At 40.7% G+C, this 72,089-nt stretch overlaps 1 protein-coding gene across 2 annotated transcripts; it reads right to left on the bottom strand.

The window, feature by feature from the left end:
* Window positions 1-37,547: 37,547 nt before the first annotated feature.
* Window positions 37,548-62,131, bottom strand: LOC126262693 (thioredoxin reductase-like selenoprotein T homolog CG3887). 2 transcript variants are annotated; one of them, XM_049959470.1, is made up of 4 exons: window positions 61,915-62,131; window positions 39,194-39,323; window positions 38,134-38,329; window positions 37,548-38,055 (listed from the first exon to the last, which is right to left on the bottom strand). In XM_049959470.1, exons 1-4 carry the CDS (start codon window positions 62,073-62,075, stop codon window positions 37,931-37,933), a joined length of 612 nt encoding a protein of 203 aa, XP_049815427.1. In that variant the 5' UTR covers window positions 62,076-62,131; the 3' UTR covers window positions 37,548-37,930. The 2 variants fall into 2 exon arrangements, with proteins under 2 accessions (XP_049815427.1, XP_049815428.1); XM_049959471.1 differs by lacking the exon at window positions 61,915-62,131 and adding an exon at window positions 59,169-59,319.
* Window positions 62,132-72,089: the final 9,958 nt, after the last annotated feature.

Below are 72,089 nucleotides of genomic sequence, written 5' to 3'. Positions count from 1 at the left end.
GGATGGGGATATACAAACTACAGATAGGTGATCCACTTCTTGTCTGATTCGAACAGCCTGATCACTTCTAAGGAGTGAGCAATCAGTTACTCAGAAACAACTAACATTAGTTCCTCTAATCCAAAATGTCTTTTTGGTGGCATTAGTGAGTGAAATGAAGATTCTAAGACAGGATGCTGCAACAAACCCCATGTCACATGCTGAAGTAAACATTTCCCAAGCCATAAAAAAAAATGCGCTATAGACCAGGTGCACATACGGATTTGCATATCTTACTAATGTATCTTTAATCAGCCATGAAAAGTACAGAAACCAAAGATAAGTTTTTTAGAACACTGCATTAACACAGAAAACACTGCTGCCTTCTATGGGATGTAAATGATGGCTATTTACAACATACCACAGTGGTGTACAGTAAATTGAGAGGAAACAATTTGATATAGGACACTTGTCATCTATGAAATTGGGGAAACCGCCTCAAATTGTCCTACAAAAGCTGCCTAAGCTATAGTGCACATGGGTTGTGCGAGATTTTCTTATTCTCTCACATTGTTCGCAGAAAGTGTTAATTGTAGGTAAAAAATGGAGAGGACCTTTCTTCTTGTAAATTTAATGCAGTTTAATTTTGCAATGGGATACATTTTTATTAGAGGCTACATTTTTCGAGTTATTCAAGAAAAACTTTCAAAAGTGACCTTCAAATACGCCTCACCCACATTCATCTCTTGCCAGTCAGGATTTCCAGTATGTTTTTCATGGCACTCTTACCACTGTACAAAAATGTGTGGCTACATGAATTATTTCCCATATTCGACCTCTTTCAGTCTTTATTGACTGCGCTATTACACATTGGCTTAGTCATGCACTGTCAAATTGTAAAGTGTTGTTTGTGCTAATTTTACATGAGTTTCATGCATCTGAGCAGCATAAAATTAACAATTAAGTTGTTTTGTTTGTCTGGACTGTTTACTACAAAACTGCTGTGCTTGTAAGGATTAAGTTTACTTTGAACTGCACATGCAATTAGTTTCTGAATCAAGACACAAAGCCATTGATGACATTAGCTGCCAGTGGACATTGATTTAAATCTATGGGGAAGGTTGAAAAATGTGTGCTGGACTGGGACTTGAACCCAGGTCTCCTACTTCCGAGGCAGATGCACTGACCAATGTGCCATCCAGATGTAGTGATCACCGCAACTGCACAGACTACCTTATCACGCCACCATCAGACCGAAGTTCTACATACGCTACTAATGTAGTGCCCCATGCCCATTATCCTCGGTACTCACATGACATTTCACCGATTCCTGTAAGAGTTCGAGCATGGTGTCTGAAAGAACAGACACCAATTACATAATTAAGGTGAGGATAGCTAGTGATCACTTCTGTGCAGATGTATGCCACGCTCAAACTCTTATAGGGATCAGTAAAATGCCTCAAATAATGAGGATAATGGGTAAGGGGCACTACATTAGAAGTTGAGAATTTGGGACTGACAAGAGGCATGCTAAGGTAGTCTGTGCAGTTGCGATGACCACTGTGTCCAGATGGCACAACGGTCAGCGCATCAGCCTAGCAAGCAGAAAGACCCAGTCCAGCACAAATTTTCAACTTCCCCCTTGATTTAAATCAGTGCCCTCTGTTAGCTAATGTCATTAATTCCTTCATGTCTTGATCCATCGTGGTTGCAAGACGGAAATGGCGTCCATTCTTTTGGACATGTTTAAATTAATGTTAAAAAAACAGCCTAGTCAGTGAAGATAATAAAGGATCAAATATGTGAATTAATTATTGCACTCCCACATTTTTGTATAGTGGTAGCACAAGACGCCACCGAAGTAAGCCTGTACTCAGTCTAATTTGCCATTGTCATTCACTGAGTATCCCACCTCAAGTGGCAGGTCCCCCACTACGATCCACATGTATGTAAATGAATCATGCGCAAGCAAAGGGAAGAAACGGTTGGACTGTAGCTGTGTGCCCTTGATAAACATTAAGAATCACTAAGTCATGATGGGGACTATCAGCTATGTAACAAACAAGGATTACAAATCATCTGCATTTGTTGTTGTGGTCTTCTGTCCGAAGACTGGTTTTATAAAGTTCTCCATGATACTCTATCCTGTGAAAGCTGCTTCATTCCAAGTAACTACTGCAACCTACATCCTTCTGAATCTGCTTACTGTATTCATCTCTTGGTCTTCCTGTATGATTTTTACCCTCCACGCTTCCCTCCAGTACTAAATTGGTGATCCCTTGATGCCTCAGCATGTGTCCTACCAACAGATCCCTTCTTCTAGACAGGTTGTGCCACAAATTTCTTTTCTCCCCAGTTCCGTTTAATATCTCCTCATTAGTTACATGATCTACCCATCTAATCTTCAGCATTCTTCTGTAACACCACATTTCAAAAGCTTCATTTCTCTTCTTGTCTAAACAAGAAGATGGCATCATGTGAAGTTGTATGTGTTGATAAAGTGAACAAAAGTTACAGTGAAGTGGTGAAAAAGCAATTTTGTAGTGATTGTAATGGAAAATTAGGAAGCTAAATGAGCACTTAATACGTCTGCAGTTCATAATGGATGATGCATTAAGATGTGAAAACCCTCACTCACCCAATAAATGAAAATTAGGTGCTGCAAAAGCTACAGACACTATGGGTTCCTCACCTTCAAACAAGTAGGCCTAAACTACGAGACTGGAAAGAAGTGCTGAAAAAGCGAAACAGGTATCAATCACAACAAATGAACAAAAGTTTGTTGATGAAAACAGGTATTGTGTTCTCTCAATAAGTGGTTGCTGTGATGACAGTAAAAAATAAAAAAAATTACGCTTGATAATGAACATAATAAATGTAATTTTGAAAGAAACACAGTGAAAAATACGAAAATAAGATACATCATCAGAACCTTAGTAAAAAGTGTAATGAACCTCTGAAAATTACTGTAATGAGCCCCAAAAAACTTATGAAAAAAAGACAGTTAATATGGAGAACGGGAAAAGTTCACAGTGCGAACATAGTCAAGGCAATGCAGTCAGGGACTCCTTCAACGAACACCATAATTCGGGTACTCCGAAGCACACTCAAAAGCGCAATGTGATTTTACTCTTAGATGGCCTTGGAAGAAATCTAGCTGAAATCCTAAATAACTCAAACAAACATCTTCAAGTGACCAGTGTCGTGAAACCTGGCGCGCAAACAAAAAATGTCGTACAAGATGCTGACTTGAAAGGTAAAATGCTGAATAGCAGTGATTTTGTAGTTTGTGTAAGTGGTGCAAATTATGTGGGAAGCAATGAAGCTGATGTCTGCATTGAAGCTATGAAGTATGTCCTTGAAGAAAATAAGCAGAAGTACGATCTGACCTATAACTTTTTAAGAATAAAAACAACAGCCTTCTCTAAGCATATGTGAAGGCAAAGTACTTGACAAAAAATCATAAATGACAGTAAACTCAAAATAATATCATAATGTTCAAATTATCAATGAAATTGAACAAATTGATGAATTTGTAAGTGGTAGTAGACCTCATATTTATCTTCTGAATGAACTACTGTGCAAAACTGAAGAAATGTATAGCATTAATTGAGTAATTATAAAACTGTTAATTTGTATTGTAGGAAGCAACATGAAGGTGAGGTGGTGGTGTTGGTATTTGTGGTAAAAATAATGTCCAGTGCGAAAACATTGATTGGGTAGATAAATTTACACGTGAGATGGTTTTTGAAATAGCTGCAATAACAATAAAGCTCGGAAATAGCAGTATAATAATAGCTAGCCTGTACATATCCACAACTGATGACCTCAGAAGTTAAGTCGCATAGTGCTCAGAGCCTTACAGATCCCCAAACAGTAATGGAAGAAGAATTCTTTTGTCATTTAGAGGAATTTGTTGATAAACTCTTATCTCATAAAAAAACAGACTATAATAGTTGGCGATGTGAACATTGACTCCTTAACTTATAGTATAAATCATATTATATTGATATATTACAGTCCTGTAATTAGCCCCATATGAATTCAACACCAACAAGAATAACATGTGACTCTCAGACATGTATTGACCACATTATTACAAACTTAAGTAAGAAAGACCTTGTAGTTAAAACTGCTGAGAAACACATTTCAGATCATATTACATTAGTACTAGAGCTTCATACAGACAAAGAAATAGTATCTCATGGGGACCTATTTACCTATAAAAGAAAGCTAGACTCTCGTATATTAAATGAAACCCTGGCACACAAACTGGAATCAGATAGGCCTATATAAAACAGAAGATTCTGGCTATAGTGACCACCTTTTGCAATTACTAACCATACCTGTAAATCACATTTCGACCAGTCTACAAAATATTATCCATAAAAGGAGTTATAGTCAGAAAAATATCGAACACTTCCAGTATCTAATAAGCCAACAATCTTGGAGAGAAGTATATGATACCTCTTTTACCAATGAAAAAATGGAAATTTTTTTGAATATTTTCAATTGTAACTTTGCCATAGCTTTTCCACAAAGGAAAGTGATTTCCAGAAGCACAGACAGATTCAAAAACTGGATTATATCAGGCATTAGAGTATCTTGTAAAAGGAAGTGGGAACTTTTTCTGCACTCAAAGTGACAGCAGTCCAGAATTTCTGACTTATTTCAAAAATTACGAGTTAGTTTTGCAACCTGTCATAAAAGAGGCAAAAGTTAAGGAAAATGACAAATATATTATGAAGTCATCCAATAAAACAAAGTCAATGTGGAAAGCTGTGTAGGGGAAGAAGAATGTCACTGACACTAGGGCAGTTGCAAACAACTTCAATTCTTATTATTGAACTGTTGCTTGGAAATTAATGATGGAAAAATTTGGTAGTCCACCTAGTACAACATTGAAAGAACTTTAATCTATTGAAATAAATAATATATCCATGTTCCTCAGTCCAATAGGTCGAACAGAAGTCCTAAATACTGTTAATTCACTGAAGAGTAATTATTTAGCTGGTATTGATGATATTACAAATTATAATATAAAAATAATGGCAAGACTCATACGTTCTCCTGTATTAGATACATACCACTCATCCTCATCATATGGTGACTTCCCATAGCAACTGAAAATGGCAAACATAGTATATAAGAAAAGTTGATTAGCAATGTATGAGTAACATAGGCCTGTGTCACTACTGCCAGGGTTTTTGAAAATTATTGAAAAAGTGTTCCTTTCACAACTAACTACATTCATTAATAAGAATAATATTGTTGGTTGTGAGGTCCACTAGAAAGTGTCCACTAGAGAGCATCCAGTTTATCAGTATGCAAAGAGGATATGATATGAGATCTACAATTTTTTTAATTACTAAGTTTGACAGGCCATAAACATCTTCAGATATCCTAATTTGGAGGTTGCTTTAATTATATCAATTACGTGTACTTCTCTCCATTTACAAGCTGACACTATGTTTGTAATGTTTTGTTGAAAATTTCTTCCAGGTGTGTGGTGAGAAATAGTTGTATGTGTAGAATTGGAATTCTGGTTGCCCTGAGTTGAGAGGCTAAGTTTGGCCGAGTTGACAAAAAAGTGATTGAAATCATCAGCAGTGATGTTAGCAGCATTTGTGTTGTCTTTACAGTTTATATCCAAACATAGCTCTGCTTCTATTACTTTCCATGCAGCCTTAAATTTATTGTGCGATTTTTTAATGAAATCACCATTTGCCTTACGCTTGGCTATTTTAATTTCAGATCTGTATTTTCTTTTCAGCTTTTTGTAAGTTTCTTTTCTACTGCTCTGTTTTTGACCTTATTGTGATTGTGACAAGTAATTACCAACAGTCTCTGTTTTTGTAATTGAGTTGAAAACCACTTATACTGTTTTGCCCAAGAGCATCAATTTAACCACACCTACATCATACCTCCACTCTGGGACTCAGAACACACCCCAAGCTGCCACTGTTCGGCACGGAAGGGTCAGTACTTTGATGTGTGATCTGAGGTTTTCTCAGCGTTTAGAAATCTTGAAAATTCCTCGGGTATTCAGCCAGGTAGCGTCGTCCAAAAGGCGCGATATTTCGGTAAGCCGACTTCTTCCCATCTTCAGGTGTTCTTGGAGTCTGATTGATCTCTGATGGATGCTGACTTTATATAATCTCCACCCGTCACTCACAGCCTCTGTCTGGATGCTTCTGAGTGGTCTGCAGCTGGTGGAGGGGAGGGGTGGCACTGGGTGGTGGGGGGAGCAGGCGCCCCGACAGATCATGGGTCGCAGTCCTTCTACAGCCACAGCCGCTTGCGGAACTCTGCCATCTTGGTGGCAATGCTTCTTATTCTTCAGGTGTACTGACAGGAGTGGATTTCCATATAGACTGTCGTGCTGGATCCCGTGCCTTGCTTAACTGGAAACTGCTGTCTTTATTTATTAGTTTGTCATGCAGCTAGATCTCCACTGCCTCTTTGAGGATACAATCCCAGAAGGTGTTCGATTGCTGTAACGCCTTTGTGCCATTGTAGTTCATATCGTCCATGTGAGATGCAGTGCTCTGCCATGGCAGACTTGGTCGGCTGTGTGTTGTCTGCATGGCGTTTATGTTCACTGCATCTCTCCTGTACCGTCCAAATGGTCTGGCCTGCATATATTTTCTCACACTGGCAAGGGATGCTGTAAACTACCTTTTTCCAGAGTCCTAAGTCATCATTGACTGATCCTAAAAATGTTTACATTTTGGATGGAGGGCGAAACACGCACTTGACATTGTATTTTCTGAGTATTCTGCCGATCTTTGCCGATGTGTTCCCGACCTAGTAATCGCCATCGCAACCAGTTTGTCTTCATCGTCAGAAGGCTGCAGTCTCGGCTTCTTCAGTCTTAAAGGAGCATTTTATCTGCTGGTTGTTGTAGCCATTCATGTGGAACACAGCCTGAAAGTGCTGCAATTCAACTGCTAGGCTGTCACAGTCAGATTTTGTGTGCTCCGTGCACCGGTGTGCTCAGAACACCCTTTCGCTGTGAAGGAGCATGACAGATGGAGGCATGCTGGTACAAATCTGCCCTCAACACACACACAACCACTCTGGACCCCGAGGAAGCAGTTGTCATTATACTTAAAATGCGGAGCTTTCAGCCTGAGAATATCAGTGTGAAACTTGTAGACAGTGATCTGATAGTGGATGCCTACAGTGACGATTGGGTGATGGCTAGTGGACCATTTCCTCTCCTATCTAGATACACTTATCAGACACCAACGAATATCAACTAAATGGCTATATCTTCACATTTGTCAGCAGATGGCATACCCACTACCACAGCCCTAAGAGAATTGTAATGTTGGCCACCACACGACATGTCATAGACAGCTGCCTATCTGTGCACTGGTGCACCATCCCAGGTGCCCCCACTGCTGTCTCTGCCGGAGCCAAGTGTATCCCAATATGGACACTCATGCTGACCACCTCATCATTAGGCACCGTGTCATCTGATACTGGGCCACCTATGAAAGCAGTCATGTCATATACCAACACTGCAGCAAACACTACACACCCTTTATGTTGGTATGACTATCCACCAACTGTCTGCCAGGATGAATGGCCACTGCCAAACTGTTATCAAGAACAAAGTTGACCACCTGGTGGCACAATATGGAGCTTAGAACAACATGCTCAATTTCAATGGCTGCTTCACAATCTGAACCATCTGGCTCCTACTCTCAACACTAACTTCTCTGAACTATGCAAATAGGAAACTTCCTGGCAGATTAAAACTGTGTGCCCGACCGAGACTCGAACTCGGGACCCTTTGCCTTTCGCGGGCAAGTGCTCTACCATCTGAGCTACCGAAGCACGACTCACGCCTGGTCCTCACAGCTTTACTTCTGCCAGTATCTCGTCTCCTACCTTCCAAACTTTACAGAAGCTCTCCTGCGAACCATGCAGAACTAGCACTCCTGAAAGAAGAGTCTCGGTCGGGCACACAGTTTTAATCTGCCAGGAAGTTTCATATCAGCGCACACTCCGCTGCAGAGTGAAAATCTCATTATGCAAATAAGAGTTATCCTTACAACATATCCTCTGCTCCTGTAATTGTTCTGGCCTCAATCTCAGGCAAACCGCTGTCTCTGCACCCTCCACCCACCAGTTTCCCCTTCCTCTGTCCTGTCACCCCCTTCCAATTCATGTCCCATGTCATCTTAAGTGTGTGCTGCTTCTCACTGGCCACTACAACTGTACCTGCCACACCTCCCTCCCACATTCCTAGCAGGCAAACTCGCCTCCCTCCGAGCCGCTAGTCACCCATTCTGTCCCACATTCCTAGCTGGCAAGCTGGCCTCCCTCCAAGTCACTAGCCACTCACCTGTAGTCCCTCTCTGTGCCTTCCACCTCTCTATTTACCAACCCCACCTGATGCTACCTGCACCATAGCCAGTCCACCTGCCACAAAATAGCATTGGCACTATCATTCTAGCCGGGACAATGTAGTGACATAGGTGAGTGTGTGCATGTTTGTGTACTCTAGCTTGTCAAAGGATAACTCCAAAAGCTAACAAGTTTTCCTTCTTTTGTGTGTACCTATACTCAACATTTCTGCTTTTTGGTGAGTGGTCTCTTTAATCATAAAGTATTTATGTTCTACGAGCACTTTCCTATAATAAAAATACGGGTATAATGAACTGAATTAAAAAGGCAAGGTGACTTCACTTTATTTAATTTTGTGAGTAGGAGTGGCGAGCCATGAGAAAGATGTAGTTCACTCCAGTTAGTGAACAGTAGCGATGCAATCTCTGAAAAGAACAGTTTTGCTCATCTCTAGTTCAAACACTGCAAGAACATATCATTTATGCCTGCTAGTGCATATGTGATCAATCTGTAGTTTTTCATAGAGTGCATGATCCCCTAAGACATTGGACAGTAACATGCCTTTCTATGTTCAAATGTGTGTGAATTCCTAAGGGACCAAACTGCTGAGGTCATCAGTCCCTAGACTTACACACTACTTAAACTAACTTAGCCTAACTTATGCTAAGAACGACACATACACCCATACCTGAGGGAGAACTCGAACCTCTGGCAGGAGGGGCCACACAGACCGTGACATGGTGCCTCTAACTACACGGCCACTTCGCGCAGCTCCTTTGTATCAGTGGACACCATACTGAGCACCTCTTTTAGCAATGGCTCACTATTGCAGGTTGTATGCAACAGCAAGCAGATTACATTAGAAGCTCTGCTGTTTCACAATAACAGACTAATGAAATGGATGAAAAAGGGGGAAACATTATGAAATCTGGAGACATCAACAATAGCGAAATGCAAAAACTCACTAAAATTGGCGAGAAGTCACAAGGAAAAAAGAAAAGAATAAATAATAAAAAATATATTTATTATTGTGGGTAGCAGGTCTGAGGGTGGATAAGTGTGAAGAAGGGGGACGGCAGATTTGACTGGATGAGGTGGAATTAGAGGATGCAAACCAGTGACAGATACAGAAAAGCTTTGAGGAGGGTGCGGTAAAGGTATCTTGAGCTACCTTTACTTTTACCACAATAAAAAATAATCAAGTCTCTAGCAAAGTTTAAGAAAGTTTTATTTAAACTGATTATTCACATATACAAGACAGTGTCATCTTATGATATAAAAAAAGTTACAATTGTGGTTCTCTTCCTTAAATGATGAATTCTATGTGCCTATTCTTCCTGGAAAATTGGTTAATTATATTGTCAATAGGACAGTCAATGTCAGGATGAGTGTTCAACAGAGCTAAGTCATTAAATCAAGCGTCCTACATTGTTGACCTCAGCCATATTGTTGTATGCCACAATGTTGAAAAACTTCTTTCTACTGTAGCAATAAATGCAAATAGACAAGCAAATATTTTGTAAAGCATGTGCAAAGTAGGATAGTCAGATCTGGGACAAACAGACAACGCTTGCATAACAGAATTACGATCATTAAGGGCATTTATGCTCTTTTGCTTGTATTGATGATTCTCTCCCATTAATCTCTTTTAATCACAAAGAGTGATTCTTCTTCAAAGAATGGTAGTTCAGTTAAGCACTGATTCAATTTATGTGCCAGATCATTACTGTCATGTTTCAGTAATTGTGAGGGCACAAGTACGTTGAATTTTAAATGATAAATATTTCCCAAAATGTTCTCTTGTGTCAGTCATAACATGGTACAATGTTGGAATAAAAACAGTTCTTTTCCAATATGTCATAGCATCATCATTGTGATCATAGTTTTCCCTGTATCTTTGCCTGCTAGTAAGACGAGGAATACTCATCTCAACATCTAACTCTTCCATAACTGCCTTTGCCTCTTCAACAATATGAGAAAAGTGGCTATCAGCATTAGCTCTCACGCTGTCATACACCTTGAGTGTCAAACATAATTTTGCTTTTGCGATCACAATGTCCAAGCTAGGGTCTTGTAAGATTTTGCTGACTGGATATGTTATGCTCATAGTGTCACTCAGTGTAAACAGAGTGATAATAAACTTGCAATTAGAGAGAGCTCGAAGGAGAATATTGGCTTTGGCAGCCGTTGTTCTATCTCTCCAACACTGTATTTCTTTAAGAACTTTGCAAACTGTTCCGAGATCAGCTCAGCTGCGAATTGAATAACATCATCATGTCACTCAACCCATCTCGTTTGACAATGTGACTGAAGCGAGTGCTACATAGGAAAGTACAACTACTCTAGAACTTGATTCAGTTGAGTCGACTGATGGAAGAAACAAACGAATAGTGTGTGGGCTGACTGGCAGGGGCAGTGTGGGGGTAATGCAGGCAGCCCGCAACGGGGTGGGCGGGGGGGGGGGGGGGGACCACACACCCCACATGTATCTGCTACTGGTGCGAAATGGGATGAGCGGAGAAAGTGTGTGTGTGTGGGGGGGGGGGGGGGGGTCATAGGATGAGATTTAAGATCGTGTGGCACCAGAAAGGTGCAGGAAATAACATACAAAAATATGGGAGGTTTATACAGGGAGAGCGATCAATTTGAAAGCATAGGAATAATTATATCAGCGGGAGTAATGTAGTACATAAGATGCTGCACCAACTATGAGCATGGTCTTGCAGCATTCTGTTGTGCGCTGCCAAGACAGTTGATACAGTGTGGCTCATAAGTAGAGCATGCAGTGCAGTTTGTAGGCGAAAAGAGAAACACAGGAAAGAAGAGAAAGTAGGACAGACATTGAGTATAGTGATGCATCAGAATATAGTGGCAAAGGAAAACAGCATTGGGTTAGGATTGAAGAAAAGCTGTCAGGCAAAAATCAAACAGTGGAAAATCCAGAATGGAATGTAACAACATTATGAAAAGGAAAGTTGCTATTCACCAAATAGTGCATATGTTGAGACGCAGATAGGCACAACAAAAAGAGTGCCACAAATAAAGCTTTCAACCATTAAGACTCTCTCTCTCTCTCTCTCTCTCTCTCTCTCTCTCTCTCTCTCTCTCTCTCTCTCCCCCTCTCCCTCTCTCTCTCTCTCTCTCTCTCTCTCTCTCTCTCTCTCTCACACACACACACACACACACACACACGCCTCTCATGCTAATGCAACTCACACACATGACTGCAGTCTCAGGCAGCTGAAGCCACACACTGCAAGCAGCAGCACCAGTGCATGATGAGAGTGGCGACTGCGTGGAGCTAACGAGGAGTCTGGTAGAGGGGCGGGGGATTGTATAGTGGGGGTGGCAGACAGTGAAGTGCTGCAGGTTACACAATGGACGGGGGAGATGTGGGAAGGGGGGGGGGAGGGGAAGTAGTGGAAAAGGAGAGGAGTAAAACGATTGGGTGTGATGGTGGAATGACAATTGTGTAGTGCTGGAATGGGAACAGGGAAGGGGCTAAGGGGCTGGATGGGTGAGGACAGTCACTAACGAAGTTGAGGCTAGGAGAGTTACGGGAACATAGGATGTACTGCAGGGGAAGTTCCCACTTGCGCAATTCAGAAAAGCTGGTGTTGGTGGGAAGGATCCATATGGCATTGTCTGTGAAACACCATTGAAATGAAGGATGTCATGTTTGGCAGCGTGTTCAGCAACAGGGTGGCCCACTTGTTTCTTGGCCACATTTTGCCGGTGGCCATTCATGCGGACAGACAGCTTGTTGGTTGTCATGCCCACATAGAATGCAGCAGAGTGGTTGTTCAACTCGTAGATCACATGATTGATTTCACAGGTAGCGCTGCTTTTGATGGGATATGTGATGTTAGTGACCAGACTGGAGTAGGTAGTGGTGGGAGGATGTATGGGACAGGTCTCGCATCTAGGTCTATTACAGGGGTATGAGCCATGAGGTAAGGGGTTGGGAGCAGGGGTTGTGTAAGGATGGACGAGTATATTGCGTAGGTTTGGTGGACGGCGGAATACCATTGTGGTAGGATAGTGGGCAGGACATTTCTCATTTCAGGGCATGATGAGAGGTAGTCAAAACCCTGGCGGAGAATGCAATTCAGTTGCTCCACTCCTGGGTGGTACTAAGTTACGAGGGGAATGTGCCTCTGTGGCCGGATGGTGGGACTTTGGGGTGTGGTGGGAGAATGGAAAGATATGGCATGGGAGATTTGTTTTTGTACTAGGTTGGGAGGATACTTACGGTCTATGAGGGCTTCAGTGAGACCCTTGGTATATTTTTAGAGGGACCGCTTGTCACTGTAAATGTGATGACCACTGGTGGCTAGGCTGTATGGAAGGGACTTCTTGGTATGGAATGGGTGGTAGCTGTCGAAGTGGAGGTATTGCTGATGGTTAGTAGGTTCAATATGGACAGAGGTACTCATGTAGCCATCTTTGAGGTGGAGGTCAAGATCTAGGAAGGTGGCTTCTTGGGCTGAGTAGGACCAGCTGAAGCAAATGGAGGAGAAGTTGTTGACGTTCTGGAGGAATGTGGATAGGGTGTCCTGACCCTCGATCCAGATCACAAAGATGTCATCAATGAATCTGAACCAGTTGAGGGGTTTAGGATTCTGGGTTTTTTATAGATCGCCCATGAATAGGTTGGCATAAGATGGTACCCTAAATTTGTTTGTAGGTAATGCCTTCAAAGGAGAAGTAATTGTGAATGAGGATATAGTTGTCATGGTGATTAGGAAAGAGGTTGTTGATTTGGAATCCATCAAGCATTGGGAAAGGTAGTGATCAATAGTGGTAAGGCCATGGGCATTAGGAATGTTAGTGTAAGGGGAGGTGGCATCAATAGTGATGAGCAGGGCACCATGTGGTAAAGGGGCAGAAACTGTGGAGAGTTGTTGGAGGAAATGGTTGTTATCTTTTATATAGGAGGATAGGTTCCGGGTAATAGTTGAAGGTGTTGGTCTACAAGAGCAGATATTCTCTCAGTTGGAGTACAGTAACTGGTCTCAATGGGATGACCTGGATGGTTCGGTTTAGTGGTAGAGGTGAGTAGAGAGATGGACTCCTGGGAGAGGTTATGGGATGGGCCTAAGGATCTGAGTAGTGACTGGAGATCCTGCCGGATTTCATCCACAAAAAGAACAGTAGTCTACCATCTAAAACAAACCTTGCCCCAGTGACTCCATTCCACAAATCCAGCAGGATCTCCAGTCACTATTCAAATCCTTAGGCCCATCCCAGAACCTCTCCCTGGAGTCCATTTCTCAACTCACCCCTACCACTCCCTGCACTCATAACTTCTTCATGCTTCCCGAAGTCCATAAACCAAACCACTCAGCTTGCCCCATTGTGGCCAGTTACTGTGCCCCCACTGAGAGAACCTCTGCTCTCATAGACCAACCCCTTCAACCTATTACCCGGAACATACCCTCCTATATAAAAGATACCAATCATTTCCTTCACCAACCCTCCACAGTTCCTGTCCCTTTACCACATGGTGCCCTGCTCGTCACTATTCATGCCACCTCCCTTTACACTAACATTCTTAATGCCCATGGCATTATTTGTGACAGCCTTTTTGTTGTGTCTATCTGTGACTCAGCACCTCAGCTATACGGTGAGTAGCAACATTCCTTTTCATAATATTGTTACATTCCATCCAGGATTTTCCATTGTGGAAGACGTAAAGAATGTGGTTTTGGAAAATCACCAGTTCACCATCAGAAAGGTTGCTAATGATGTTGGCACATCCTTTGGCTCAGGCTAAGCAATATTTTTGAATGTTTTGGGTATGAAACATGTAGCAGCAAAGTTTGTTCAGAAATTGTTGAATTTCAACCAAGAACAATGTTGTGTAGGCATTGCTCATGATCCTGAGCTTCTGAAGGAGTACAGTTTTTATGTTGAAACCATGTCCTAATTGTCCTAATGGGAACTGCCTGAAAAGCCAAGACCGAAAAAAATCAACAAGTTCAATCACTTATGAAGGTTCTTCTCACTGTTTTCTTCACTTACAATGGGATAGTGCTTCATGAGTTACTGCCTTAAGGTCATTTGGTAAATAAGGAATACTACCTGGAAGTTATGCACCATTTTCTTGAAGAAATTTTCTGAAGAAATGACCGAAATCATGGCAAAATCACTCATGGAAATTGCATCATGATAATGCTCCTGTTCACACCTCAATGCTTGTTCATGATTTCTGGGAAAAAAACAAAACCGTTATGTTGCCTCAGCCACCATATTTGCCGTACATGGCCCCCTGCAACTTCTTTTGTTTCCAAGGTTGAAGAGAACCGTAAAAGGATGTCATTTTGCCACCAACGATGAGATAAAAACAGGATCACTGAAGGAGCTCAACACCATAACAAAAAGTGAGTGCCAGAATTGCTTCCATGATTGGAAAGGCACTTGCACAAGTGTATTATACCTGAGGGAGGTTCCTCTGAATGGGAAAAAGTTGATGCTGATGAATAAATAAAGATTCTTTAAGAAAAATAAACATTCCCGTTACTTTTTGATCATACTTTGTATGACTTCATTTTGCTACTATTGCAGTGTCTATCTTTTTGGAAGACATTTCACCCACATTATAGGTGTAAATTGTTTCCAAGGTTTCAGAAGCAAAACAGACTCATACCAGCTCATCATCATAGCCACCATCACCAAATTTCAGTGTAAGCACAATGCTGTATGTCTGTGTCTTGGCACGCCTTAGGTTGTCTCGCATTTATTTAAGTGCCACATCATCTGTGGTTCTTCACTTACCATATATATATATTTTAGATCATTCTGCTGTTGACCTATTTATCTGAACTGCATAAGAATTCCTGTCCTATAACCAACTACAAAAATATATCTAAAAACAAAGATGATGTGACTTACCGAACGAAAGCGCTGGCAGGTCGATAGACACACAAACAAACACAAACACACACACAAAATTCAAGCTTTCGCAACAAACTGTTGCCTCATCAGGAAAGAGGGAAGGAGAGGGAAAGACGAAAGGATGTGGGTTTTAGGGGAGAGGGTAAGGAGTCACTCCAATCCCGGGAGCGGAAAGACTTACCTTAGGGGGAAAAAAGGATGGGTATACACTCGCACACACACACACACACATATCCATCCACACATATACAGATACAAGCAGACATCTCACAAGCAGACATATTTATTTGTCTTTAAATATGTCTGCTTGTGAGATGTCTGCTTGTGTCTGTATATGTGTGGATGGATATGTGTGTGTGTGTGCGAGTGTATACCCGTCCTTTTTTCCCCCTAAGGTAAGTCTTTCCGCTCCCGGGATTGGAGTGACTCCTTACCCTCTCCCCTAAAACCCACATCCTTTCGTCTTTCCCTCTCCTTCCATCTTTCCTGATGGGGCAACAGTTTGTTGCGAAAGCTTGAATTTTGTGTGTGTGTTTGTGTTTGTTTGTGTGTCTATCGACCTGCCAGCGCTTTCGTTCGGTAAGTCACATCATCTTTGTTTTTAGATATATTTTTCCCACGTGGAATGTTTCCCTCTATTATATTGATACAACTATAAAAATATAAACATTTATGTTACTTCTGACAATGATTCTGTGTTTGGAAGACCTACAGAAAGCTTATTTCTAGGTGTTCATGTATGTGTTGACAGGATTTGGAGACAGTATACATTTCTGCTTTTGCATGCTATGTACAGTCAGACCTTGATATATTGAAGACCTAGCTACACCAATTTTTTTCTTCATTCCCTTCTCTTGGAAGCCAAAGACCTTAATATTTTGAAGAAAACCCACCGTTATATCGAAGTTTTTGGTAGGCTTGAGAAGGGCAGATTTTACTTCTATACAGGGTGTACATAAAGTCTGGGAACACTTTCAATTATTTATTATACAGGAACCAAACATTGTACAGATATCATACATATGTCATTTTGAAGAGAAACCCTGAAAGTTTTTTTTTCGTTTATACTACCACAGTGTAGTTTGGTAATTTGCTAATAGTCAGCACTAATTGCAAACCTGCTCCACATTCACTTCACTCACACTGGGATGTCTGCTTCTCATTTGCCGGGCACTAGCGACCTGTCATAATGCATTTGTTGTGCCATTAGTAAATGGCCCTCCTTGTTGTTGGCTTCTTGGTTATAAACATCCACTGGACAGCTGTAGCACACTTGTTTTTGTCGAACTGCAACACACAGAAAGCTCACTCCGTACCTGAACTTGTCATGTTTGTGACTAGCACTGACTATCAGCAAATTACCAAACTAAGCTGTGGCAGTATACATGGAAAAAAAATCAGGGTTTCTCTTCAAAATGACATATGTATGAAATCTGTACAATGTTTGGTTCTTGTGCAATAAATAATTGAAAGTGTTCCTAGACTTTATGTACATCCTGTGCATATCGAAGTTTAGTGGACAAAAAATAAAAAGTCACCTCTATACATCAAAGTCTTTCATATGATACCTCTGTATAGTGAAGTGTGCACTAATACAGAACTCCCAGTCCCTCATCTTCCTGCATCAGTGTGTCAGTGAGATCTGCATTGCATTGCAGTGTGAGGCATAAGTGTCAGCTACGGCCCCTAAGAAAAAGTGCCTGATGAGTGCTGAAAAGCAAAATTTAATTGACAAAGTGAAAGCAGGAATTAAGAAAAAGAAAGACATAGCTGCAGAGCCTGGCAAGCACACTGTTGACAGTAATCAAGAAGGAAGATTGTGTGCTTACCACAGATGAAGGGACAGATTGGAAGTGACAACAAAAAGCTGAGTTTCCAGATTTAGAAGTGTGTTTAGTACAGCAGTTCCGACAACAGAGGAACAACACTGTGAACATTGAGGGACTTATTTTGAAAGATTATTTTGCAGCAGTGTTGGGATAAAATACATTTTGTGCGAGAAATAGGTTGTTAGAAATATTCAGGAAAAGATGCAGTATTGTTTTTTGAAGAGTGAATGGGAAAAATGTCAGTGTGGATAACAAAATTTGTGATGAGTGGAAGTTAGAATTGCAGAGGATCCTTCAAGACTATAAACCAAATGAAGTTTTTAACACAAATGAATTTGGGCTTTTTTACAGATGTCTTGCAGACAAAAATTTTGACTTTCCAAAGAGGGGAAATGTCGTGGGGGCAAGCTAAGCAAAGATTTCGTTACCATCTGTTGGTAGCAAATATGACTGTCACAGAAAAACTAAAGCTGATTATGACTGGAAAACTGAGACACCACAATTTTTTTTGGATTGCAAGTCATTCTCTGTGGAGTACACTGTGAACAAGAAAGATGGATAACTTCAGAAGTGTTTTCCAACTACTTAAAGGATTTTGACAGGAAAATGACTCATGAAATTCATAAAATTTTGTTGTTTATAACAACTGAAGTGCTCACAATGCTATCCCTACATTAAAATACGTAACTGTGCAATTTTTACCACATAACACTATGTCGAAATTGCAGCTGTTAGATCAAGGAATAATCAAGAATGCCAAATAAAACTACAGGCATGAAATGGTCCAAATGATGCTCCATAGTAATGATGACATTTTAGATCAGTGGTTCCCAATCTTTCTGGGATTGTTACCCCTACGTTCAATCAGATGCAAGCTATAAGCTAGTATGCTGCCCCCCCCCCCCCCTCTCCCCCGCCCCGGCGGGAGGGGGGCGGAGACAAGTGGAACTGTTTATTTCTAACAACCCTTGTTTACATGACGATGAAGCAATTCTTGGTGCATCGTGAGTGCTACCGAGAATTCCTTTTTGGAAAAGGAAGCTAACTCTCCACATTGAGGCTCGACGACACTTGTTATAAAACCTGATCCCTTGGCACCACTCCTCTCCTCACTGACACTTGCTTCACCCACACCCTGCATATCCACTTAAAATCCTCCAAATTAAAGTTTATGCTCTACATTCGTTGTTTGTAAATAACTTGATTGCAGGGCTCTTTACTTCTGAACTGGCAGAAATTTGAAGTCTTCAAGCTGTGAATGCTAGGTGTTTCACCGCTGCCACTAATAATAATAATAATAATAATAATAATGTATATGTGATACTGCAGTGTAATAGCTGTTACATACACTGAGGTGCCAAAAGTCGTGGGACAATGCCTAATATGCCTCTTGCCTTAGTGCAGCAACTCAACATGGTATGGACCCAACAAGTCAGAAGTCCCCTGTAGAAATACTGAGCCATATTGCCCCTATGTCCATCTGTAATTGCAAAAGTGTTGCCAGTGCAGAATTTTGTGTATGAGCTGACCTCTCAGTTATGTCCCATAAATGTTCAATGGAATTCATGTTGGCTGATCTGGGTGGCAAATCATTAGCTTGAATTGTCCAGAATGGTTTTCAAACCAGTCGCAAACAACTGTGGCCAGGTGATGTAGTGCATTGTCATGCATAAAAATTCCATCATTTTTTAGACCATGAATGGCTTCAAATGGTCTCCAAGTAGCCGAACACAGCCATTTCCTCAATGGTCGGTTCAGCTGGACCAGAGGATCCACTCCATTTCATGTAAACACAGCCCACACCATTATGGAGTGACTACCAGCTCGCAGAGTGGCTTGTTGACTTGAAACGTACCATTAGCTCTTACCAATTGATATTTAGACTCATCTGACCAAACCATGCTTTTCCAGTCACCTATGGCCCAACTGATATGATCACGATCCCAAGTGAGGTGCTACAGGTGATGATGTGTTGTTAGCGAAGGCATTCGCGTTAGTCATCTGCTGCCACAGCCCATTAATGCCAAATTTCGCTGCACTGTCCTAATGGATACATGTGTCGTACATCCCACATTGATTTCTTTGGTTACTTCATGTACTGTTGCTTGTGTGTTAGCACTGACAACTATACGCAAACACCTCTTACCTTGGTCATCAAGTGAAGGCCGCCAGCCACCGTGTTGTCCATGGCAACAGGTAATGCCTCAGATTTGGTATTCTTGGCACACTTTTGACACTGTGGACCTCAGAATATTGAACTCCCTAATGATTTCCGAAATGGAATAATCCATGCGTCTGTCACTATCATTCCACATTCAAAGGCTGTTAATTCCCATTGTGTGGTCATAATCACAATGGAAACCCTTTCACATGTATCAGCTGAGTACAAATGACAGCTCCACCAATGCACTTCTGTTTTACACCTTGTGTATGTAATACTACTGCCATCTGTTAATATGCATATCAATATCCCTTGACTTTGACACCTCAGTGCAGTTTACTTCGTGCTGCCCTGCCAGTTAGTTCTTTTATTTTCACAAAGTGCATAATGAAGCAATTACTGGTCTATTCCAGGAACTAGCAACAACTCTGAAAACGAATTTTAATAAGATTTTTCTATATATGTGATTTATATTACAAAGAACAAGGTATGTGTTTGGTGGGTTGCCTATGCGAGGAAAATGTTGTTCACAAATTTGTTTGGCAAAGTATAATGTCCAGCACACTGCATCCTTTTGTAAACACTTGTATTTTAAAATAAATTGCAATTATTGGTGACTTATGTAATCAGTTTTACAAAACAGTGATAATAGCAATCATCTTTAAAGATTATTTAGCTCCATGACTGAAACATAATTGCACCGCTATGTTTTTACCCCTCAGAAAATTTCATTTTACGTCTTAGGGGGTAATTACCCCCAGCTCAGGAACCACTGTTTGAGATGCTATGAGAATGCTGGATAAAGCATGGACAAATGTGGGGGAGCAAATGATCACCAATTGTTTTCGAACCTGTGGATTTTCGACGACAAATAAAAATGAATAGGTGGTGAGTTTAATACTTATGTATGTTAAATCTTAGTTTGATTCTGACATTGGGTTTTGGTAATTTTTATTAAATACTCCCAATACTAATGGGAGATATCTTCTGTCAGTATACTGGAGTCCGAATGGACAAAAGTGGTGACTCACTTTAACACCATTCACGTTCATTTTGAAGATTTCATGGATGTGGACAATGATGTCACAGTTGCAGTATCACTAACAGAAGCTGAGATTGTTGACTCTGTGAGGACAGAGAATGAAAAAGAAGGCGGCATTAACACAAAGGGGAAGATATGGAGGGGGGAGGGCAAAGCAGTACCGCCAGTGACAGCCAGGCAGGCCAAAGCAGCTCTCAAGACAATCAGAGCATATGTGGAGAAGTGTGAGGAGGTAGAGGATAATGTGTTCTCAGCCACTGTAATAATAGACAATGAAACTGCCTCACAGGTGATCAAAAATTTAAAGCGAGCCAAAGTTATGGATCACTTTTAAAGCCAATGATTTCTGGAAATTTTTATGTACATACTGTGCATTCTTTTACTGAATTTACTTTTTTTATGATGAAAGTATTTTGTTTTAAACTTATAAATTGTTGTCTATTTCAGAAGAAATAAAGCAGAAAGCACAAAAATCTATTTTTTTCTTTTTATGTTACTGAAACTAAACATAGGCCTATATCACACACAAATGTGAAAAAAATCACAGTACAGGAATAAAAGGTCGTGGGTTGTAAACATTTTTTTCCTCTGTTATATTGAACCCATGATATAACGAATGGCTTTTGCCTTCCCTAGAGATCTGATATATAGAGGTTTGACTGTAATTATGTTACAGTAACACTAGCTTTCAGTAACACTAGCTGCTGAACTGGGCTTGTTGCAAGGGAGTCACTTACTATGAAAGCAGTTTTGATAAGAACTGGAAGGAAAATTATGCCAGCTGTGAATTCATAGCCCTCTTCCGAGTGGAACCATAGAAATTTGTTTTGTACATATTTGGTAATATGCTTGATTAATGCCTACAACAAAGAGAAAGAGCCAGTTCCTGTTCAACTAGATTAGTGTCAACATGTGGAGCATGTCATGCAGCTTGAATATTTAGCAGTAATATATGATGCAATATGAAATGGAATGAAAGTGTAAAATCAATATTTGCGAATGTGAATGCCAAACTTTTATCATCGGAAGGGTCCAAGATGTGTGTCTGTATAGGAAAACACATACAAGCTACTAGTGTACCAATTTCTGAAGCGTTGCTCCACAATTTGGAGCCTCTATCAAAAGTGCATGACAGCAATTACACTGGTCCACACTCATTTTCTTGCCAAGGATATTTGAGTGGCTCTAGGATGGGTTAGTGGTGCTGAGGACGAATATAGCAACCATTTATGCAGTTTGGCTCTAGTTTTTGAGATAATGCATGATTTATTCAAAAAATTAGAAAAAATTGCTAATACTGAACTCGAGCGCTACAAACTACAATGAAAAAAGAAAATAATCTTTATAAATAGCTTCTATGAAAACCTGATAGGCATTTGTCCACGTATAAAACATAATTGAAAAGTTTCTCTATATCATTTTCCGTCCATGACGAACCGCTTCCTGCACGCTTTCCTTTTATAGGTCTCTTCAGAACAGTCACGTTGCAGATTCCAGCAATAATCTGCCATCATATGCCTGTCCCATCTTCCTTTATATCTTTCCTCTATTCCTTTCATATCTTGATGGAACCGCTCTCCTTGTTCCTCACTGAAATCACCTAGATTACGAGGAAATCGATCCAAGTGGCTGTGAAGGAAGTGCAATTTTATGCTCATGTTAGCTCCTAAGTTTTGAAAGTTAGTGAGCATGTTTTTGACCAGTTCCTCGTAATTGGGAGCTTTATGATTGCCCAAAAAACATTTTACAACAGCGACAAAACTGTTCCAGGCCGATGCTTCAGTGACAGTCATGACACTTGTAAAATTGGTATCGTTGATGAGCCTGCGAATTTGAGGACCATCAAATATTCCTGCCTTAAGTTTTTCACTACTGAGTCCAGGGAACGTATTGCAGATGTATGTGAAGAAATTACCATTTCTGTCTAAAGCTTTGGTGAATTGCTTCATTAGTCGTAACTTAATATGTAATGGTGGAAGAACAATCTTGTCCCTACTAACCAGAGGTTCATTAATGATGTTTGCTTCACCAACAGCCATATGTTTCCTTGGAGGCCATGTTTTCTGCTTCCAATGTTCGTGCTTTGCCCTACTATCCCACATGCAGATAAAACTTGGGTGCTTTGTGTATCCACTTTGTTGTCCAAGCAAGAAGTTCACCATTTTCAAATCAACACAAATCAACCACTGGTGCTGCATATACTGAATTTTCTGCAGAACCATCTTGATGATAGCTTATGCTTCACAAAGTTTTGTTGAGTGGGCAATTGGAATAGATGCGTAACGATTGCCATTGTGTAGGAGAACACATTTTAAACTTCTAGTGGAACTGTCTATGAAGAGACGCCAGTCCTCTGGTCTATATTCCGGCAGCCCCAATTCAAGTAAAAGTCCAGGTATATTGCTGCAATACACTATAACCTCTTCTTGGTTGAAGTATGGAAGAAGGTTTTCTTCTCTCGTCCGGTAAGCTGTTATTTTAACACTTGGATGAAGACAGTTCTTTTCCCTAAGCCTGGATGCTAAGAGTTCTGATGCTTGCTTTGAAAGATTGAGTTCTCGTATCAAGTCACTGAGCTCCTTCTGGTCGAACTGCTGGGGTTGTGTCTCACGTCCTTCGTATTCCGAACCACTACTTGTACATTCCTCGCCGTGCACATCGTCATCTGATGATGTTAGCGTGGGTAATGTTGTGAAGGTTGGTACAGGAACATCGTTGCTGTGCACCACCGGTCTTCTTGCTGACTCCAAATCGGGATATTCCCACTTTCGTTTTTTGAACCTATTAAAACCTTTCACATTAACAATGCAAAAATAGCAATCATCTGTATGGTTCTTCTGCTCTCGCCATACCATAGGCACTCCGAAGTTTAAGCTTTTCCTTTTTCGTTTTGTCCACTGCCGTAAGCACTCCACACAGCATTTACAAACTTTATGGGGTGCCCACGCCTTGTCTTGATCTCCAAGTTTAATTCCGAAATATGCCAGATACGCTTCCTTCACAAAAGGAGTGATATTCTTCCTGTTCTTTTGAAGACCGTATTCACCACAAATGTAGCAGAACTCATCTGGATGGTTCACGCAAAGACGGCGTGAAGAACTCATGTTTTCCTAAAACAAAATTGCACAAATACTACATACTATGCAGAACTTTCTTGTATTTGCATGTCAATCACATCCAACAAACATCATTAATTGTTTTGTGTGAAATGAATACTCACCTCTTATTTGCTACGTCACGATGAAAAGGTTGTATCTCCTTGAAGCTGCACTGCACATGTGTGTGACTTTCGACCATCGCCATTTTTCTTGTTTACACTGAACGCTATCTATCGGCTGTTGCGGGAATTACCTCGGCCAACAAATGAATGTCAAGTACCGCCGAATTCAAATCTGCACAACCCTCAATATCTTCAACACACGCACCGCACAACAGGACTGAACACATGCTGACAGTGTGATGTTTGCATGATGTAATCCTCAACCACACAGATTCACTCCCTGAGCACAATTATTTAATAAAGATAGTACAATATCACTAATTAAAAAACAGGTAGCAAATACATTACACCATATATGGACCCTGCAGTCGATATTATCCACATGAAACTCTCATTTCCACAAATAACCTATATCTCAAAAACCAGAGCCAATTTGGAAAAAGTACAAATATACTCGGAATGAGTATCATAACAATATCCCATTTTCGTTCAAACTTCCCTGGCAACGAAAAAAAAAATTTATTTTGTAGAGCTGTGTTATTAACAAATTCAAGACAGGACCGTAACACATTGGTACAGGTGTTGTGGTGTAACAAGCTAGTCATGCCACACTGAGGAGGAAGCCGAAAGGCACGCGTACACACACGCCGACTGGCGTCAAGTCTGGAACAGGATACGTTATGACTGCTATAAAGAAAATACGTATCTTTGGAATATACTTAACTTTTAATGCTTCCTTTGGTACATCTCTCTTGACTATACAAATGAGACTCGTAAGATACATGCACTGTGACAATTGGCGCCTTGCTAAGTCGTAGCCATTAACTTAGCTGAAGGCTATTCTAACTGTCTCTCGGCAAATGAGAGCAAAGGCTTCGTCAGTATAGTCGCTAGCAACGTCGCCGTACAACTGGGGCGAGTTCTCGTACGTCTCTCGAGACCTGCCGTGTGGTGGCGCTCGGTCTGCGATCACACAGTGGCGACACGCGGGTCCGACATGTACTAATGGACCGCGGCCGATTTAAGCTACCACCTAGCAAGTGTGGTGTCTGGCAGTGACACCACATTCCTCCCCCGCAAATCGGCGAACGGTCGTGTTATAAGGCTTCCGCCCGCCGTGGGGAGGACCCCATGTTGACGTATGCGATGAGGTGGGTAGCCTAACAACAGGCGAGGCTGTGCCACCCGCACCCGGCCATTCGGTCCGAGGGGAGCTAGGAAACGCCTGAAAACCTAGTCCAGGGTGCACGTCAACATGCGGTGTATGCGCCCGTAGAGAGACAGGAGGGGCCGAAGGGTTGACCTCCATGTGGTCGGGGCACCCGACGGGCGAAGACGACATCTGGTCCGGAGCGGGCAAGAGTTCCATGGTGGAGGACAGCTGGTCACGGGAAGCGAGCGGCGGCGCGGGACCCAGGGAGGCGCTGGGCGGCTGCAGCGAAGTGTCCACTGCGGGCGGCGCCGGCGGTGGCTGCGGCGCGACGCCATGAGGCAAAATGGAAGGCATCGTCGGTAACACCTGGGGATGAGGCGAGCCAGTAGATGGGTCCCCAGGGCGCTGACCGGACGGCACCGTCGCTGAAAGCAGACGGGGAGCGGCAGAACCCAGGCGACGACAGAGGCGCAGCTGATTGAGATGCCGACACACCGCACCAGAGGCCCCCAAAACCAAATACATCGTGCGGCCGAGGCAGCAAAGAATGCGCCCTGCGAGCCAACGCCGTGAACCGCGATAGTTGCGATAGAAAACAACGTCGCCAGGAGCAAAAGCAGTAGTCTGCCGCTGCACTGGAACCTGATGCGGCGGATGCAGCAAAGACATCAAGATTCGATGAGGACGACCATGGAGCAACTCAGCCGGCGAGCGACCATCGCGGGGCTGAGAGCGATACGAAGACAAAAAGAGCAACAATGCGTCCTCCCTAGAATGCGACTCTTTCAACTTCAACATCTGTGACTTGAAAGTCCAGACCAACCGTTCAGCGGCACCATTTGACTGAGGCGAAAACGGCGCGGATGTCAGATGTTGAATACCATTGGCCTTGCAGAATGACTGAAATTCTGCGGACATGAATTGTGGGCCATTGTCGGAAACAATAGTCTGGGGAAGACCTTCAATGCAAAAAATAGTGGACAACGCTTGGATGGTGGCAAATGATGTCGTGGAAGACATCCGGACAACAAAAGGAAAATTACTGAAGGAATCCACCACAACCAACCATCGAGCATTCCAGAATGGACCAGCAAAATCGATGTGCAAGCGTTGCCAAGGGGAAGTGGCTGTCGGCCATGCAAAGAATTTCCACGGCGGGGCGGATTGTTGTTCGGCACACGCCACGCAAGAAGAGCACATATTTGCAATCGCAGCATCGATTCCGAACCAAGTACAGTGCTGACGAGCAAGTTGTTTCGTACGCACTATACCCCAATGTCCTTGGTGAAGAAGCCGTAAGACAGAGGACTGTAACGAACACGGGACCACGACTCTGGATTGATCATTAACCGAACGCAACAACAAAACACCACGTCGTACAAAAAGTCTCTCCTTGTGAGCAAAAAATCGGCAAACCAGCGGATCCTCGATCCGTGACTTTGACAAGGGCCATTGCGTAGCAACAAAACGCAAAACAGTAGCAAGGACAGGGTCAGCAGCTGTGGCTGTAGCTACACGACGAAAATCAATCGGAAACGATTCGACCACGTCATCGGTTTCCGAGTCAATGAACATGTAAGCAAGTTCGGAAGAATCGAATGCTTTATCCTCAGCAACAGGCAAACGGGACAACGCATCAGCGTTTCCGTGCTTAGCAGTGGACCGATACAAGATATCGTAGCGGTACTGCGAGAGGAAAAGAGACCAGCGAATGAATTTCTGCGCCGTACGTGGAGGTACAGGCTTGTTCGGATGAAAAAGCGATGTCAAAGGTTTGTGGTCTGTGATGATGGTAAAGTGACGACCATACAAGAAATCATGGAACTTAGTAACACCAAACACGAGAGCTAAAGCTTCTTTCTCTATCTGGGAATAATTGCGTTGCGCAGACGAGAGCAATTTTGAAGCAAAGGCAATAGGACGATCATGCGATCCATCTTTGTGCGCAAGCACAGCACCGATCCCGAAATCCGATGCATCTACCATCAACAAATGGGGTTTCTGGGGATCGAATGGCGTAAGGCAAGTATGTGAAAGCAACGCCGATTTCAACTGGCGAAAGGCGCGTTCGCATTCCGTCGTCCAGACGAACGGAACACCTTTACGGTGTAAGCGATGAAGCGGAGCTGAAATGGAAGAAGCACGCGGCACAAACCTGGCAAAGTAGTTAATTTTTCCCAACACACTCTGGAGCTGTTTCAAGTTCTGTGGCGAAGGCAACTCCTGTATGGCACGGAGGTGCTCTGGACTCTGATGTATGCCTTGTGCATTTATGACATGGCCCAGATATGGTAAGTCACGAGCAAAAAACACACATTTGTCCTTCCTCAAGCGAAGACCATTTTGTCGCAAGACCTGAAATAACGTTCGTAGGTTGGCTAAATGTTTGGCTTCTGTCTTTCCGGAGATCACAATATCGTCCAGATAGTTCGCAGCAGTAGGGACCGACGCACAAACAGTTTGTAAATATTGCCGAAACAATGCAGGGGCAGATGCACACCCGAATGGCAGTCTTTTGAAGTGGTACAAACCAAGATGCGTGTTAACCACCAAGACGCGCTGGGATTCTGCGTCCACTGGTATTTGCAAGTACGCATCTGCTAGGTCCAATTTCGAAAAGTATTTACCCGGGCACAGTTTATCAAAAAGATCTTCCGGGCGGGGCAAAGGAAAAGTTGCAGTCACCAGTTGTAGATTCACAGTTGCCTTGAAGTCCACGCAAAGTCTCAATTTTCCGGAAGGTTTTGGCAAAATTACTAAGGGTGAGGCCCAGAGAGAAGCCTGCACACGTTCAATTACACCCTGAGATTCTAAATCGTTTAATGTTCTTGCGACCTCATCACGCAATGCGTGGGGAACATTGCGCGCTCCGAAAAATTTCGGTTGCGCGTCCACTTTGAGTTCCAAATGTGCTTCATAGTTCCTAGCGCAACCAAGGCCCGGTGCAAAAATGTCTGCAAATTCCTCACATAGATTAGAAACACTGGCGGAAGGCACAGTCTGATTCACTGAGAGGACCTGATTTACTATTGACAAGTTAAACAACTGAAATAAATCTAACCCAAACAAGTTCACTGCCGTAGAAGAATGAAGAACGTAAAATGACACAAGTTTTGTTTGTCCCTTGTATGTGGCAAGCAGGCTGCACTGTCCTAACACAGGTATCTGCTGTCCTAAATAACTATTGAGCTGAACATTTGTGGCACGCAACGGAGGTTTGCCCAGTTGTTTGTACGTGTCGAGATTGAGCAATGAAACTGCAGCTCCGGTATCGAGCTGGAATGGTATCACTTTGCCTCCAAAGTCTAAGTCTACAAAAAGTTTATTGTCCTGATGACGACAAGAGCAACTTTCACGTGCAATATGAACTGATACAGGAACAGAAGCACTTGCGACTTTACGGGAGTTCCGGCGACGTCGACGCACACTTTTTGTGGGACGAATACAGTCACTGTTAGATAAAGTGGCACTGGACGGGGTGGAATTAACGACATGAATGTCCATGGGCGAAGGTCCACGAGCCTGATTGTCCCTGGGTTGATTCCGGCGCGAAGCAAAGGGCCTGGAATGGTTTTGATTGTCTGATCGTAGCTTTTTCTGGCAAACACTTTGAACATGTCCTTTCTTATGACAGTAAAAACAAATAGCTTGGCGTGACGGGCAATTGTCACGCGAATGTCTAGTTGCACACCGCGGGCATGATTTTAGCACGGCATTGGCATGCTTACGCGGCACACGTGTTTGCGAGCTAGGCTGCAGCGGCGCGAACGTGCGCGAGGGCCGTTTAGCGTCCCGTGCTGCGCGCCCGGCGGGCCGGTCAATGCGACACACTGCTGGCGAAGTTTCAAATGATTCCTGAGCAAAGTCAAGTGTGTCTTGCCTATCCAATATGTCTATCACTTGTTGAAGGGAGGGATTAACTAGTTTCAAAATCTGTTCCCGTATGCGAACATCAGAAACGTTCTGTGCTATTGCATCACGCACCATAGTATCTGAATACGGAAGTCCACATTCACATGCAAAATCACACTCCCTAGTAAGGCCTTGCAATGTTGCAACCCACTCCCTATTAGTCTGACCGGCCGTACGTTTTGTACGAAAGAACGTATACCGTTTCGCAACTACATTAACTGTTTCTTTGAAATAGGCATCTAAAGCAGACAAAATTTCTTCGTAGGACAGAGTTGCTACGTCGCGTCGGGGAAACAATTTCACTATCACACGGTAGGTGGACACACTGACACAAGAAAGCAAAAACGGCTGCCGCTCATTACCTTGAATTCTGTAGGCGGCTAGATGGAATCCGAATTGTCGGGACCACTCAGTCCACAACTCGTGGGTTGAATCAAAATGACGGAAGGACGGTGCAACTGCTTGGTGTGGCTGCGGTAGTGATGAAGCGGCGGCGGCCGCATCGGGGTGCAGAGCACGTTGACCCTGGACGAGCTGTCCAAGGGCATCCAATAAGGCCTGCGTCTGCTGATTCTGCAAGCGATAAAATTCGGACAGTACATCTGGAGAATGTGGCGAAGCCATGACACAAATAATTCAGAGCAAAGCAAGTACAAAGAACACGATCCCATCCTCGTCGCCAATCTGTTGTGGTGTAACAAGCTAGTCACGCCACACTGAGGAGGAAGCCGAAAGGCACGCGTACACACACGCCGACTGGCGTCAAGTCTGGAACAGGATATGTTATGACTGCTATAAAGAAAATACGTATCTTTGGAATATACTTAACTTTTAATGCTTCCTTTGGTACATCTCTCTTGGCTATACAAATGAGACTCGTAAGATACATGCACTGTGACAATTGGCGCCTTGCTAAGTCGTAGCCATTAACTTAGCTGAAGGCTATTCTAACTGTCTCTCGGCAAATGGGAGCAAAGGCTTCGTCAGTATAGTCGCTAGCAACGTCGCCGTACAACTGGGGCGAGTTCTCGTACGTCTCTCGAGACCTGCCGTGTGGTGGCGCTCGGTCTGCGATCACACAGTGGCGACACGCGGGTCCGACATGTACTAATGGACCGCGGCCGATTTAAGCACCACCTAGCAAGTGTGGTGTCTGGCAGTGACACCACAACAGGTCATACTAAAATGTAACTGAGATGTTCAGGTAACTTTAGAGAGAGTAATTTTTTCATCATTCAACACACAAATTGTATAGGACAGAACGTTGCTAATATTGGTACAACGTGCCCTCTTCACTGATCAGGCTTGCTTAGTCTATGTAGATGTAGATTCTATCACTGAAATGAAAACGAGAAATAATATATGTAGTTAACAGTCTTGGACCACATGAAAGCTTTTAGAAAATTAGGCTTAGGTTATCAAATCTGCACATACCTGACAGTTCAGTATCAATGAGGCTTTGTACAGAGAGAGAATATTTGGGTAAGTGGTCATTCACTATATATGAACAATCTATGCATTGTACATAAACAATTATTCATTTGACTTTTTTCTATTGTGCTAAAGAGAAGAATGACATTAGAAAGAATGATACCATTTCTAAAATTAAAAAAAGCTGCTGCTGGTTAGAAAAACAGTCGGTTTTTGGGGACATAATTCCCAGTCTCAAGTGTTTTCATTACGTTATGAAATTTTCCAGTGATATTTGCTCTGTCTGAGTAGCTGCACAATTTTGGTAACCTCTGGAATTTTGAAATTGTTGTTGTGAAGAAACAAGCAGATATCCAGTACTCTTCATGAGCAGTTTTCTTTATGCTTCCCTACCCATAACAAACTTGTTGGTTGTCGAGGTATGATAACAGTGGATACATGGAGAATTCATGTGTGTCTGCAGTCACCTGTCATTGCGTTATCCTGTGTCACATATCCTACCAGAAAAGACATCTTTGTGCATGAATTCTATATTGATAGTTTTGCATGTTGATGAAAAATACGTGACTAATCACTGCCCATATCTTGGACTGAAGTTCAAGCTCCGAATCTTCCCTTAACTAATGTCTAATGCATTTTTAAAAATAAAATTCTAATATATATTCTTCTTAGAAGAGTCCTCTCTTGCCTCCTCCTTCACCTTTGTCATCCTCCTCCTTTACATGAGGTGGATCCCTCTCTTTCTCATGTCTGAGTGACCTGCCCTTCCCTTTTAACCTTCCCACTGATAGGAAAGCACTAATAGCTTTGCAATTTAGAATAGTTTCATGTACTTTTAATTTTAACATGTGTCATCGGCAGTACTAAAAATTTGACCTCCAGTATGTTAGTACTGGCCAGGAACTGTGTCATATGTTTATAGTTTTCTCAGTTTTTTGTCTGTAAATTTTTTCTCTCATTTACTAATTGCAAACCAAATGAATGGCAATGTTTTTATATCTCATATCCATTTTGGGGAGCACTAATAGTTGGATGGTTTGATGATCAACAAGGGTGATTTAGGACTCATATGACACAAGCTGCTTCTTGAGGCACCACACTTAGATGGCAGCCTGAGGTGTTCAGGTGCAAGAATTGTATTCCATGTGTATCACAATTAGTTTTGAAAACTGATACTCATGGAAGTGTACAACGGAAAAGTTGCTTGTGTGGAAAAAGTCTCGAATTGGCTCGGGTGACCAAGAGTTACAACTATCTGTGTCACCCCTTGGATTTTTTAAATTTTTTATACTTTTCTCATCTGTCATCTATGGCATTACTTTCTTTATGTTGAGAATGTCAAGTTGCTCCAAGTTTAGTATTCTACATTAAATTATACAGTACATCCTCGTGTTAGTAGCTGGGTAAGTTAGTTCAGGAGTAGATCACAATACAACTAAGCCTTCTGCAGAGCTGTGGTATTCAGACAAACCTTTTATTGAAGCGCAGAGTTTAAACACAAATTAACAATAAATAGCTGCAGTGAGAAACATTTTGATGGCAGTCCTTTGAGGAACGTATGATATTTGGTATTAATGAAAGTGAGGCGTGCTGCAGCTCAAATTGATGCTATTTGTTGGTTTCCACCCTCTGTTGGAGGCCAGACCGTATCCTTTAGTTGTCATGGTTGCAGTTGTTTGTCTTCTTCTCGTCTTGACTGACGATAGTCGTTTCGCAAGCATTGCCTGTCTGCTAGTGGCAGCAGAGGCGGTTATCAATATGTGGTAACTGTTGCCATACCTTTGGGTCACCATCATTGTTTTTCCATGTCGTGTGAGTGTAGCAGTTCATTGGGTACTCAGGAGCCAGGTCCGCGCAGTGCGAGAGCACGCCAGGACTGCTGGCTGCGTGCATGGACTGCTGGATGGAAGGGCTGTGGTCACGAGAATGTATAACCTCCTCGTAAACCAGATCTTGCAGGCTTTAAGATGACTGCATTTCAATTCAAGTAGAGAAACCTCCACCATTGTGACATCTCGTGATTCTCCAGTGACTTGGGTTCGTATTGTTGCTCGTAGTGACGCCGAAGCATAGAGCAGCGAGTGGAGTGTTTGGGGAAAGCGGATCTGATTAGCTTTCCTCGACTTCTTATTACTATTTACTGTGTTCAGCTTGTTACAATTTGTTAAGTTCAACCAGTGGTATTTTTCCTGCCTGGTGGCTGCTAACGCCCCAGTTACGTGTCCGGCGGTTAGTGTACTTAACGGCAGTGTACATTTCCTTGCCTTGCGCTGCTGTCTGGTAAGGCATGTCGTTTCGTGGACGTCAGGTAGCTTCAGCAAGATTATCATTAGTCATTCTTTAGACTGCCACTAGTCTGAGTTACCATCTTGTGAAGTCAATGCAACTCTTGGCTGCCTATCTCATTGCTTGCGGAAGTGTTTGTTGCCGGACCTTCTCAGAGGTCGATTCCTGGAGCACCGTCTGTATCTGGTCTTGTGTTTTATTATTGTATTATTTATTACCATACCTTGTAATGCCTACATTAAAGGTTATGTATGTGTAGTAAATAGTTCTGGTCGCCTTCTGGATTAAATTTAGCAGTGTAAGGGTTGTGTTACAAGGTTACCATCATCTTATTTCACTTGTTTGGTGGTTGTTGCTTGCTTCTTTTAATTAACCTTTGCTTGTATTTGCTGTTTTACAGCAGGTTTCAAAATTTTTATATAATTGCCGTTCCTGGCATATAAGGCCTTCAGCCATGATTGTGGTTGTTTGCTTTGAAAAAATAATTTGATATTTGTATTTTAGCAGTAAGCCCTAAACCGTGTTTACTGCCATTCCTGGTGTCTGATACCTTCTGCTGTGTTTGTGGCCACTTACGTTTTAATATTTCAATACCTGTTAGTTGTAATTGCAGTGAGTTCTTAAATATTCTTAATTTATTGCCATTCTTGGCGTGTAAGGCCTTCAGCCGTGATCACAGTGGCTTGCTGGTTTTCAAACATTATCTCTATCTGTATTTTATGGTGATTTGCTAAATTGTAACACACTAAAAACACTATTATTTACACAGTTGTTTATTCCTTCATTAATAAAGTGTATTTTTTTATTTATTGTTGAGTCTGGAATTACTGTTTTAAAAATAAGTGTGTGTAACTGTAAAAGGCAACCAATAGTAACTGATTACGGCACCATCCACAATCGTAACTGAATCCTGCCTTCCCTTGACTACCAGGTTTCAGTAAGCTCCCAGATTGAGTCAAACAATTTGCGGTAACTACTGACCACAATAACATTAATTCTGCTGTTTGACATACATTCTATTTGACTGATGTTCTGTAGGTTTTCATATGCTTGTTCGTTGTGTTACTGTCTCAAGTGAATAAAAGTATTCTATGATTAATTGAGTGTTGGTGATTTCTGATTCCCCCAACAAATGACTAAGAGACTGAATTTGCCACATTGGTGACCCCAAACTCATTTCATTGCTTCGCTTGTTTTTTTCGGTGATTGTTTACTGTGTTGCACCTTGCGAACAATGAGCTTACTGCCATTCAACTTGTTGCGTCTGGTGTTCTCGCACCACCCTCCTCCTTCGGACTGTATTGCTCCAGTGCTTTACCGTCTCCAAACTGCTATTAAAATGGAACAAGAACCCTAAACGCTTCATGTGACGCAACTGAGCTCCCTAACCTCTTTGAGCTCACAATGGCATGAATCCAGTACTTTGCCTTCCATGCTTATGCGACATGACACTGACACCGGCACCACACGAGTTCAACAATCTGCTGCTCACGTGTGTTTCAGAATGGATCTCACCACTCAGTGAGAGACAAGTGCTTTTCATACTTCATTGTTGACCTTCAGTGGCCACAAAACAGTGAACTATTTCACTCAACATACTACGCAAAAGACAGTACATCCTCTGATCATGTATTCTACACAACTTCCATTACCAACTATCACAGCCACAGCTGTACCATCTGTAATGGTTGACAATACTTCTATGCCTCCTGTGTTATGATATCCCACCCCTCCCCACAGGGTCTTGCACAATGCATCACACAGTGTGCTCAATCTGCTCATTCATATGTTATGGCTACATTCGGCAACAGCGGTCATCTCTGTCCCACTGGTCAACAATATTTCCACATCTACCACATTGTGTTCTGCATGTGATCACCATCATGTCTCTCCCATGATGACCTCGGATGGTGATATCCTGGGACACTTGGCACTCAATCAAGATTTTGCCACTCCTCATGGTCCATCCCATACACATCCTGCAGATCTTCCACTCCCATTTTCCCTCACACAATAGGTGCTGACTGGCAGGTTTCCTATATTATGCCCCCCCCCCCCCCTCTTCCCTGGTCAAAATAAAAGCCTTGGGTTGGTTCTCCCAGGCTAAAAAATTATTCTTCAGTCTTCACGGTATTATAAATGATGACATGCTTCATCTGCCTCATCAGCCATCTTCACGAGCATATGGACTTGATCAGTGATTTAGTTCAGTGCCTGCCCTCACATCACAAGCACTCTATTGCAAAAGCCACCTTCATCGAGTGTTTATCACTCCCATCACCCAAAGTGTTAATCATATCATAAATGAAAAGAATTTGTGATCATGCACTCCATTCCAACTCTGGTGATACCTATGTGCATTGGTCAATGTACAATTTTATGGCTTGTCAAACTTATGTACAAGCTACAATTGCAATTACTATTTATGCCCGAGATCCTTTTGATATTAAGTTGTGTCTTACCGACCAAGCTTACAGCATTCTTCGGCAACAGTGTGTACTCATCAACATGGGTGCCAGCAAGGAACATAGGGTTGGTACCAGTGATTACCCTTATGTCATCCTCCACGTTGGCTGGCCAGCAGAGGCCACATGTTTTCGCAAGATGACACACAGCCATGTGGCGGCAGCCTTTGTGCAATGCCTGCACTGAACACCTGACCCCCACTGACCTTGGCCGAAGTTTCATGGCAGACTCCAATGACAGCACACAGTTGCACTGACCAGCACCACCACCTCATTGCACCTCACCAAGCAACAGTCAGCAAATGCAACATCCACACCAGGCGGTCAGTCCACCTGTTATCTTTATTAAAGCAGATGGCATGCTGTGATGTTATGGAAACCTGATTGATATTTGTCTAGTAGGTTGTTTGTAGTTAGGTAGTTTGTTAGCTGGGCATGGAATATTTATTCTGTCAGTGAAGTAAGAATGCAAATAGGTTGGTAATCAGAGGGTGATGTGGCATCATCATTTTTGGACAGTGGCTTAACTAATCCCTGTTTTCAGGACTCAGGGAAAACACTTGTCGTTAAGGAGGGTTGAAGATATCTGCTATTGTGGGCAGTAATGCATCAATAAGAAGCTTCATCATGCCATTGTGTCTAGCAGATGCTGATGTGACAAGTGCTTTGGCTTTTTTGACAGTACTGCAAGTAACAAGCTTCAGATGGAATCTGTCGTGGTCACAGTCATTTACTCCCATGAAATAATCAATGAGTTTCTGTTTCAGTTGTGGTTGTAGGTAATATGAAGTACCACTTAAGTTATTTGGCTGAGGTAATTGGATCAAATGTAGCTTCTACTTTGTCTGTACCAAGACCAGGCAGGTTTTTGCTTAGGACTATTTCTGTTGTCGGTTAATGTATGGGCTTGCCTTAATTTTACACTTCTCACAGCTTGGCTCACTCTGTTCTGCTTGTAACCTATATGATTCTGAGGCACAGGATGCAGTTTTCATGCCCAATGTGCAGCGTCTGTTGAGATTCATGAGTTGTTTTAGTTCATCAGTTAGCCAAGATGCTATATTTATGATACAGTTGAGTAAGTTTGTTGGTAAATCCATGAAGTTTTTTGTTTATGTTGCAGAAGGAAGATTTCGCATGATATACTGAATTAATTTTATGGCAGAATGCACACACAAAAGAAAGTTATGATTAGGCAAGCTTTCGGAGCCAGTGAAGGGGAAGGAAGAGTGGTGAAGGGAAAGGACTGGAGAGGTCTAGGAAAAGGGGTAGATTTCAGGAAAGTCATCCAAGACTGCATGTCAGTTTTTAGACATTAAACAGAGTATTTAATGTGGTTTCGTTTTCTGTCTGGAATTACAGCTGCAAGTAAATTTTGTAACAAAACTAGTCATGTGCACTCCTACAAGGATTCCCCACAGTACACTAATGCTAACTTCAACAGTTTCCAGTCAAAACTTATGTGTATACTTTTTCCAATGAAGAGAACTACATCTACCCAGAGATTGTGATGCCTTAGCAAAAGACGAAGTAAGGTATACTCATTAACAAATCAGTGTTTTTCTATTTATTATGCAAATACAATGGACATGCAAATCAAGTTGACATTAACAGAAACTTTTTCCAAAAATGTTTTTATTCATTTTACAGTTACACCAACCAAAAGAACTATCATGTTTCAGTACACAGATGTCCCATACTGCACATATTTTGTCTATATACTGTAGGGAAAATTGAGTTTAACTGTGATTTCTTGTTTGTACCCCTCATTCCAAATGACACTTGCTGCTTTACAAGTAGTCAGAATGCAAGTAAGTTTGCAAAGGCATATCCATGAACAGGGATGCATTGGAAGTACAGAAGAAGAGAGTTCAGCATCTTGTCAATGATTAAGTCACTAGATACAGAACATAAGCTCAAATTTGGGGAAATAAACTGGCTGTGTACTTTTCAAAGAAACCACTTAGAAATTTGTAAACATGAAATGTAGTAAGGGGGAAGGGAAAGGACGAACAGGAAATCGTGACAACTAGCTGCACAGCGCAATGACAAAAGTTGAAAATTGTGCCAGACTGCGACTCAAACCAAGATTTACTACTTCTCATGAGTGCCTTACTCTAACCACTTTGGCCAACCAGACACGGCCGCCAACTGACCAAATTTCCAACTTGTTGCTTGCTGCATTGCAGCATTCCTTGCCCATTAACCTCTACTCACAAATCCTTCTCCCACAGCAGTTTGGACAATGATTGTGCATTCACACTAAAACAAAGGTTGAGGAGCCATTGCCCTCTGTTTTAGAGATGTATATATCTGAGTAATGTCTAACAAAACAGACACCGCTCAGATATTTACTCAGAAATTTGACTGAAGAGTAGGCTCCACAGCCACGACAAATTTAAAGAACAATATTGTTTCGACCAGGCTGCTCTACTACCCGGTTTCAGCTGTGTGCACATTCTCAGCTGTGCCTACTAACATAAGTTGGGAATGTGCACACACTTGGAACCATCTAGCAGCACTTAATAAAGTACTCATTTAAACCAACAGCCTGGTGAAAACCATGTAAAACCTAAACCTTGTTAGCAGGCCAGGGACCTGAACCATCACCCTCCCAAATGTAGATGATACTCTGCACACACACCGTTCAAGTGCACTTTTCATTACAACTTCACTCAGTTACTGTCAATGTTTCTTTCTAATTTAAAATCTGGCTGTCTGTTTTTCTTCCTTCTGTAATTACGTACAATAGGTCATACCCAATTTTGAAGAAATGGCTTATTTTACAAGTATAAAAATAATTTGCAGATGTACTGAGTAATGAAAACAGAATGTATTTGAAACAATACTTGATATAGCGACACAAATGCAAAGAAAAATTAATTCTAGCAGAAGTGAATATTATGTGGTCCATTTAAATAATGCATTAGACAAGACTGATCTAATGCTATCGTATTTTGTTTTAGCATATTTAAATATACCCTCTTTTCTCTCTCTCTCTCTCTCTCTCTCTCTCTCACACACAGTATTATATATTTTATATAAATCTCTCAACAAAATAAATAATAAATATTTCACATTTAACCCAGGCTTCTTAGGTAACATAAACATGTTCACACTCTATAATGGTATCACAGTTGTTAAATAACATTATAAAATACATTTCACAGGGCTGTGGCACAACACTCTTTTGAAACTTATTTAGGAAAGTTAGGTTTTAGGTCAGCTTTATTTTGGAACTGTAATGTATTATCAATTATTTGGAAGAGTTCTGGAGGTTGCGGTATTCTTCCTGTTTCCAATTTTGACCACACCGGAACATCTAGAAATAATAAATTAACCATTTTTACTCTTCTAGACATTATCGACAATGCAGGAAAAAACTTCAGCCTGTACTCACCATTAAATGTTATTTCAAAAGCTCCAGTGGACATCAGCATGCTTTCAAATGAATTGCACATAAAATACACCATCATGGAAGAATAAATCTTATTGTCAATGCACCATGACCACCATACTGGTTGAGCAATTTGAAATATTTCAAAGATGTTGAAACCAGTAATAATTAAAAATATGAGGGAAAGTCTGGAAACAGACTAAAAAAAAAGAGAGAGAGAAACTGTCAGTTAACACTACACAATAAGTACAAAATTTTACAAAGCTCACAAATTGACAACAAATCCAGAGCAGTTATGTTCTACTATATGATTTTTAATTCAGCCACATCATCGACAGATATCAGATGGACTGCTTTTCTCTGTCTACACGGTGCACTAGCAGACACTGGGCCAATGCCTTTTTCATATCCTTGAGTGTCCGGAACTTCTGCAGGGCTATACAGCCTTGTTATATTGGATGGGCTTACCTAAGTAACAGTGACACAACTATTGACTGCCAAAACTGTGCAGTTATGCACAGTGAACAGTATGTGTGTAACGTAAGCTCAAACCATAGCTGTCATATTGCAATTCATCTGTTACTGTAGCTGACCCATTTACGAGTACATTAAGACACTTACAGCACCATCTATCAGTAAAATTTTTGTTACATTTCTTTTTTGTTCCATGATGTGTCCCCCCCCCCCCCCCCCCCCAAATCTACAATATTCTGTTCAAATCTGACATCATTCTGAGTAGTGGATTTCTTTCTACTGGACCTTTAATTATGGACACCCTGTACACTGTTCATCTCTTTTTGCATTGTTCAAATTTACAAATCTTATTATATCACAAACCTTAAGAAGTAACTGATTTTACCAGAATAAAAATAAAATAAATAAGACTGACAACTGTCATTATGTGATTTATGGACAAATTATTCTAGACCATTAAACAGCATGTGCCACTGACAACTTAATCCTTAACACTTAAAAACATCCATTTTGTATTTTATTTCAATTAGAAACTCTACACAAAATGCAACATTGCAAACAAAATACACTAGAATCACCAGTGACTTACCAGTATCCTAGATATAACCAGACTTAATCTGGGAGGCTGATAATTTTCTCCCTCAACACGAATATGGGGATACTTTTGCTGTATTATATTAGCATACTCTTGAAATGCTTTCTCATATCCACACGAGTAGCTGAAATTAAATGAAATATTGTTTACATCTAACAATAAGTAACTACACAGCAAGTCAACATAGATATAGTGTGTCGTTTTTTCGGCAAAATGGGTAGCAATATGTCAAATCTCTATGTGAATATGTATAAACTATACATTTCACTTATGATATGGAAGGAATTCCCTACAAGAGACAGCCACGATAGAATGGTACATAAAAATTACATTTGCAACAATACTGCAGGGACAGAAGCATTGCTATTACCCATTTACACCAGGGGATCAGTGAGGAATCTGCCCACTGCATAAAGTCATCCTGTGTACGGCACACTATGAGAGGCTGTTCAGAAAAATATGAGCTGCATTTTCCCACAGCTTCATCTGTGTGTTTTGCATATCAGAGGTGATAAAATACTGTGTCCTGCATATTTTACGACATTCAGATCAAGTAAATGAGCTGGCCAGTACTTTCGTGCCATATCCACCTCATCTACTATCTTAACATTGTGGGCAGTTCTGTGAGGCATAAATCCTTTCAACCATGAAAATAACGGCAGGATGCAGAGCACATCACAACTCAGAGAAGTCTTAAAATATCTCTCTAGAATCTAAATAAATACCATTCTAATGCAGGCATGCCTCAACTGCAAATACCTACTGTGACTTCACACTGATCATGCCACCTGCATAAACAATGGCATTTTGGTATACTTAGGACATTTATTTCCAGGTCAGCTGGTGTCAAAAACACTTAATAACCTGAAACACAATAATTCAAAATCATCCAGGCTCACTGCCATTTGTTCCAGTCACAATGTCTAGTAAACCACTGCAATCTGCCATGACAGTGGGCAGAAGTGGAATACCCTGCTTGAACTTTGAGTATGCACTGTGACACTGAAGTCACAGATAGCTCTGGAGCAAATATGAGTGCCTAAAGTATTTGCAACTATTCTTCCTCTGTTAACAGCAAGTTTTCTCACCTGTGATATCACAATTTTTCTCATTCCTATTGTACGCATAATGGTGGAATCACTTTCACTCACCTGAAGTTACCCAGCTGTCTCCACCCCACAATCATAATACTTAAAATCAGCTCCTTCAATTAATGGACTAGGCTTTTAAGCTTGTTCTGTCTTTACAAATTCCTTCCATCTCTTCTGAGGTCTTCCAATGTTTCTTCTCCCGTATGGTTTACAATCTAAGGCTAATTATCAGAAATTTGCTACAGTACTTGTTTATTTTCTCAAAGACTGCATCTACCTCTACTTCTCGCGATGGTGTTTTGTTTACTTTCTTATATGTTGTTTTCTACAATAACCTCTTTTTCTTCTTGGGACTGTCATTCTGGTGCTCTGTATTCAACATAAGGTTCTTTTCTTGGCACACACCACATGGTGCCATAGAAAAGGAGTAGATAGACCATAGAAATTTATAGAACTGTATTCTTGAATCTTGGCACATTTTTTTCTAAAATGTGTAATGGATAGTGACACACACACACACACACACACACACACACACACACTCACTGAGGTGACAAAAATCATGCGATAGCCATATTCACATGCGTAAATGATGGTAATATCATGTACACACAGTGTAAAAGGACAGTGCATTGGCAGAGCTGTTATTTGTACTCAGGTGATTGATGTGAAAAGATTTGCTATGTGATTATGGCCGTACCATGGGAATTACCAGATTGATGTTAAATGTGGAATGGTACAAGAAGGTTAGTAGAAGTGATCCACAAAACTACTGTCCAATATCCTCAACACTGATCTGTTGTACAGTCTTAGAACATATTCTGCACTGAAACACAGTGAGGTATCTTGAACAGAATGATCTCCTCAGTGCCAACCAGCGTGGATTTCGAAAACACTGATCTTGTGAAACCCAACTTGCACTTTTCTCACATGACACACTGAAAGCTCTGGATCAAGGCAACCAGGTAGATGCACCATTTCCTGATTTGGTTGGTTGGTTTGTGGGATTGAAGGGACCAGATTACAAGGGCCATAGGTCCCGTTTATTGATTTCCGACAAGCATTTGATTCAGTATTGCACCTATGCTTACTGCCAAAAGTATGATCATATGGGATATCAAGCGAAATTTGTGAGTGAACAGAGGACTTTTTGGTATACCTTGGTGTAACACTTTGTATGGATACGAAATAGAATGATCACATAGGTTCAGTCATGGGTAAAGCAGGTGGTAGACTTCAGTTTATTGGTAGGGTACTGGGGAAGTGCAATCAGTCTACAAAGGAGATTACTTACAAATTACTCGTGCAACCAGTTCTAGAATACTGCTCGAGTGTATGGGACCAGTACCAGATAGGACCAACAGGAGATATTGAGCATATATAGAGAATGGCAGCAGGAATGGTCACAGGTTTGTTTACTTTGTGGAAGAGTGTCACAGATATACTGAAGGAACTGAACAGGAAGACTCTTGAAGATAGACAAAAACTACCCTGAGAAAGTCTATTAACAAAGTTTCAAGAACCGTACTCTAGGAATATATACTACAACTCCCTGTGCATTGCTCACATAGGGATCATGAGGATAAGATTAGAATAATCGCTACATGCACTGAAGCATTCAAACAATCATTCTTCCCACACTCCATACATGAATGGTACAGGAAGAAACTCTAATAACTGGTACAATGGGACATACCATCTGCCATGCACCTTATGGTAGTTGGAGCTAGATGCATGGGACATTCCATTTCAGAAACTTCAATATTGCAAGATCCACAGCATCAAGAGTGCACTGAGAATACCAAATTTCAGGAATAATCTCTCACCATAGACAATGCAGTGGCCAGCAGGCCTTCATGTTACAACTGAGAGCAGTGTAATTTCATTTCATAGCATTGTCAGTGCTAAGGGACTAGCAATGCTGTGTGAAATAACTGCAGAAATCAATGTGGGCCATTTGATGTGCATATCCATTAGAACAGTGCAGCAAAATATGGCATAAACAGGTTACAGAAGCAGACAACTGGTGCGAGTGCCTTTGCTAACAGCATGACTCGCCTGCAGCACCTCTCCTGGGCTTGTGTCACCATATCGGTTGGACCCTAGATGACTGGAAAACTGTGGCCTGATCAGACGGGTATCCATTTCAGTTAGTATGAGCTTATGGTACGGTTTGAGTGTGGTGCAAACCCCATGAAGCCATGGACCCCAAGTTGTCAACAAGGCACTGTACTAGCTGATGGTGGCTCCATAATGGCATGGGCTGTGTTTACTTGGAATGGACTGGTTCCTCTGGTCTAGCTGAACTAACCATTGACTGGAAATAGTCATGTTCAGCTACTTGGTGACCATTTGCAGCCATTCATCAACTTCATGTTCCCGAACAACGATTTCATGTCACTGAACCACAATTGTTCACAACTGGTTTGAAGAATGTTCTGAACAATTTGAGCGAATGATATGGCCATCCACGTTGCCCGACACGAATTTCATTGAACATTTGTGGGTTATAATTGAGAGGTCAGTTTGTGTCAACAAATCCTGCACTGGCAAAACTTTCACAATTATGGATGCCTATAGAGGCAATACAGCTCAATGTTTCTGCAGGGGACTTTCAACAACTTCTTGAGTCTGTGACATGTTGAGTTGCTGCACTGTGCCAGGCAAAAGGTGGTCTGACATGATATTATAAGGTAGCCCACGACTTTTGTCACCTTAGTGTACATGGTATTTCTAAGCATTAAGTCTAATCTGACAACCCAAATAGCTGCACAACATTACTTGCTTTAATACCATGTTATCTAAAACAGTTTTACATTGGACTGGATCTTTGCTACAGTCCAAGAAGCATTTTATTTACATATAGTCCAAAATATCACCTGCAGCATTTGCATGCATATTTACTTAGTATGTTATACAAGTAGATGTCAACTGGTACTTTAACTGGCATAACTGAAATATAATGTCTGAAGATGACTAACCTCAATCAAAACCAGAACTGTTTAAGCACAGAAAAACTAAATGCAGACTATACATAAATCAAATACTTCCTTCGTTGCAACTGATCGTTGTTTATTTCTCCAAACATCATCTTTAAAATAACTGATACAAATATTCAGGTATTATTTTATAATGTCTTTCCAGCAGAATTATTCACTGTATGCACACTACGACTTGTTATCTTTCACCATTGACATCCTGTTGGGGGTCATGCCCTAAGATTGACTGCAGCTTATTTTACCTAATAAATGATCACTTATGTTACTGTTGTGTATACAACTAAAACAGACATGGGTATCACATTGTCACATAACATTTATCAAAATGTGTATATAAAATGTAATCCATGCTTCTGCATATTATGTGGGAATTTCTTATGTAAACAAGTACAAAAGAAACCCCACAATCAGGGCCTGGAGACCACATGACAGTTGACTGACTGCTGTGTCATACGCATTTTTCATCGGATGCAGTAGGCGGGACATGGGATCAGCATACTGCACTCCCAGCTGTTGTCAACATTCAAACCTCGCATCCACTATTTCTTGCTGAAGCAGCTCCTCAATTTGCATCACGAGGCTCTGTGGACCTCAGTCCAGTCCTCCCAACATGGAAAAGTCGCTGGCTGTACCAGGAATCAAACCCAAGATCCCAGCATGAAAGTCTGTCACACTCATCACTCTACTGTGGTTGCAGACATGTAAATGAGACATACTAGAATTTTCAGCAAAGAGTAGGTAACCGACAGCTTGACATATGGCCATAATCATCATTTCTGTCTACAATACTATACACAGATTGACAACTCATTTCGCAGAACTCATTTCCTCTTATCAGCAATTTTTTATGTACTGGTGGTTTACAGAAATATTGAGACCAGCTATTGAGTTCTTTATATGCAAAAAGGTATAAATTTATTTTGCAAACTGCACTTAAACAATTACATCATTTGTTGAAACCCTATGTACAAAAGTCACTGAAAATACTGAGTCAAACAAAATATCTATTGTGGCTTTCTGCAGTTACTTGCTAAAAGCCCCATTTACAACTTATTTGTGTAATCCTGTTAGACTTATTTCTGTACACTATGAATGATAAGTCAGTATCAGTGAAATGCAATAACGAAATTTATTTATCTTTTCAGCAGTGACATCTAGCAACCTGATAGGTCCCTACACATGAAGGTATTTCCTCAACAATTCTTTTTTTATTACCCTTGTAATGTCTTTCTGCTGAAGAAAACAAGAGAACAATAATTTTCAAGCTTGTGTCATACAGTCATTATCTTTACACAATGGCAAGGTGAAAAACTCGCTGCCTCCAATAGACATAGTTTTTTTAGGCCAAAAAAGCATTTCTGCATCAAAATAGACTCCTTTCAGTTCAATTCAATTTGTCCAACAGTTTTCCAGTGAGTAATTCTAGCTCTGAAGTATACAAATCTCATCTGCAGCTGCCATAAACTTGTCACTGGAGTCTGATGAATAGTGTAGCTGTTTTAACATTTTTCACTGCAAATACCTCAGTTTTTGCATTGCTAAAGTATCTTTTGTGGGTAGATGGAGAGTCCTAATAAAAGATTACCCCTTTTTTCCAAATCATGCCTATCCTTATTTATTTTTCATTCAGATGGTCCAGAAAACTTACACTGTACATTGCTTGACCCTTTTAACAGCAACTGATGTGAAGAATCTCTCTTGTATACCTGAAGCCAGCAGGTATCTTTCTGGCAAGTGAAATCAGCTTCATGTTTGGTGGAAGACTGCCAACTGCCACCTACTGCATTGAGAACTGTTTTTGTTTCTTTTCCATTGAGAAGTACTGGACTCACATTTCATTTCATTCACAGCAACAAATTCCATGCAAAAAATCAGTTGCATTATTTTTGCAGCTGTCCAACCAATGCTGAGAAATATTTTTGCATTTGGTTCTGATTAGCGTTCAACTAATAAAGCTTTTGCTATGTCTATGGTATCAGCTTGTTTTGCACACTTTATTTACTGACTACCCTTCACCATACTGCCCACTTTATTTTCATGTGGCTTTAGTTTATCACATGGGCCAGCTTCAACAGAAGAAAGATCACATTTGAATTAGTCATTTTTAAGCGCCAAAAATGAAGGAGCAGACACCTTAAAAATTATTTCAGCAACTTGGATGAATTTTCATTTCCAATAATGAGTGCATGATATTCCAGTTTATCTATACAAATGAAATCCACACAATATGCATGCTTTACGAAGCTGTACTAATAAAATACTTTGTATTTGACAGGCATTTACTCATTATGATAAGCACACTGGTGTACAATAATTTTCAGCCAAACTCACTGATACAATTATACTTTAAAAAAAAAAACACAACTTTGCTGTCATGCTCTTCAGAAGTACATTTCTGACTGGAAACTTCACCAGGTCTTTGTCTATGGTTTAAAATCTACCTGAGTGGCAAGTACTACTCATAGTCAGAAACACACTGTACAATTATACACTGAATATATTGTATCAACAACCCACTATCATAATTTGTGTCACTCCTGTCTCTATTCATGCCTCAAATACCAAACTACATTTCTAACAGTTTGGTAGTCTTATAATATGAGTCAATAACATAATTAAATAATTTTCTTGTTCCTCTAAGTAATATACATGCATTTTTTAAATATTAACCAGATCCTACACTTTTGAAGCAGGATATAAGTTGTAATCACCATTAAATTTCTGGAAAAACAACAAAATCTTTAAATAAAACTACTCCCAGATTACTGCACATCAGGTAAAAAATTATCTGTAACCAATACATCTTGTATCTTAACCAGTATCAAAGTTAATATTACAGCAAAACATCTTTAGTGGGATAAACATTTTTAGAACATGTGTTACTACACAGTTTCAAATTCAAGGTCTTCTGTAAAATAAAAATTACTCGACAAAACCTAGTGCACCTTAGGAATCAGCAAAACATACGTCACTGTGTGAATAGTAAGATTTTGGAGATAATGTCCTATTCAGTAATTCTGATAAGTGATACATAATTACTGCTTGAAAGTGTAAAAAAGAAAAAAGTATTTATTTACACTACATGTGAAATAGCAATAATTGAAGATGCTTCACTTATTTATTGTGAAGGTGTAACAATCTGTTCATTGATATCAGCACCTGTATGAGGCTCAGAACATTTTGCTAGGTACTGTAGATTTGGTTTTATACACAGCTATAATTTGTGCAAGGTATTTAAACATCAAAAAATGTGAAATCAGATACCCTACATTTAAGCGGTCAGTCACTGTATAGGGAACTCCAGAATATAAAAACATGTTTTGAGAACACAGAAAAATAACCAAGAGTTGTAAAATATGAATAGGACACGCAAAACCACGTTGAAAATAACAATAATGTGAATTAGTAATTTTACCACCAAGGTTTTGCAGAGGTAGCACACTTCGTTGTGTCTCTTCCCCAACTTGCAGCAGTCAGTTCTTAGTACAGTTCTCCAGGCTTTTCCATGATTCCACAAGCTATCATCACTTACATTCTAGGTGCAATGGAAAGATTTAGAATATCGAAATCATTACAGTCTTTACTTCAGCCAGGGGCTGTCTTCCTCAGTCTGTGATAAGATGGAGATAACTTTTTTGTTTGTTTTTGTTTTAACGCTCAGATCACTTGATATCCTTTGAAAAGATGAATATAAACTGAAGACATTATACACGAAGGGTGATGAGAAGCATAATGTCATATTCTGGCAACGGTGCCACTTACATGAAGATCTTTATAAAGAGGGCAATGACTACGCTGAAACAACAGTTCAAAATTATGGGAGTATGGAAATATAAACAAATTGCTAGCATTCTTTGCAGACCCATTGAGTCTGTACTTTAATGTTTATGGAGAAAGTGAAAGTCATTTAAGTTCTCAAAAAATAAGTCAAATTTTGTTGTAATATGGCCCATTAAGAAAGATGTATGTGTATTAATATCAATAGTCTGCATATAATTACTTGTTGTGGAATACAACTCATTCTTCACCTTTTAGTACGTATCTGACACTTACACACCCAAACCTCCAGATGTCAGACACTCAGATCGATACCAAATGTTGTATTCCAATAGAGTATGAACCAAAACACTGATTTAGCTCATGCTGTGTGCTGTCATCGAGTAGAACATGTAGAAATGGTAACTGAAAGTATCACCAGAGCTACGGTGCAAAGGAGCATACCTGTGATTGACTGTATTGCACATCTGACGTGGGTGAGAAGGTGGAGCATTCAAACACCACTGATGACAATTTTTTTGTGGAAGGACATTTTCCTGACATGTAAAAGGACTTTCCCGAGTCTGTAGCAATGTTCTTTTGGCAATCTGCTTTTGCTTAGTTAGTTGAATGTTATGTATTTATTATTAATCTTATTGTTTTGTTTATTAATAATAATTATTATTATTACAATTACTTCTGCACATGCGATGTAATTGTTTCTTTATTTTTATGTTCTGACTGTACATTTTGTGAAACTACAAATGTACTCTACAGGTTTACTACTTTCAAAGAAATGAAGCAAAAGCAGGCTTTATTGCTGTAAACTACAAATAGCCCTTTTACACGTCATAAACATGTTGTCCCATACAACATTTTCATGCATTAATACAGTAAAAAAAATTATTATCATTGGAGTTTGAACGTGGGACCTTTGGTACGAAAACCTAACGCTCTATTAACTTCGCCACAGGAGCAACGTAAGTTACCTACTCACTGCTATGCTTTTGATGTTCTCCCCAGTTCTGGTATTACTTTTAATTACCACTTATGCCAGTTCTGCTGGACAGCAGCACATGGTATGAACTGTATCAGAGTTTTGGTTGATACTCTATCGGCATACAATGTTTGGCACCGATCTGTGTGTCTGACATCTGGGTGTAAGAGCTGATTAACATTTCTGTAACACTTTTGTCAATGAAAAGTATTCAAGGCTCCCCATGGGTACAATATGATCCCAAAGCTCAAAAATGTTACGTAACAATATCCAAGAACAAATTGTTTTAAGTGTTATGTACACAATCTCTCTCTGTATACAGGTGCCATAGTGTCATGTGTCACTGAGGAAGCATAGTCTGTTATTTATGATCCACAACTGAACTGAGATAAGTGCTCAGTCCTGTTGCCCTGATGATTCAAGACAATTGTATAGGATGAATAATCACAGCTCTGATGTATTTATCTGCTCATTATGCACTACAACATTTAATACGATATTATTCTCCTAGACATTTACTCAGTTTCTGCTGGATGGTTAGACACTACTTCTAATGTTGTCTGCTAATTTAGGAAAATACTGCAAGAACAACTATGACCATATCACATTTTCCCAAAGCACACCTAAGTGTATTTTATTTATTTTATTGTGATACATGTTCCATAGATCCATTTTTGCATGGTGACAAATGGATGTGGAACAAGTCAAAACATTTAATTCATTAGTATGTTCATATCATTAAGGACCAGAAACAAAGATTAAGAATACAAATTCGAAAATGATAGCAAAAAACACAATCAGTAATTACACTCAAAAGCAGACGTTAAGTTGTAGTTTTCAGATATAATCTACACAGTTATTTATAAGTAAAAAATACCATCTTGTTGACTTACAGAACACAAATTAACGTAACAAAGGTAGCAAAATATATTGAAGCAGGAATACACAGAAATACATGGGAAATAATCTTGCTTATCTCTGCTAAAGAATTCCTCTAGAATATAGAAACTTTTTTTCAAGCAAGAACTCTTTTAGCTTCCTTTTAAATAGCAAATTATTACCGTGTAGACACTTAATATTACTTGGGAATGCACTGCAGATTTTTTGTGTTTGTGTGTTTTACATCTTTTTGTAATAGCGACAAATTTTTCAGGTCACAGTGTATGTCACATTTTCTTCCTGTGTTAGGACTCACTCATTTCATACTGAGAGGGGTAGTGAAGCGTGAATTTCACGATCAACAAGAGATATTGGGAGTGGTTAGTATCCTTATTTGCTTAAAAAGGTTACGATATTCTTGGAGGCACTCCACATGAAATTTGAACGACGTGTTTCTGACTTGCAAAGAATTTTTTTAACAGCGGTTAATTGCCCCAGTAGATTATTACACAACACATAAGTGAGTGGAAGTAGCCAAAGAAGGCAGATTTTGAAACACTTATGTCCCCAAGTTTGGCAAATGTTGCTGAGCTAAGCCTTTTCATCAATGTTTATCTCTTGTGGGCTTTTGTGACCAGAGTGGAAATGAATGTAACTGATTTTTCTGAGGTTTATTGGGACAGAGTTTAGGCTGAGCCAGTTTAGTACATCTGAAAGTAACTAGTTCGCCTTTAGCTCTGTGTCAGTGGATGTTTTATTGTCTATCACAAGACTTATGTCATCTGCAAACATTGTAAAGTTGCTTGCTTTGTTTGAGGACAGAGGTAGGTGGTTAAGTTAAGAGAAATAGCAGAGGACCCCCGACACAATCTCATAGAACTCCATAATCTACTGTTCCCCAGTCAGATTCTAACTCTCCTACCTGCATGTTGTTACCATCTAACACTATTTTCTGTCCTGTACATAGGATCTGAGTCAATTGTTCTTTTGTCTGCAGATTCCACAGAGGCTTGCTTTCTCTATGAGTACCTCTGCTAGTGACAATGTGTTCAGAATGCTGATTTTTAGAGCACCAGCCACTTCAGATGTGCCATACTGCAACTTCATTAAGAAGCTTAACTTAATCTTACCCCAGAAATTTTTGGTATGCTATATCTTTATCTCTAGTGATTCCACTGTTTTGACTGAAGGTTTGTTCTGTTTTGTTTTGCAACACAAAATCTTAAATGTGTTACAAATATGCATATAACAAATATAATTACATGAATCTCTTTGAAATAATGATTTAGTTTGCGAGGTGTATAACTGGAGGTACCTTCTCATATTCAGGAGGATGGAGGCTCATATTCAGACAAATGCCAGGATAATTCCTGCAACAAGGCACTAATCAACCACATGTCCATCCTTCATTAAGAGTGTGTGTGTGTGTGTGTGTGTGTGTGTGTGCGCATGCGCGCTAATTTCTCTCTCTCAGAAACTTATGTTTTTCACCGTATTACGCTGAAAAATCCTGTATTATTGTGCAATGATCCTTGGCCAAATAAATTACTAATACTAATCCTGAAATATTTTAATTTTACCAATAACAGCATTCATTTGAGAAAACTGTAAAACAACAAGCACACAAAGGCTCAATCCTTCAGGGTTGATACACACATTAAAAGTACAAAAACTGTTAATGGCCTCCAGAAACCTTGAATCTGATCAACCTGACCCTCTCTCTAAACCCTGTTCATCACTGATGGAGGTTAACTAACACTTTCAAAAGTTTGGAACAATTTTTTTCTATTTTTGATGTATCTATTGGCAGTGCTGGAATTTCAGTTCCTGAACTAATGGATAGCTATTACATCATCTTTTAATTCTGCATATTGCCATCTTGTTCTTCTCATATATTTTCATGCAATTCATTGAAATATCTGCCATTTTTTAGTATTTTAAATTATTTTCTTATTTTTATTTCTTTTTTGTCTTTAGAATTTTGTTCCCTTGCACAAGGACACTAATGACAATGCTGTTGTGTGCCCCGACAGTAGAAAACATTATTGCCTTCTTGAGAACTCAAGGTCAACAGTTATGATTACTACAGCATTCCATTTTTTGCAGTGACACAAAAATTAAAGGAACATGACAGAACGAAGTTTCATTTGTGAAAAAACACATTATTTTTCATTACTGCTGCATCTGAATTCAGATGCCACCGAACAACACTAAGAGTCATAACATAAATAAAATTTTGTGTCTTAAGTGTTCTGCATCCAGAATACAACCTCAGAAAATTCAGTTCCTGATATTCTTTCCAAGACTGTGTATATTTCAATATCTACTTTCTAGAGCACAGCTTGTCTTTCAATGTATTGTGTAGTAGTATCTGTCTTCCAGTATTGGGTGCATGTATGTCCCCATTCCAGCAGTCCTGATGGATACACATTCCTCTAGACTTTACGCCAAATACTTTCCTACACTATAACCAAAGCCCTTTTCCAAATTATGTCCCACAACAACTTATGTAAGTGCCATTTGAAACCAGCACAGAATAACTGCTCACAAGCTCAGTTCACCAAATTGGCATAATGCTTCAGCATTTTTTTATTTTCTTTTTTTTGTAAATGCTTGTTTGTTGGGTCACCACTACTGCTGTAGCTGTGTAATTTCACCCATTTCAACACAGATGTATGTACTAGAAAGAATTCAAATTCATTTCCCAAGTTTTATCACTGATGGATACGTTACCGAACTATCATCCAGTCACTTCAGAGGACTGTTTTTAGAAAGTTATGAAGTAGTTTCGTTTGACAATAATTTTTAAAAATTGAATGTCCTTAATTTATTGCCCCCTGCAACTAAATCCATTCTCATGACCTTGGTGCCACTGGGATGTTTAACTTTCGTTATCCTTTTTCAAACAATTGTAGCGTCAGAGTGAATCTTTTGTTTTTCCAGTAACTTTGGCAGGCGAGTCCATTGACAAGAAGTACAATCTCACTGCAGGTTTCATCCTCATTCTGAATATCACAGATGTGTTTGTTGCCTATAATGCTAACATATGACTTCAATTTCAAGTACAATAATGCTGAACATCACACTGAATGGATGCAAAGTCATAATTTCAGGTTACAACAAACTTTTTGTAGCAAGGACTGTGTGAGGTCATTAGTCTTCAGAAGCGATTTTTAATGGAAACTTTTCTGCAAGTGTACACCTGTTTGCATGATCATCTTCGACAGAATCCGTTATAATAAACTATTATTGGTTTTCTATCTTCAGCTTATGGCAATGAAAAGAGTTGTTTTACACCACTCACATTTAGCTTAACAAAGCATCTTCTGTGATCCAATTTCATTGAATTACATTCATTTTCACATTCACCTATCTACAGAGCCCACGTAGCGAACATTTTCTGATCTTTCACAGTGAAATTCAGCCAGAAAGAAGAGTAAGTAATGAGTAATGTACGGAATGCAAGATTGTCAAGGTGCCAGATACTGATTTTGGAGGAGGAGATTAGTGTTTAACGTCCCGTCGACAACGAGGTCATTAGAGACGGAGCGCAAGCTCGGGTGAGGGAAGGATGGGGAAGGAAATTGGCCGTGCCCTTTCAAAGGAACCATCCCGACATTTGCCTGAAGCGATTTAGGGAAATCACGGAAAACCTAAATCAGGATGGCCGGAGACGGGATTGAACCGTCGTCCTCCCGAATGATACTGATTTTGTTTACAGTCTTGACAACAACAGAGACAAAAGATGAACATCTTCCAATGATGGTAAAATGAATGAAGTGAGTGAGTTTGATTGCAATATGATTTTATCCAGAACTGGAAGGTAAGAGATGAGGTACTGGCAGGATTGAAGCTGTGGAGATGAGTCGTGCTTGGATAGCTCAGTTAGTAGAGCACTTGCCTGAGAAAGTCAAAGGTCCTGAGTTTGAGTCTTGATCCGGCACACAGTTTTAATCTACCAGGAGGTTTCAATATGATTGCAATTGTTCACAAATTCAGATACTCTATCAGAATTTCAGTTACAAGTGCACATTATACTGTTGGGTATGGTATGATATGGAAACAACATACAAGCACTAAACTTTCACATCACCTTCACAGGCTTAACTCTTTGACAGCTGTTTATGAGTTAATTTCCCATGCTCCGCCACCCCTTGGGTGTTGCTGACCAGAGTTTAAACAACGCCTTTGAGTTTTTCTTCAACATTACTGAGAAGTTAGCTTGGGCCTCCTTCCCAATTGCTAATGACCAGTACAGATCTGAGCGCAGACTGCACCATATCCCGATAGCTTTTCACTTTTCTCACTGCTAAGTTATTTTCAGATTCTTTGTCTGTTGTGGACTCAGTTTGCTACATTAAGCTATGCTTTAATTCTTAATGTTCTTCAGGGCTTGTGCCTTGATTGCACTGTGAAAGAGATAGTTGAGATATTCAAGAAGAGAAACAGTGAGAAAATATGATTGGATATTGAAATAAGTGATAACTCCTCCACAGATTCTGATAGCAACAGTTTCAAGCCATCTCTGTCAGCAAGAGTGTGTTTCGGCAAAATTATCCAATAAATCTTTCGAGTCTGAAAGCAATAGTAACTTTTGGCAAATGTTAAAAAACTGGATCAGAAATTATTGATTAAAAAGCTACCTGTACATTTCTGTAGATTAGTAAATTTACTGAAAAACAGAAACTAATTTTCACATCTGTAATAGTGCTCACCTCGGCAGTGACAAATTTTAAAGAGTGACAGAAGGAGAATTTGTAGAAAGCACTCCACAAATATTTAGTGCAGTGTGACCCAGGCCACTCTGCTAACATCAGTCCAGGTAGAAGCTCAAACACATCTTACTCACTGCATGTAGATACATTAGGTAATACTGAAGTAATGTTCAGCTCAGCATGTCTGCAGCAGACAACAATTTAAGAAATGAATTAATAGGTACCCACAAATCATGAAGTGTACTGTATGAACGAGTCCTCATGAATTCAGTAATTTAGTGCTCTTTGGAGTTTACTACTGGCCGATGGCAAAATGAATGTAGGTGCTTATGAAAAGATTGTAAACAGGCTTCCCAAAATGTAGTGGCCATTTGAAATGGAACATTTCCTTTATCATCTTGAAAATACTCTTACTTACAAACAAAAACAAGTGTATCATAGTTCAAAGGAAATATGATACATATACTGGCCTGGCCTGCTCAAAGCCATTACCTGGAGTCCACTGAAAAATCTGCAAGACAATGTAAAATGTTGATGGAAGGCCAAATCAATTTGTTCAAACACTTGGCAAAATTAATACCTGTGTTTCAGGAAACTAATTTTGCCTGCAATGTACTACAAGTTAGTGGAAATCATATCCAAGATTAAGCACTGCAGTAATAGCAAAATGCTATATGCTATGTAAACCCCAGTCCATGATTTCCCAAACTGTGTTCTGCAGAACACTGGTGTTCCATGGGCAGTGAATAAATGCTCCACAAAAACATGGTGTTTTTTACGTGTTTTCTTACTTTTTAATATTGTATTATAGTTTCTGTGTTATCAGTTAGGAGTTAAAATTGAAGTAATCACTGAATAAAACAAGTTTTCTCTCATTTCTGAAAAAAAATTTATTAACCTTCAAAATAAACAAGGTGTTCCATCAGAAGAAAAGTTTGGGAACCCCAGCCCTAGTGTGATATATGAGAGGAACTAGAGACTCAAATATGATCGGGTTAAATAAATGAATTACAGCTTTACAACTGGCAGTTTGAAAATGGAGAACGTGGGTATCCAAATACTTTTGGCAACATAATTTGCAATAAATGAGTTCACACCAACATTCACTGGATGCAAGACAACAAATGCTATGGAAATAGGTTGCAAAAGGGTGGTGAAGAGAGGTACATTCTTTTGCCCAATTTGCATTGCTGCTGTCTATCAACAAGGAAACATTAACAGAAGCTTAAGTTTCATCTCTAACAATTTTATGCGGTGAGTGACGTTCAGGCAATTCCTCTAAATTACACCAGTATGGTTTGTTTATCAATTAAGAAACGAAACAAAAAGGATATTTGTAGCCTGTTTGTTCATGAGAATACCTTGTAGCCCCCTTGTTACCATAAGAAATTCTGAAACCTTTTATGATGTCTACACAAACATTTCATTAAACACCTCTAGGCATGTAGCAATAATTGGTTCAAGGCTGTAGTGTGTGGTACCTCTGGTACAAGGATTATTCTTGAAGTTAATCTCAGTATCAAGTTATCTCTCTCTGTGTGTGTATGGATGTGTATTTGTGTTGCTACATATAAAAAGTAATTCTGTGCACTTAAGTTCTGTGTACATTAGTTTAAGTGGTATGTGGTGTATAAGCCTTACCCTCATAACTGGGTGACCCTGACTATGAAGAACAAGTATAAATGAAGACAGTTTATTTTGTGAACAGTTAAATTTGGTGCCATAACAATAAAAGACTCTCACATGTAGTCATGTGCCATCAACAATGACATTCAAGAAATTCAAAATGAAATCTAGGTTTTGGCTCATTAGGAGGTAAGAGACTAAATGCCAATGTCATTGGTCCCTCAATCAAGTGGTTATTCATCAAGATGTAGCTATGTCCTTCAGGAATATGACCAGATGAGCACAGTGTGTATGAGTGGTAAAACTTAGGCACTTGAGGCAATACTGATGTCAGAGTAGACAAATGATTTATGGAGAATTGGATTGGATTGCTACATAAGTTAGAGTAGATGAATGGTCTGCCAGGGCTCAGCTATGGCGAGAGGAATCCCACCCGCATCTGACCCCTGTCAACCCCATTAAGAGCAAAATCAGTTACAGAGTAAAGAACACCTTCTAGTTGAGATCCAGATCATTACAAGAGAGACAGCTAAATATGTAATGGACCATCAATAAAAAAAACCAAGATGACAGAAATAGGTAGCAGTGGGTGTCCCCAGGGTTCTGCATGCAGAGCGAGCAGGCCCTCCCACAGCCATCACATGTGTGATCCGTCTTAGGCAAACTGTTAAGGGGAGGGGGGGCGGAGGGAGGGAGGGAGGGAGGGAGGGAGGGAGGGAGGGAGGGAGGGAGGGAGGGAGGGAGGGAGGGAGGGAGGGAGGGAGGGAGGGAGGGAGGGAGAGCACTCGATATTCAACTGAGAGCTATCTATAAAACAAGAAACAAGATGTACTAAAAATGAGTCAAATCACATCTAAAAGCAATTACAACACAGGAAAGGAAGGGTGACAGATGTTACATCTGAGAATAAAAACCACTGCTACAGAGAAACTGGAGAATCATATCAATTTTCTGTCAGTTGTCCGCAAAGACAAGAAGCAAAAAATCTGAAAGAACATGATTACCATGGGGAGCCAGAAGGAGGTGGCATTCTACAAGAAGCAACTGTCTGCAAAGCTTACCAATCACAATGTGGTGGTGACTTGTTACATAAAATATGAGGAAATAGTGTGTTGTAGTTCCGGTAGGTGACATAATATACAACACAGTTCCACTGAATGATCAAGTTACAGGTGTCCAGGTTATATTTGAAGAAGCCAGGAGAACCAGTCATGCCCCAGAATCACTGCCTGTCACTGGTGGGGATGGAACCACATCAACGAAATTCGTTTAAAATGTGACTGTGAGAGGCAATCTGGCTTCTCCGGGGTTACTGGAGTAGCCTTGACCCGATTCTTTCTCTCCTCCTACTTTGCAACCTTTCGTGGCCGAGATTCATGTGAGGGCCTATGCATGGGGGGTGTGGGGACAGATGAAGAGTGGGCAATGGTGCGTTGCCCAAGTTGCAGCTGCTACAGTTCTCCCAAGAGGTAGTTGTGTCGTCGGTGTATGTTGGAGGAGGAAGCTGCTTCTCTGGCTGGGTACAGGATGTGGTTCCTAAACACGGTGCTTCAGGTACCACAAGCATGCAGTAGTTGTTCATTTGTTTGCTTTGAAGTCAAAAGTGATGTTCAGTTCAGCCTAGTTACCCACACAGTCCAGCACCAGCTGTCACTTGGAACACATCTGCAGGGCAGCAAGATACATATTTAGCTTACTTGTGTTTTCTTCATAGTACGCATTGCTTATATTTTGTGCGAGTTTTGTAAGTGTAAATTCAGGCAGTCTGCAGCTCAGTGTCACTTCTTCTGAACACCCAGCTACACAGGAAGGTATCAGCGTATATTAGTGACGTGTCAGGAGGGTAACCAGTTGCATATCTATGTATGTGTTGGCTATCATAGTTTACTTTTTCAGTTAGTCTTGCTACATGTGCATGTTGTGTGTGAATGCAGGAGAAACTGGCTGCAGTTCATGAAGACGAACTACATTCGTGTGGTTTTGGCTCTGATTAACCACCTCCAGGGGAGTAGTGGTGGCGGAGAGTCTTGTGTGTTGCTTGGGACACCTCAGATGTTGCTTGTTTCGCCCATGGGCTCTGCTGCCAAGGGTCCTCCTAGTGTACCCGACGTGGTGGGTCTGCCTTCGCAACAGGGTGAGCTTCAATGTTAGGTGCATTATGGAGACCCTTAGGAAGATCCACTGCTGGGAAGAAAGTTAAGTGCACTCAGTATGTCTGCTGGAGGGTCTAACCCATCACGTGGGGGCAGCCTTGCCTGCAACTATCGAGCACGCACGGTGCAGTTGTCTGCAAATTGTGGCTCATGTTGGCACCAATGATGCCTGGCACATCCCTGAATCCCAATTCAGTTTTACAAAAAGCAATCTACGGCACTGGCCCCTTACTTAGCCTGCGTTTATTGCGAATCTCTTGCCCAGTGCAAAGTTCCAAGTGACTGGAAAAAAGCACTGGTGACTTCTATATACAACATGGGTAAAAGAATGGACCCGAAAATTTCAGACCAACAACTTTAACAGTGGTTTGCTGTAGAATACTAGAACATACTCTGAGTCCCAGTATAATAAATTTCCTGGAGACTGAAAAGCTTATGTCCCTCAATCAGCACAGTTTAGAAAACATTGCTCATGTGAAACTCAGCTTGCCCTTTTCTCACATGGTACATTGTGAACTATGGATGAAGGCAACAGGCAGATTCCATATTTCTAGATTTCCAAAATCATTTTACATGGTACCTCAAATGCAGACTGTTAATGAAGGTTCAAGCATATGGAATAGGCTCCCTGATATGTGAGTGGCTCAAAGACTTCTTAAGTAGTAGAACCCAGTATCTTGTCCCCGATGCCAAGTGTTAATCAGAGACTAGAGTATTGTCAGGAGTGCCCCAAAAAAGTGTCATAGGACTGTGTTTAATATCTACATACATAAATGAATTAGTGGACAGGGTGGGCAGCAATCTGGTTGTTTACTAATGATGCTGTGGTGTATGGAGTGACTGTAGGATAATATAGGTTGCTAGACAAAATTTTTAGTTGATGTGATGAATGGCAGCTGGCTCTAAATGTAGAAAAATGTAAGTTGATATGGATGAGTAGGAAAAACAAATGCATAATATTTGTATACAGAATTAGTAGTGTCCTGTTTGATATAGTCGTGTTTAAATATATGGGCATAACATCGCAAAGCAGAAATGGAACAAGCATGTGAGGATTATCATACTGTGATTCACCTGTAAAGGAAACCACGTATATGACACTAGTGCGATTTATACTTGAGTACTGCTCAAAGGTCAGATTAAAAGAAGACATCAAAGCAATTTAGAGGTGGGCGGGTAGACATGTTACCGGCAGGCTCGAACAGTACACGAGTAATATGGAGATGCTTTGGGACTTCAAATGGGAATCCCTGGAGGGAAGGCGACATCCTTGTTTGAGGAACACTAGTGAGAAAATTTAGAATTGAGAACTATCCTATTGCTGCCAACATAGATTTCGTATAAGGACCATGAAGATAAGGTATGAGACATTAGGGCTAATATGGAGGCATATACACAGTTGTTTTCCCTCACTCTATCTGTGAGTGGAACAGGAAAGGAAATGATTAATAGCGGTATTGGGCACCTTCCATCACGCACCACATGGTGGCTTGCAGAATATGTATGTACATGCAGAGGAGAGTGGAGGGTAGTAGTTTCGGGAAAATTGATGTAGATAGGGCGATGGTTGTGACTTTCGCATAATGGTTCATCATGCAAACACAATGTAGGAATTAGCATTTGCCTTAGTATATGACAGGCAGGCAATAGAATTATATACTTTTATCTTCTTATCTTTCCTAAAGAATGGGCAAACATGCAGGATGGTGTTCTTTACAACTGATACACAAAGGCAGATATTCACAAGAACTACCTTCTTGGAGTGACCATCTGCTGTTTCCACACTTTGGATCAGCTGTGCAGCAGGTTGACATATGACCAATGTGTACGCTTCGGAAGCACCTCATGGCTGGTGAGTCACACCTGTACCCTATGACTAACTTTTCCTAGGAGATTCTCTTCAAAAATTAAAATGAGGGGTAATGGTCACTAGCATATCACCTAATTATTTACATGTCTGAGTTGGTCTAGATTGTGCAGCATAGGCGGCTTTAATCAGTAGTAACCCATTGCGCATCTTCAATGTGTTCACAAAAATTAATGGTTTTGTGACAGTAAAAGTATCTCCCAACTATTCAAGTGCATATCAGGTACTGGATAAATCGTTTCCTCCCAATCATCTGATTTGTCCCACTTTCCATGGAGTAGCCAGAGTAGGAAAAAGAGTACGATTATAAGTGTCCAAACTGAATCTTCTAGACTTGTCTGATGAGATAGCCAGATCAGTATGCTCTTTGTATTCATTGAATTTGATACGTCTGACGTGCAAAAGTCTGCTCTCGATTCCACTCCCTCTGATCGAGGGCTCTCCCCACAGGCACCACCTCTCCACTGCAAAGGTCATCTGGAACGATGGCCACAGCTGGGAGTCTTGTTGCTCCAGGAAGATGGGCATCTATTCCCTGGCATGTATGGTGAGCTAGCAGCTCAGGCATCAGCAGTGAGATCAGTGTGTTGTCAGGCGGCTCTACCACAAGGGTTTGTTCCAAGAACTGCCGAATTTGCACAGCAGCCAGTATCATTGGATGACAAGCTAGCATCCTGCCATCAACGTGATAGCAGAAAGATGTCACTGGACCCTTAAGGCAGCTCTAAAGTGCCTAAGTGAGACATGGACAAAGGCCCTTCCCTTGGTCCTTTTGGGCCTTCATCCATTATACACGCCAGACACCAGGGCATTGTTAGCAGAGATGGTTTATAGGGAGCTGTTACGTATCCTGGCAAACTAGCTCAGAGTTGCACTGCTGCCACCCACAGGGGAACTGCCATAGTTAGTACACCATTTCCAAGACAACGAAGCAAAGATTGGTCACCTGCCTGCTTTGCACCATGTAACCCATTTGAATGGAGTATTTCAAATTGTCGCAATTTATTATTTTAGAATTAAATAAATGAGGAAACAAATTTTAAAAAAGTTTACTCAGATCCTGCAGCAATCAATCCTGATGATTACGTGAGTAGGGTGTCCTACCTAGTATGAGGAAATTCTAATGGCAACAGAGCTGATAATTACTACTCTGAAAGTATTTTCTGTGTGTCTATATTAAAGCCATGAATACCACAATTACCCTCACAGCAAATTTTCTAAAACAAAGAACGCCATTCCTGATGAGTAAGCAAATAGATAACGTAGGATGTAGACAAACAGATAGATTGAAAATTACCAGGGACTGGAGGAAGTGGTGTTGTGCTCTGTTATATACATTACATGTGCACATTAAATGCCAGGTTGGGCATGACGAAGCCATTATGAAACAAATGACAAAATAAAAAATGGGACATCTGCAGAAACAAATATGAATGTAACAGAAAGACAAAAAGTATAGACAGAATTGCTAAATCAAATGATGTAGATTACCACATGAAGAAACAGCAACTAACACAAATTATGATATGCTACTGGCATTAACATATGCCTATAAAAATTTAGACAGAATTTGGACTCTGATATCAGATTGTATGCTAACTGAGAGGTGTTTCATCAGATTATTTGATAAATAAAAACATAATACACCTCCGGTGACAGGGCAAAATATAATAAGGATATATTTTATAAAGTGAAGATAGTAAAAGTATCTGCAATGTTTAGTAGGCAGTAATTTCAGTTTAGAAGTTTAACTATTAAGAGAAAAGTAATGGCTTATTTTCTTGGTACAGTGTTTGTAAACACAATGAAAATTTAATGAAGAAAAAAAAGACTAAAAGTGATATACAACAAGAGGGCTTTACAGGATCCACAGCTGTGGAAGTGTTAGCACATGAGGAACAGCAAAGCATAAACTAACACCATGGGAAAGTAAAACTGAGAAAACATGCGGACATCTGGTAGGTCTTATTACCATTAATAACAGTGTTCCATCAGAAAATAACAACTACAATAAACATCCCTACCCCATTTCTGTGAGACAGATACAGAGCTCAAATTTTCTGTATGCACTGTAATACACATTTGAAACTGTATAGTTTACATAGAAAGGCGTCACTTGCTGACATTTCAAGTCAGATATTACCCATAATTTTGCTTTAAGGGATACATTGAACAGCAACTAACAAATTGGGTGTCTGAGCAATAATTGTAGGCTATGTCAAGAAGCAACTGCAGCCTGAGTGTCTGGGCCGTAATTATGAGCCTGCAACCACCCAGAAAGAATAATCGCTTCCTGCTGTGAAACAGAGTTTCATTAGTCTTGAAACCAGCACATAAAATTGCATTCGAATAACGATTACTGTATCAATTGCTGGCGACACTGTGCCGTAAGTGAACTGGGTAGCATCAATACGGATAGTGTATTAGGGACGCACTTCATTTCATTATTCTGGGCTGGACAATTTGATTCCATACTTCCTACATCCCTCGCCCACAGGATTACCACAGGAGACGTACAAACACGACACACTTACTCAAAAACACTAATCACGTTTTGAGCGTGTATTTTACACAAATCACATACGTTCATTGCAACGACACACTAAATTCAGAAACTGATGCCCTTAATTACCAGTAGTGAAATTTCAAAACAGGTCCGGTCAGTCTGTCAATTTTTGTTACTGGTATTTGTTTTTCTATGCTTGCACTAGTCGACGAAAAGAGATCTTTAACAGACACATATGCAAAAATTGTAAACAGACAAAATACGGCACACGCACCCCACTGTGCCATAACGCTAAATCCCTACCATGTGACACATTCATAATAACCAGAGCTACTACAGCGTGAAGCTGTACACAAACCAAGGATGTTAATAGCAAACGAGATAACACACCAGCAGTGATCTCTAAAGAGATCACAGCACACCAGTGATGTTTCCTTAACAAATGTAATAATGTTCAAATACCCTTCACTAAAAATCACATCTGTTGTAGCTCATACAATATAAAAATCTATACGGCAGGTCAACTTGCTGTTTCGATAATACCAATTGTTATCAAACACTAAATATAATGGCACATAAACAAAATGTTCGCATCTATCACATCTGTGTACCTGAACATAAGCATGCGACAACTATCTGGCAATCACCTTCCCTACATCTGCTTTCTTATTATACAGACCACCGTACAGGTGGGGAGGGTGTGATTTCCATTTCCCTCCCTTCCTGTCCTAGTCGCAAGTGGTATGGCCGCAAATGGCTTTACACCCACTGTCCTTGTGGCACACATTTCTTGAGCATTTATATGACTTTCTCGTGTAGACTGAACAAACCTGTAACTACCTCACAGCTCACTATTCAACATTTTCTTCTTCAATTATTCGAAGTTGATACGGGGTCCAGACCGACGAAGATTAGTCAAGAGTTAGTGTTCAACAGTGCTTAGTAAGCAATCTTCTTCGTGAGCGACTTGTACAGCGCTCTTCCAGTAGCCTTTATGAGACGTCTGTCATTCCACCATGTGGTCCTTCCACCTTAAATCGCTCTGAACAGTTACATACTCCTTGATACTTGTCAGCTGTTTCTAATTACAGCTACTTACCATTGACTTTCCGTCTATTTAGACGTGTTGTACCACGTTTATTTACGTCATGAGTCAGCTGTCAAGCAACTTAGACCACAGATGTGCATGCTTTTCTCATTACAATTTCCTAAACTTTTAAGTTTCGACGACATTTTTATACAGCTCTGTCAGCAAAGTGTGGTATAGAGGCCTACTGATTTATCTGCGAAAGGTATATGAAATAAATGCAGTATAAATACAAATACTTCCACTAACTTCAGAGATTATTACATTATAGCACTTTCAAAGAGTTTTTATTAAAGAAGGAATAGCTTTAATTAATATAAAACTTGTATAGCTTTAATACTTGTCTTTATTTAATTAAAGTAAAATTTATGGTTTATCGCAGTTAGACCCAAACAACAATGTTGGCCTTGTCAGACGTTTCCCTATGATGTATAGTAATGCGATCCTTTGTTGAAGTATATAGTATACCCAGCTCTCCATTGATCGCTTTTTCTTGAAAGAAAAAAAACTTAATTTTAAATAATTAGAGTGTCAGGGAAATTCAAGATTTTTTGTCAGTCTCACTCTAGCTTGATTGTCAATCTGAGGAATCGATACTTGCATCAGCTTTGTCATTAGATGAAGAGACTCACCAGATGATTTTCTTTACAGTACAATTTAATCTGGAGTGTTACTTTATCTTTTTTCTAGCCACAAAATAGCTCAACCAACATGAAAGATCACAACACTGGATACTGAAAAAACCATAAAATTACATAAAAAAGCTACAGCTAATAAGGGTAACTTTTTCTTACATGTCAGGGTATCTTTGTACCCCTTATCAAATATGTTTCAAATAGCTGCTTCTCCAACTATTTGCATTATATTGTACTAAAAGTAAATTTTATCTCCTCTGTGATTTCTAGTTAATACTTCAGCTGTATTTCCAACTTCCTACAAGCTCTTAGGCTTTTCCTTATACCGTTAATTGTGCTGGCTGTGAAGAGAGCTTCAGGCGACAGTAATTTAAGTTGAACTATGCCGCGTCAATACAAATATCTTAATATTTTAAAGTAAAGGTTCAGTAATGAATAACACTGTTTTTATTTCTAATTTCCTTATAGCATGATCTTAATTTAACCAGAGCTTTAGATATAGGAAAAATTGTTTGTTTTTTAAGAGTGGTCTAAGATTATTATGAATGACAGTGTAACTTTGGACCAGCATTAAAACTGAAATTTTACTCTAATAGGTCATAGTCAGTATACATTTACACTTTTCCAAGTAGTCAGTTACTACAGGGTGTTACAAAAAGGTACGGCCAAACTTTCAGGAAACATTCCTCACATACAAATAAAGAAAAGATGTTATGTGGACATGTGTCCGGAAACGCTTACTTTCCATGTTAGAGGTCATTTTATTACTTCCCTTCAAATCACATTAATGATGGAATGGAAACAGACAGCAACAGAACATACCACCGCGACTTCAAACACTTTGTTACAGGAAATGTTCAAAATGTCCTCCGTTAGCGAGGATACATGCATCCACCCTCCATCGCATGGAATCCGTGATGCGCTGATGCAGCCCTGGAGAATGGCGTATTGTATCTCAGCCATCCACAATACGAGCACGAAGAGTCTCTACATTTGGTACCGGGGTTGCGTAGACAAGAGCTTTCAAATGACCCCATAAATGAAAGTCAAGAGGGTTGAGGTCAGGAGAGCGTGGAGGCCATGGAATTGGTCCGCCTCTACCACTCCATCGGTCACTGAATCTGTTGTTGAGAAGCGTACGAACACTTCAACTGAAATGTGCAGGAGCTCGATCGTGCATGAACCACATGTTGTGTCATACTTGTAAAGGCACATGTTCTAGCAGCACAGGTAGAGTATCCCGTATGAAATAATGATAACGTGCTCCATTGAGCGTAGGTGGAAGAAAATGGGGCCCAATCAAGACATCACCAACAATGCCTGCCCAAACGTTCACAGAAAATCAGTGTTGATGACGTGATTTCACAATTGCGTGCGGATTCTCGTCAGCCCACACATGTGGCGGTGAATCGAGGAAGTACAGTACATACTGACGAAACTAAAATGAGCTCTAACTTGGAAATTAAGCGTTTCCGGACACATGTCCACATAACATCTTTTCTTTATTTGTGTGTGAGGAATGTTTCCTGAAAGTTTGGCCGTACCTTTTTGTAACACCCTGTATAGATGTAAAATGTCAGGATACCTACTGTTATATTTATTTTTTATGTCCAGTAGTTTCAAAAAAATTATAAAAAGTGGTACAAAGTTACCCTGAACTGCTGTATAGATTTCTAATATTTCACTGTTAATATTTGAAAGATACACAATGGCTATTTCAGCTGTGCTATCAATATATCAGAGTCTTTGTTTCGACTTTACTATGTCCTCCATGAGAGTAGAAACAAGTGAACTTGAAAGAAATCTTACCCTAAGGGTAAGATCAAGTGCATCGTATATCCAACTGCTCAGCAGTGAGCGAAATTAAGTTCTAATGATAGATAACTTTCATTTTCAAAGTGTTCCTTACCATGGCTGTCAGCATTGATCCGCTTACTTCAAAACTATAACAGTGAAATAAGTTCATTGCACATATTTTTTGATTTATTTTAGTTACATCATCATAAAATGTTCTTTCCAAAAGCTAAGTTCCAAAGCTATCTTGAAATTATCTTTCAACTCTCCAATAAAGCATACTGTTGATCTGCAATGATAAGTGTTCCATTGTCTATATAAAGGGCAGCAATAACATTTTTCTCACCAATGACCTTCACATGTAAACAAAGTCCTGCTTCACTTGTCTTGAATCAAACTGATAATAAAAGGGCACAAAACAGTTGTTACGACATGTTGGAGCTTGTTTGAGACCAAACAACGTCCTCTTTAGTTTGCGTATTATATATACAGGATGAGTCGCGTAGGACATAACAACCCCATTATTCCGGGGACGATTGCACGTATCGACAAGCGAAGTCGGCGAATAATAGCCGACTATGGGGCCCATAATTTGGTACATGCACAATAATCACAACGTTTATATTGACCTGGATAATGAGGCAAGTACATGTTTTTTAAATGGGATGATATACTTTTTTTACCATCATTCGAACGCTCTGGAAAAGACGCTTATAGTGATGTAACGCATGTTGCTGTTGTCATTCAAACTTCACTTAAAAGACGCTGGGGAATATTGTACGATTGAAGGTCGAGGCGGTCGGAAGCGGCTATAGACTGTAAACACGCCTCGCGCGACCCGCGGGCCGAGTTGCCGCGCTTTATGCAGCATGCACGGCCTACGATACGTAGGTAAACCCTCATCCGCCCTCTTTTAAGCAAAGTCTTAATCACAATAGCAACATGCGTTACATCACTATACGCATCTTTTCCAGAGCGTTCGAATGATGGTAAAAAAAGTAGCGTCCCATTTAAAAAAAACATATACTTGCCTCATTATTTCGGACAATATAAACGTTGTGATTATTGTGCATGTACTAACGTATGTGCCCCATAGTCCGCTGTGATTCGCTGAAAACCGCATGCTGATACGTGCAATCGCCCCCGGAATAAAGGGGTGTTACATCTTACGCGACTCACCCTGTATATACACTGAAGAGCCAAAGAAACTGGTACACCTGCCTAATATCGTGTGGCCCCCCCTGCGACCATGCCAAAGTGCCGCAACGTGCCATGACATGGAATCGACTGTCTTAAGTAGTGCTAGAGGGAACTTACAACATGAATCCTGCAGGGCTATCCATAAATCCGTAAGAGTACGACGGGATGTAGATCTCTTCTGAACAGCATGTTGGAAGGCATCCCAGGTGTACTCAATAATGTTAATCCCTGGGAAGTTTGGTGGTCAGTGGAAGTGTTTAAACTCAGAAGAGTGTTCCTGTAGCCACTCTGTAGCAATTATGGACATGTGGGGTGTCACGTTGTCCTGCTGGAATTGCTCAAGTCCGCCGGAATGCACATTGGTCATGAATGGATGTGGGTGATCAGGCAGGGTGCTTATCTACGTGTGGCTGTGCATGGTAGCCGTGCGGTCTAGGGCGCCTTGCCATGGTTCGCGCGGTCCCCCCCCCCCCCTCACCCCTGTCTGAGCTTTTAGTCCTAGTCCTCCCTCGGGCATCGGTGTGTGTGTTGTCCTTAGTACAAGTTAGTTTAAGTTAGATTAAGTAGTGTGTAAGCCTAGGAACCAATGACCTCAGCAGTTTGGTCCCTAGGAACTTACTACCACTACTTACATGTCACCCGTCAGAGTCGGATCTAGACATATCAGGTTCCAATATAACTCCAACGGCACACACCCCACACCATTACTGAGCCTCTACCGGCTTGAACAGTCCCCTGCTGACATGAAGGGTCCATGGATTCATGAGGTTGTCTCCATACCCATACATATACATCCTCTTGATGCAATTTGAAACGAGACGCACCTGACCAGGCAACATGTTTCTAGTCATCAACAGTCCAATGTCGGTGTTGATGGGCCCAGGAGAGGTGTAAAGCTTTCTGCTGTGCAGTCATCAAGGATACATGAGTGGGCCCTCGGCTCGAAAAGCCCATATCAATGATGTTTCGTTGAATGGTTCACACACTGATACCTGTTAATGAACCAGAGTTGAAATCTGCAGCAATTTGCAGAAAGGTTGCACTTCTGTCACGTTGATCGATTCTCTTTAGTCATTGTTGGTCCTGTTCTTGCAGGATCTTTTCCCGGCCGCAGCGATGTCGGAGATTTCAAGTTTTACCAGATTCATGATATTCACGGTACACTCGTGAAATGGTCGTAAGGGAAAACCCCCTTAATTTTTACTTTGGAGATGCTGTGTCCTATCGCTTGGGCGCCGACTGTAACACCACGTTCAAACGCACTTAAATCTTGATAAATTGCCATTGTCGCAGCAGTAACCAATCTAACAACTGCGCCAGACACTTGTTGTTTTATATAGGCGTTGCTGATTGCAGCGCTGTATTCTGCCTGTGTACGTATCACTGTATTTGAATAAGCATGCCTATACCAGTTTCTTTGGCACTTCAGTTTATAACTGCGTATGTATGTAATTATATATATGATTTCTTCAAGATATTCATAAATACAAAAATGTAATGGATAAATCATAGCGTGTAATGTACATCTCAATTGCAGCAGGGCATAACATTGAAAAAATTTTGTTTCACTTTTGCTATTGGATTAAATGTGTAACCAATGCAACGAATTTGATTAATTCCTTTAAAGACTAGTCATGTCCTATACTTGTCAACACTATCACCTAGCTTGAATTTTATTAGAAAAATCCATTTACAAGGAATAGCTTGGCTAGTTTCCAGTTAATAAATTATTTGCTGCTAAGTGTTTCTTCACAGGTTTCAGGATCATTTCTTTTGACATATTGGCTATTGCCTTCCATATCAGGGTCTTGGGCCCACATACGTTTTCCGATTTTTTCGACATTTTGCCAGTACATGTGGCTGGCATTGTCAAAGATCCACCCTCCATGGTTGGTGGCGGACTGAATAGTAAATCGTTGACAGTTTCACCACTTGCACTGGCAGAACATCGGAAAAATCATCAAGTAAACATTGGCCTAAGATCCCAAGACAAAAACTAAAAGGAAGTAAGTGGCTATGAAAGCTTTCACAGTTTTGTATTCTTCTTTCGTTGACATTTTTGAACACATGATGAAATCAGTTAGATATGGACATTCTTTTGTTCTAGGCCACTTCCTAGCTGCCGCTGAGGTGATTTGAGATGGCATTCTTTTTCTTCTAGACTTCTTCCTCTTCATCTGCTTGAGTTCCTTCCTCCTCCTCCGTTGAACGCTTGATCTGATTCTGGTGCACAATATCAGATATTAGGAAGTTCAATTTTTTTTGAGTCATCAGTCTTCTGACTGGTTTGCTACAACCTGCCATGAATTCCTCTCCTGGGCCAACTTCTTCATGTCAGAGTACCACTTGCAACCTACATCCTCAATTATTTGCTGGATGTATTCCAATATCTGTCTTCCTCTATAGTTTTTGTCCTCTACAGCTCCCTCTAGAACTGCGGAAGTCATTCCCTGATGTCTTAATAGACGTCATATCATTCTGTCCCTTCTCCTTGTCACTGTTTTCCACGTATTCCTTTCCTCTCCGATTCTGTGCAGAACCTCCCCATTCCTTACCTTATCAATCCACCTACTTTTCAACATTCGTCTGTGGCACCACATGTCAAATGCTTAGATTCTCTTCTGTTCCGGTTTTCCCAAAGTCCATGTTTCACTACGATACAATGCTGTGCTCCAAACGTACTTCCTCAGAAATTTCTTCCTCAAATTAAGGTCTATGCTTGATAATAGTAGACTTCTCTTGGTCAGGAAGGCCCTTTTTGCCAGTGCTAGTCTGCTTTTGATGTCCTTCTTGCTGTGTCTGTCATTGGTTATTTTGCTGCCTATGTAGTAGAATTCCTTAACTTCATCTACTTTGTGACCATCAATCCTGATGTTAAGTTTTTTATTCTGCTGCTTCTCATTACTTTCGCTTTTCTTTGATTTACTCTCAATCCATATTCTGTACTCATTGACTGTTCGTTCCAATCAGCAGATATTCAATTCTTCTTCACTTTCACTCATGATAGCAATGTCATCAGCGAATTTTATCTTTGGAATCCTTTCACCTTGAATTTTAATCCCTCTCCTGAACCTTTCTTTTATTTCCACCGTTTCATCTTTGATGTTCAGATTGAACAGAAGGGAGGAAAGACTACATCCCTATCTTACACCCTTTTTAATCTGAGCATTTCTTTTGTCGTTGTCCACTCTTATTATTACCTCTAGGCCCTTGTACATACTGCATAATATCCATCTCTCCCTATAGCTTATCCCTATTTTTCTCAGGGTTGCGAACGTATTGCACCATTTTACATTGTTGAACTCTTTTCCTAGATCGACAAATCCTATGGACATGTATTGATTTTTCTTTAATCTTGCTTCCAATATCAACTGCAACAAATAAATGATGACTAACTGACAACCTCAGCTGCTGATAGGTGTTGTTGTTATACCTCGATGTGGACAGCTGAAAATGTGTGCCCCGACCGGGACTCGAACCCGGGATCTCCTGCTTACATGGCAGACGCTCTATCCATCTGAGCCACCGAGGACACAGATGAATAGCGCGACTGCAGGGACTTATCCCTTGCACGCTTCCCGTGAGACTCACATTCCCAACTGTCCACAATTCTACATATGTATTGTACCTTTATAGACATTTTCCCACCCACTCATTACTCGCGCACGCGCTGGCGATTCCCGTAAGAGTTAGGGCAACCTGTGCGCATTCGCACAGACAAAGGTCAATGGCTGGGTAGCCTTTAACTATATATACAAAGACAGTAACTTGTTCTCGAAAGAACAGTTATTGTTGATGACCGTGCAGCTTTTCTCTGAAATAAATGATGACTAACTGACAACCTCAGCTGCTGATAGGTGTTGTTGTTATACCTCGATGTGGACAGCTGAAAATGTGTGCCCCGACCGGGACTCGAACCCGGGATCTCCTGCTTACATGGCAGACGCTCTATCCATCTGAGCCACCGAGGACACAGATGAATAGCGCGACTGCAGGGACTTATCCCTTGCACGCTTCCCGTGAGACTCACATTCCCAACTGTCCACAATTCTACATATGTATTGTACCTTTATAGACATTTGCCCACCCACTCATTACTCGCGCACGCGCTGGCGATTCCCGTAAGAGTTAGGGCAACCTGTGCGCATTCGCACAGACAAAGGTCAATGGCTGGGTAGCCTTTAACTATATATACAAAGACAGTAACTTGTTCTCGAAAGAACAGTTATTGTTGATGACCGTGCAGCTTTTCTCTGAAATAAATGATGACTAACTGACAACCTCAGCTGCTGATAGGTGTTGTTGTTATACCTCGATGTGGACAGCTGAAAATGTGTGCCCCGACCGGGACTCGAACCCGGGATCTCCTGCTTACATGGCAGACGCTCTATCCATCTGAGCCACCGAGGACACAGATGAATAGCGCGACTGCAGGGACTTATCCCTTGCACGCTTCCCGTGAGACTCACATTCCCAACTGTCCACAATTCTACATATGTATTGTACCTTTATAGACATTTGCCCACCCACTCATTACTCGCGCACGCGCTGGCGATTCCCGTAAGAGTTAGGGCAACCTGTGCGCATTCGCACAGACAAAGGTCAATGGCTGGGTAGCCTTTAACTATATATACAAAGACAGTAACTTGTTCTCGAAAGAACAGTTATTGTTGATGACCGTGCAGCTTTTCTCTGAAATAAATGATGACTAACTGACAACCTCAGCTGCTGATAGGTGTTGTTGTTATACCTCGATGTGGACAGTTGAAAATGTGTGCCCCGACCGGGACTCGAACCCGGGATCTCCTGCTTACATGGCAGACGCTCTATCCATCTGAGCCACCGAGGACACAGATGAATAGCGCGACTGCAGGGACTTATCCCTTGCACGCTTCCCGTGAGACTCACATTCCCAACTGTCCACAATTCTACATATGTATTGTACCTTTATAGACATTTGCCCACCCACTCATTACTAGCGCACGCGCTGGCGATTCCCGTAAGAGTTAGGGCAACCTGTGCGCATTCGCACAGACAAAGGTCAATGGCTGGGTAGCCTTTAACTATATATACAAAGACAGTAACTTGTTCTCGAAAGAACAGTTATTGTTGATGACCGTGCAGCTTTTCTCTGAAATAAATGATGACTAACTGACAACCTCAGCTGCTGATAGGTGTTGTTGTTATACCTATGTATACATACATATGTAGAATTGTGGACAGTTGGGAATGTGAGTCTCACGGGAAGCGTGCAAGGGATAAGTCCCTGCAGTCGCGCTATTCATCTGTGTCCTCGGTGGCTCAGATGGATAGAGCGTCTGCCATGTAAGCAGGAGATCCCGGGTTCGAGTCCCGGTCGGGGCACACATTTTCAGCTGTCCACATCGAGGTATAACAACAACACCTATCAGCAGCTGAGGTTGTCAGTTAGTCATCATTTATTTCAGAGAAAAGCTGCACGGTCATCAACAATAACTGTTCTTTCGAGAACAAGTTACTGTCTTTGTATATATATCAACTGCAACGGCAGAACTGCCTCTCTGGTGCCTTTACCTACGTTGAAGCCAAACTGATCGTCAGGTAAC

The sequence above is a fragment of the Schistocerca nitens genome, chromosome 6 (assembly GCF_023898315.1).
Source record: "Schistocerca nitens isolate TAMUIC-IGC-003100 chromosome 6, iqSchNite1.1, whole genome shotgun sequence".
NCBI lineage: Eukaryota > Metazoa > Arthropoda > Insecta > Orthoptera > Acrididae > Schistocerca > Schistocerca nitens.
This window is presented reverse-complemented; position numbering and strand designations above follow the sequence as displayed.

Bases quoted from the DNA above. Each gene is read 5' to 3' on its own strand.
- LOC126262693 (XM_049959470.1), bottom strand. From the start codon at position 62,075: ATGGCACAGTGGGGTGCGTGTGCCGTATTTTGTCTGTTTACAATTTTT. The intron at 39,324-61,914 runs GTAATTAAGGGC...ATTTAATTTCAG, and splicing joins GTTTTGAAATTTCACTACTG to CTACTCGTGTGGATATGAGA. The intron at 38,056-38,133 runs GTGAGTACAGGC...TATTATTTCTAG, and splicing joins TTTTGAAATAACATTTAATG to ATGTTCCGGTGTGGTCAAAA.